Raw genomic sequence first — 72,089 nt, 5'->3', positions numbered from 1 at the left:
GTGATCAAATTTTCTCCTGGTTGGGTTAACGCTATGTGCCTTTTAAGTTTTCTACAATTAGTTCTCAATCTACAATAGTTTATTTAGTGACCATTAAAAGTTACAATGGCACTGAAAAAAAGGTGACCTTTTTTCACTCTTATGGACTCATCCTGATGGACTCATGATCAGGGGCGGTATATAAATTTAATAAAACTTAAAACTCAAACTCAAACTCAAAATTCAGACGCTTGGCTACTGATTCATATTTATGACAGTTGCAGTGTCCCAGGGCTCATGTATGCAATGTAAATGCTGGATTCAATTTTGGTCAAAAGTTGAGGACTACCTGTAATTACGATGAAAATTGTTTTTAATTTATTTTATGATTGTTCACCACCCCTAGTTGTTGAGCTGGACGGCTATACAATACAAATTGAATGAATAAATAACACCCTGTGATAGTGAACTTATGGCACACAGAGCCATCACTCCGGGCATGGTAGCTGTCACCTATTGCTCTTATGGGTTCCTGATAGCTGGTCTTTGCGGGAGCGTGGGAAACTGGAAGAGCAGCTCCCTGGCATGCATGTGCATGTCAGGAAGATAAGCTTCCGGTTTCTGGCATGCGTGTGCGTGCTGGGCAACTGGTCTTTGTGTGTGCATCAGTGGTGGGTTGCAGGCGGTATACCCCGGTACGGGCGTAACGGAGCCTGCCCGGAGCACCGAGTACCGTTCCAGTACAGTGCTCCAGAGGGCCCACTAGCCCACCTGAGCTGCTTACCTGTCCTATAAAGCCTTCGGTGCTTCCGCTCACACACATGGCACGTACGCTGCCTGCACAACACTCTGCCGAGCAGCTGGAGCATCGCTGAGGCTTGCGGAGGCGTCGCAGGCAGGTACGACGCAGGCACGCACCGTGCATGTGCGCCATGTGCCATGTGCGCCCATGTGGGTGATGCCAGGCCCGTTCCAACTGTACCAGTTGGAACGGGATCCAGAACCCATCACTGGTGTGCATGCACACCAGAAACTGGAACTGGCGCATATGTGCTCGCCTGAAACCAGAAGCTCAGCTCTGCTCTTCTGGTTTCCGGTGCTCCTGTGCGTGTGCGCCCCAGAGCTGCTCTTCCAGTTTCTGGTGCTCGCCAGCGCGCGCACGTGTGCTCCCATTTTGGCACTTGGTGCTGAAAAGATTCGCCAGTACCGCCCTAAGAGAAACTGTTCCAGAGGTTTTCTAAGCTCAGCTTTGCCCATCTAGGTATGCTAAATTGTAATCCTCATAAGACCTAGCTGGCATTGATGTAATGATGGGAAGAATTGCAATCTAAAACCTTTTGAGGGAATCAGGGTGGGGTAGGCAGTTCCAATATATGAAGAATCATCTGTGTTTCTAAGGGTTCCGTCATTATCTTGCTCGATTTAACCAGAAGGCCATGCCATAAGCAGTCGGTGTATCAAGAACATACAGGAAATCTTTGACTTATGACCACAATTGAACCCAACTTTCCATTGCTAAATGAAACGGTTGTTAAGTGAATTTTGCCTCATTCTACGATCTTTCTTGCCACAGTTGTTAAGTGATTCTGGCTTCCCCATTGACTTTACGTGCGGGAAGGCCTTAATAGTTGATCATATGACTTTGGGACCCAGCAATGGTCATAAATACAGGCCAGTTGCCAAATGCCTAAATTTTGATCACATGGGGATGTTGCAATGGTTATAAGTGTGAAAAATGGCCATACGTATGTTTTTTTCAGTGCTATTGTAGCTTTGAACAGTCACTAAATGAACTGTTGTAAGTTGAGGACTACCTGTACTTAACTGACTATGAAGATTGTAGCTACAGCCAGAAAAAAACAAAAAGGAGACTTGACTCTAAAGCAAGAGGCTGGACATGATGAATATACAGAAGGGGCTCTTGAGGCAAGCAACGAGAACAGGAAATCTAATCTTCCATTTTTTTCTATATATAGTAAATGCCTCAAAGATAAGCACATAATAGCTTGTATAAATATATCTAAAATGTGTTTGCTAGGCACATATTTTCAATATGTTGTCATGATAAGAACCATATGTAGAACTTGAAGAGTGAAGCAAAGCTACATTAAGTGTTTGCCCCTAAGTAAAAGTTATGTGCAGTTTATGTGTGCGTAAATATTTAACTGGAAGAATGGCCACATGAGAACTACTTCAGAACAACTTTGGAGACAGGAAGCCACAAATTAAAGCTCTGAAATTTAGCATGCTTGCATGTCTACATAAATAAAACCAACTGGAAAGTCTGAAAGAAAGTAAAATACAAATGGGGGAAGGGCAGATCAGAGAGAAAATGATGTTAAAATCTTCTTGGCTCAGATAAGAGGACTTAGAACTGATTAAAACCTGAAATCACAGCCTGGGAATAAACAACCTTCTCAGCTTTAGTCTACATTCTGGAAAGTGTTAGGCCTGCTCTCAAAAATATTTATTTTCCATGTGAGCAGCCTCTGTCATTCTTGGCAATAGGGACAAATGTAATCTGTTGATTGTGTAAACCTGGATAAATGCCATAGCTCCTTCCAAGCTTTCAGGTGGTGGCCTGTAGGAGCTCTTCTGAGAGACCATCATCAATTATATTTGTGCGGAATGCTTTGAAAAGTAGTCCAGTTTATTGGGGTGTATAAAAAAAGATGGCATCTACCGGTGGTTAAATAAAGAATTCTTCCTTTTTTGATATAGCCCATTTGGAGTTTTAAGTGCTGAATTCTGCAGTGGGAATAGGGGAGGTAGTCATAGCTTCAACTCTAACCAACAAGATAATAGAGGTGTCTAGGAGAACCCACCACGGCCAACTCACCATGACTTGCTGGGGCTAACTCGCTGCAGGACAACTCAATGTTGTATTAATCGTTTCATTCAGATACTTTTGTTATTGGTGATCACGTTTTCATTGAAATTATTGTAATTCTTGTATTTCTTGAATTGATTTATATTTTATTATTATTGGCCACAGTGCCTTTGAAATTAATTTAACTTTTGTATTTGTTGAATTGTCCTGCGATGAGTTTTCTCCCAGTGAGTTTTTCAATGGCAGTTTGGACGTGGAAAGTTGTCCCATTCCGCAATAGAGAGCAAACCCAAATTGCTTGTCTGAAGCTTATATAGAACCTTCCAAAATTGTATCATCAAATTTAGCTGCCATCAGTCCAACCATACTGCCATGTTTCCATGCATCAGTAAAAATGAACCAGGCTTTATAGCCAGTTAGGTTTCACTGAATTGCACTTAATTCCCGGTAATCTTATGGGTAAATCCTTACCAATTTGACCTCTTTCAAGAACATTTCAACAATCTCTTGACCCTGTCCATTCCCTTGATCTGTTGCTTTCTCTTTCTTCTATGCACCTCAATCTTGCCAGATTTTTAAATTAATCCCAAAATATTCTGAAAATTGTTGGAGGATGTATAACAAAATCACCTTGACCCATATAAAGGTTTTCAAACCACACTTAGTTCTTTTGGTGACTTCATTGCCTTACAGACCCACAGCTATCATCATCATCATCATCATCATCATCATCATCATCATCATCATCATCATCATCATCATCATCTTTCATAACATAGGGTTTTCCACATCCAAGAAAACTCCCAAGTTTTTGTTCCTTCCTGACTTTAATCATTGAATTATAGGCAGAAGGTAATGGCTAGAAATGTAATTCCTGTCTGCTTTGCTTCAAGTAACTATGTAGGAACAATTCTGTGGCAAATAGCATCTCAGATTGTTCTTTACATGGTTGTTCTTATTTCATGGGTGAGAGGATCATTCAAAAAAATTGCTTTCTGCATTTGCATCTCCTGTGGTTATGTAGGAAATACATATACGTAGATGAGCTATCTATCGGTAGGACTGGGCACGAGAAGACTGCGAGGTCTCCAAAAGCAACTTTAAAGGCATTTTAAATTGGAATTAGAATTAGAATGAATGAATAAATGAATAATTCAGTCCACGCCCTTGGCTGTTCTGCTACCAAATAACAAAACAGAATAATAGAATAACAAAGTAGGAAAGGCCTTGGAGGTCTTTTAGTCCAAACGCTGCTCAAGCAACCCTATACCATTTTAGACACATGGATATCCAATCTCTTCTTTAAAATCTCCAGTGTTGGAGCAGCTACAACTTCTGGAGGGAAGCTGTTCCACTGATTAATTGTTCTAAGTGCAAGGAAATTTCTCCTTAGTTCTAGTTTGGTTGTCACCTTGATCAGTGTCCATCCATTGCTTCTTGTCCTGTCTTCCTGCAACCATTCTTCATATGTTTTAGCTTCCAGTCCCTTAATCATCTTTATGGCTCTTCTTTGCACTCTTTCTAGAAGAGTCTTAATTTTTTCAAAGAAAAGATAAACTTTACCTAGAAGAGGAGGCAGTGGCCAGATCTTGACCATCGAGAAATTTCCTTTTGTTAAAAGTCACTTTATACCATAGGGGCAGTGGTGGGTTCCTCCCAGCCGTACCGGTAGAAGCCGGGAGCAGCTGACAGTGTATCGGTACGGTGGCTCATTTGGCCCACCTTCTTGCCTGTGTTCTACACCTGTTTTTAAAGAAAACAGCCAATTGCGCATGCACACACAGCGTGCGGCACCTGCGCGAGTCCCAACAAGTAGCTGGGTGTCGCAGGGGCGGTGGATTGCGCACGTGTGCATAGCCCGTGTGCATGAACAGGATGTGTGGCCCCGTGAGCAACGTACCAGTAACGACAGTAAGAGCAATCCACCACTGCATAGGAGTAAGAACGATGCTTATGAACAAGGAGGGTCTCACATTCAGGCAGTTCTGTTGCTATGATGGCTTTGGAGAAGGGAGAGACACAGCCTGTATGCGTGAGAAAGAATTTGGAGCTGGAATGGGCAGGACAAGAGAGAGAATGGAGGGCTCCTTGGTGGAATTAGTGTAAACTTGTTGGGGAGGGTGGATGCCGTCTTGGCAGTGAGCCTCCCTTGTTATCTCGGGATCATCTGCCTGCGGTACAGAAGGAATGCCTGTTTGCCTCTACTTAAGCTCTGCCTGAGAGGCTGTAAATAAAGTCAGTTTCCAGATTTCCAGTACTCTTCCTCATAAAGGAAACTAAATCTCTGTAGTGGTAACTCTGGAACGCCTGATGATGGGGAAATGGGGGTGTGTATGACTTGCTGAATGTGCAACTCTAGGGATTGAAAGGGAAGTAGCTAATGCCAAAGAGCTTCTGCTTTGACTAAGAGGAGAGGTGCGGGGGGGCGGGGGAGAGACAGAAGGGCATCTTGGATTTTTCCAGCTGAGTCCTGGCACTGCCACAAGGCAGAAGGAAGCAACTACCTCAGACAGCTGGGGTTGGGTTGGTGGTGAGGTGCAAGCAGATAAAGCTGGGTCAACCACATTAGATGTCCTGCACAATTATCTGGGTTGTGATTTATTTTATTTCAGAATCAACAGGATATGCCATGTTATCAAACGCCAGCATATTGGCCATCAAATGTTGGCCTTGGAATCTCGGAAGGGAAGGGGATCAGGTGCCTTGGACACAATAAATACATAAATAAATAAAGTGTGTGTGTCTGTGTGTGTGTGAGCGTGTGTGTTCTATAGACAACTCCTTCAGAAACACTAGGAACAAAACATAAATGGCTTTAAAGAGTTTCACCCCCGTGTTGAATTGCTTCCAAAATTCATGAGCCAAAGGAACTCTTTCTACAAGGACTTTTAGCAACCTTGGCTGCAGGTTTAGACAATACCACAGAGACCACATTGAAATAATCCATAAGTGATGGAAACTAAGACCGGAGTTGCCATGGCCAGATCTGTGGTTCTCAGAAATTACATGTAATAATTTGAAAGCCAAGGAAAAGTGCAGATACTCTGTGCTTGAAATGTAAGCTAGGATGACCTTTTCTGTGCTGGATGGGGCTGAAAGATGGCTTGTCCATTAGGTAAAAGCACCCCAATTTGCTAACCTGTAATTTTCAAGGATATGGATATGGTGGCTCAGGGGCTAAGACGCTGAGCTTGTCAGTCAGAAGATCGGCAATTCAGCGGTTTGAATCCTTAGCGCCGAGTAAAGGAGTGAGCTCCCATTACTTGTCCCAGCTTCTGCCAACCTAGCAGTTCAAAAGCACGTAAAAATGCAAGTAGAAAAATAGGAACCATCTTTGGTGGGAAGGTAATAGTGCTCCGTAGGCCTTTGATGTTTAGTCATGCTGGCCACAGGACTACAGAGACATCTTTGGACAGTGCTGGCTCTTTGGCTTTGAAATGGAGATGAGCACCACCCCCTAGAGTCAGGAACGAGTAGCACATATGTGCGAGGGGAACCTTTATCTTTACCTTAATTTTAATGTATATGCAGTCCTATTCAATACAAGTTGAGTCTCTATTCCCAGAGGAAAAGAAGACTACTAATATCACAATAATGTGTAAATGCAAAACGTATTCAGTGAGCAATTTACCAGGAATGGTTCTCTCTTGTCTGGATCCATTTCGAATTTGCCCATTTTGAGTTCTTTATTACGTCCTGGTTGAAATTCTTACCCAGAAGTCACTGGAAAGGAGCGAGAGAGTCAAAAGTCTTCATTTGAAAAAGTTGAAAGAAAATCAAATGCAATTCTTAATTCTATGCTTTTCTTATTGGTTATAGAGAAAGTCATGTGAGGAATGCTGTTCTTTCTTTCCGCTAAATGCAAATAATTAATCTAGAGCAGGAATAATACTCCTTGCTTCTGTATTGGTGCCTAAATCTTCACCTGACACTGTTGACAAGAGTCATCATTCTAAGTAAACACACAATGCAGACTTTCAGTTACTGTCCCCACACTGCAAGCAATCTTTTTTCATATAGAGATTTCCCAAGTACTGCCTTATGACTTTTGTAAGCCACTCTGAACATTTGCACAAATACAAAGTTGAGTTATAAATTTAATAACCAGGCAATTATTATTTCTTTCCCTTACATCAGCATGTTTGTTCATAAAATCCTTTCGGCTGCACCATTAGAATCTATTTTGGGAAGCATTATCATAAGTCATAGAGCAAGGGATGTCCTGAGGACTAGTTATTTATTTTCTGGGTGTTGTGTCTTGTGGTAGACCTTTTAAATGGTACACTTAATCAGCCAGTTCTTGAATAGACCCTGCAGTGCTTACTGAAGACGTTTGCCTCACAGATATGGAGTTGATAGCATGGTTACTTCACCTAGCTAATAATGGCTGTTAACACAAGCTGGTTCACAACCCTCAGGATTCAGCCCAAGGTGTCAAACTATTTTTACGTGCTCAACTTCAAAGGCTTGCTTGCTCTGAAAGCCAGAAAAATTCAACTGCTAGGTATTGGGCTGTTATGCAAGGAAAAGGAAATAGAAGAACAACAACCTAAATAGCTGGCCTATTAAATGACCTATCAAGTACCTCCTAATTCACACTTTCTATGATTTAGTAATACTGATGGCAAGTGTGATCAAAGGTATGCTCAAATTATAGCACAACATGAAGGAAGGAAGAAAATACTGCAGCGTTTTAGCTTTGCCCGTTCACTGTAACAGTATTTTGCTTTCGTGGAATCTTGGAATTTTGGAATCTCCAAATAATTTTAAAAGCTAACACCTTACCAAAATTTGTCTCTACCCTTACAAATTGTTGTGTTGTAGTTATATCCTACCATTATTTTGTGCAACTCAAGGCAGTTTACATACAACATTCTATCCTTCACCTATTTTCTCCAAGCCTTGTGAGGTAGGCTGAAAGAGAGTAACAGAATAACAGAATTGGAAGAGACCTTGGTGGTCCTCTAGTCCAACCATCTGCTCAAGCAGAAGATCCTAAACCATTTCAGACAAATGGTTGTCCAATCTCTTCTTAAGGATCTCCAGTGATGAAGGATGCATAGCTTCTGAAGGCACTCCCTTCCACTGGTTCATTGTTCTCACTGTTAGGAAATTTCTCCTTAGTTTTAGATTGCTTCTCTCCTTGATCAGTTTCCATCCATTGCTTCTAGTCCTGCCTTCAGGTGCTTTGGAGAATATATCTTGACCCCCTCTTTTTTGTGGCAGCTCTTTAAATATTGAAACATGTCTCTCTGTCTCTCTTTGTGTCGGTGTCTGTGTAGCATGTCAGCAGAGTTAAGTTAGGGATTTTCCAATTTTTTGACACTGAGTCCAAAAAAGGTCAACACCCCTGCATTAGGTTCAGGAAGACAGCTTGAAACCTATGTACATTGTGAATTTGTCCTATGTGTCTGTATCTCAATTTTATATTTTAAGAAAATGAAAATCATTTGAATTAATCCCTTCCCAAAAAATATGTCCATGGAGGTAATGAATTTTTGGAAGATGGAATAAAGGATTATTTAGCTGTCTCTGAAAAGAAACATAGCTGCCTTTAGTTGGGAAGCAATTGTCAATATGAATTAACTGCAATGATGCAAGGACAGAATTTTAAATATATCTTTGAATACTCTGATAAAGGTGGCTTCTGTATAGTTTTCTCTTTAATATCCTCTATGGGAATATCATATGAATTAAATTGGCCACATAGAGTTTGTAAGTCAACTGCACAAAAGCTAAAGTTTCCTTCAAGCTGTCTTCAGCTCTTGATAATTTTATAGACGATTGATTGATCGTGTGCCATTAAATCAAGGTTGACTCTTGGTAACTGTATAGATTTCCCCACCATAATGAATTGCTCCTAATTTAGGCCTTCAGGTCTGCCAAAGATATATACATATTACCACTGTAACTAAACCCATCCATCTTGTTCTTGATCATCCTCTTCTTATCCTCCCTTACAACTTCATAAATAGGTCCATATAAATAAAACAAAACAAAATACAATAAAATGAATGAATAACCTTTTCTTTCTTCAGTATGGAAATGTTTTGCTTTGCCTTCTGAGATGCTTTTCTGATTAACCTATAGCTCTGACAGTTCCTGGTGATTTCCCATTCAAGTACCAACCAAGCTGGATCTGCTTAGCTTCTGAGGCCAGAGAAGGTCAGTCAGATGCTAGATTGAAATTATAGATATTTGGGTTGATCTAGTTTAAGTGTTTTACTTTTCCTTCTGATTCTCTACCTCCTTACATCTTCTCCTTTCAAATTACTAACTTTGGTTGGATTGAGGTCACTATTTCCCCAATCTAGAATGTTTCCAATGCTTCAGTATTTAGTAACTAGCTTATGGCTCTTGTTTTCTATATATCACTTTGCTGATTCTATTCAGAGAAATACTGTAAACTCTCTTAGCTAAACAGGAAGCTATTGGATTGCATAAAGTAGACACTGCCACCTTGTGGAAAAATTAGGAAGAACCTAAAGGTAGGCCTCAAGTTACAACCACCATTGAGCTCAAAATTTCTGTTGTTAAGTGAGACATTTGTTAAGTGAGTTTTGCCCGATTTTACGACCTTCCTTGCCACATTTGTTAAGTTACAATTGTTAGGTTAACAATCACTGCAATTGTTAAGCAATGTGGTTGTTAAGTGAATCTGGCTTCCCATTGACTGCTTGTCAGAAGGTTGTAAACACTTGAACTTGGAACACAGCAATGGTCATAAGTATGAACCAGCTGCTAAGTATCTGAATTCTGATCACAATAGTCTGCTACAACGTCCTACCTGTCAACGACTACTTCAGCTTCAACCGCAATAATACGCGGGCAAACAATAGATACAAACTCAAGGTAAACCACTCCAAACTCAATTGCAGAAAATACGACTTCAGCAAGAGAGTGGTCAACGCCTGGAATGCTCTACCTGACTCTGTTGTTACTTCCTCAAACCCCCACAACTTCAACCTTAAACTGCCTCCCGTGGACCTCACACCATTCCTAAGAGGTCTGTAAGGGGGGGATGCATAAGCGGACCAGCATGCCTACTGTCCCTGTCCTACTGTCCCCATTTATTTATAATCATTTCCTGTGCTCATGTCCATGTTTATCGTTATACCTGTTATCTTGTACACGTTTGACAAACTAAATAAAATCAATCAGTAATAAAAATGATAATGGGAATGCTTCAAAGGTCATAACTGAAAAATGGCCATAAGTCAATTTTTTTCTGTGCTGTTATAACTTTGAACAGTCGCTAAATGACTGTTGTAACTACTTGCATTTAAATTTCTGTATTATTATTTTAATAATAGCTCATGAATGCAAATAACAGATATTAAAAAATAATTGTGGTCCTTTGTTGATATTTCCAGGGCTATAAAAATATAAATAAACTGCTTAAAATCTCATTCATGCCTTTAAAAAAAGCTGAATAATGATAAACACTAATGCGAGATTTGACAGAGTAAAATACAATAAAAAGGAAATGGTTTATATTTGTTCTGAAAAATTTAATATAGTAAAAGTGATATAAATTCTAAAAGCACAGTACCCATTTCACAACTGGAAAATAAAATCTTTAACTAACGTATTTTTCGGAGTATAAGACGCATTGGAGTATAAGACACACCAAGATTTTGAAGAGGCAAATTAAAAAAATAAAGTTTTTGCACTCTGTAGACCTCCCCAAAATGGCCCATTTTTCGTGAAAACTGGCCCATTTTTTGTCAAAAAAGGGGCATGCATAGCCTTTAGGGGGTTGTAGAGTGCTCCTGGGGGCTGGAGGGGCCAAAAACGAGCAAAGAACAACCCATTTTCTGCTCATTTTTGTCCTGCCCAGCCCCCAGGAGCACTCTGGAAACCTCCTAAAGGCTATGCACGGCCATTTTTACAAAGGAGCGGGGTTTTGGGAGGCCAAAAATGCTGTATTCAGTGTATAAGACGCACCCAGATTTTCATCCTCTTTTTGAGGGAAAAAGGTACGTCTTATACTCCAAAAAATACAATATGTGTACGGGCAGAATTTCAAACATATGTAAGTGCTGCCATGATGTGACTTAACATTTAAATTTGTACAAAATACTAAACCATTGCCACTTACAGAAAAGGAAATTTATTCACTTTAGTGAAAAAGACCAGGCTTCAACGTTAAATCTGGAAAAGTTCAGAGTCCATAAATTCCAATCTTGAAATGTATCTGAATACTATAGTTAGATGTTACATTGCTTTAAAAAACAGAAAAAGGAAACACAACCTTGTAAATGTACATTTTTGTGGTCAAATATTCAAGAACAGCACTGTACACTTTAAATATCTGAAAAACATCTATTGATTAGATAATGGAAGTAAAAAATAATGGATACCATGAACTTGAAATCTATTTATCCATGAGGTTTTCCTCAGTAAGCTATCAGTACCCAGTTTAAGTGCTGCCTTCATACAAAGCACTGATTCACCAACTAGCCAAGCACATTCTATGTAATGTGTGAAACATCTAGCATCACAATGCATTCAAGCAATTGGATTAATTCCCTACAGCAGCGGCTGTGGGTCGGGTGCATCACATGCAGGCCACACCCACGCCAGCTCTGCAAAGGCAAAAAACATCGCAATATGTCACGTGACATCAACGTGACATGGCGAGTTTGACACTTGTGCCCTATGGAGTGTTTGTTTATGCATGCATAACTGAGGTTGACTCAGCCTTCCATCCTTCCGAGGTGGGTAAAATGAGGACCCAGATTGTTGCGGGCAATATGCTGATTCTGTAAACTGCTTAGAGTGGGCTATAAAGCACTGTAAAGCGGTATATAAGTTTAAGTCCTATTGCTATTAGGACAATTGCCCGGGTGAGTGGATTAAACATTTCCTCTTTATCTTTATGGCCAATGAAACTTACCACTAGCCCCCTCCTCACTACATAGTCAGGGGCCTCCTCTAGGGAAAAAGTTAGATCTAGATGTTCCATGATCTTAAGTGTTACATCTATTTCAGCCATTAATAATCTTCTGGTGGAAAAAGTTAGTGTGAAACAGAACAACCTGTTTAGGTTTGAAACTGCCCACATTTAAATGATGTGAATTGCCTGAAGAGGCAACTTTTTAAAGTTGGTGGGTGACTTTAGTTTCTATTGATAGAACTTCTAGTGGTAGGTGGAGGTGACTTGGCCATCTGGAGAAGTCAGAAGAGAGGGCAACATGCTGTCTGAATCACTCAACCTGGGGACGTTTCTTTGTGATCAAATGGGCTGGATGAGTCATTCATTAAGCCACATTGTGTGGGTTTAAGAACAGCAGAAGAAAGGACTTTTCCCCTTGAAAATCTAAACACAAGACAGACATGACTTGGCAATGGGCCATGCCTTTCTTCTGTCCTGCTGCTCTCCATGACGTTGCCTTCACCTTGTCCTCTAGCCTATCAGTAAAACAGGCTTAAGTCATGCTTAGCTCTGTTGGTGTTAAACAAATATTTTCCTCCTTATTGTGACATGGTCGGAGGGCAGCCTCAAGGTATGTATAATCTGTTGCTAGAGGGGAAAGTGAACTGACTACCACAGCTTCAAACAGGGTCTGTTGAAGCAGGTTAGCTGAAGCAGAAGCCAATCTTTATTCTTTCAACAATGAGGACAACCAATTTTATGCTGTGCAGTTTCGGTCAATAGAAGGCGGGCTGGAGAACATGCCTGCTCAGGAGTGAGAAAACATCTATTCTAGTTCTCTAGGGCTTTAAACCCTTGCCAGTGACAATCTGTTAGAGAAACAAGATAAACTGGGTCAGTTTAAAGGTAAAGGTTCCCCTTGCATATATGTGCTAGTTGTTCCCGACTCTAGGGGGCAGTGCTCATCTCCGTTTCAAAGCCGAAGAGCCAGCGCTGTCTGAAGACGTCTCCATGGTCATGTGGCTTGCATGATTAAATGCCAAAGGCGCACAGAACGCTGTTACCTCCCCACCAAAGGTGGTCCCTATTTTTCTACTTGCATTTTTACCTGCTTTCAAACTGCTAGGTTGGCAGAAGCTGGGACAAGTAACAGGAGCTTACTCCATGACGCAGCACCAAGGATTTGAACTGCTAACTGCCGACCTTCTGATCAACAAGCTCGGCGCCTTAGCTGCTGAGCCACCATGTCCCAGGTCAGTTTATATAGATATAATAAAGCCACATTTGCAGGATTGTCTCATCCCACTGTGATTGGCCCGTCCTACCAATGCTGGCTGAGGCAGCATGCTGATGGCCCACCAGCCACAGTATCCCAGCAGTTGGGGTTCAGGAGAAGAGCCTTCTCTGCCATTGCTCCTTTTCTTTGGAACATCTTATCCCTCGGAAAGAGGTTGGCTCCAACCCTCCTGCCCTTCTGCAATTGCTTACAGACCTGCCTCGGCCAGCTGGCTTAGGGTCCAATGGGAGGGGGGATCTTCACATTGGGACCAGTTGACCAACTAATAGCAGGTCTTACCTCCCCTCCTGCTCATCCTATTCCCTCTCTCTTCATAGTTTAGTTACAGTTGGATATTTATATATTTTTATAATTTAGTCTCTTGTCAGGGTTCTAAATAGCACCCAAAAGTAAATCAGAGTCCAAGGCAAAGTATTGCTCAAAGTTCCAATTTATTAAGAGAGCCATGTTGCATATCTGGGAACACCCAAATCTGAAAGCTTCCCCGTTTTGCCCACCTAGTTGAAAGTTCATGATCTTCCCCCATATCCACAAGTCCATCACATGGTCCAATCTCCCACTGCCATGCTGACAGTTCCACCCATCCAATTCCGATCAGGTGCAGAGACAAAAGATGACCTTGGCTTTCTAGAAAGAATTTTGTTGTGGCTACATAGAATCTGACTCCTTGCAATCTCCCTTTCCATTTTCCCACAATAGAAAATGCATAGCAGAATAATAGAAAGTGTGGCAGGCCAAAGACCCAAAAGAAAATATGGCCGTGTATAGGTTTTGTAAAAAATTACGGTATCTTTTTAATATCGTAAACTGCCCTGAGTTACTTTGTGGTAAGATGAGAAGTCAATAAATTTAATAAGTAAATAAATAAAAACTAAAGAAATGCTAGCTGTGATTTCAGCTGAACAATGTACTGAATGATTTATATAATGCAATATAATCAAATGTTTTCGGCTTGTATCCCTGAGAACATCAGAAATTTGAAGTTTTATCCAGGATTTTGGTTTCCTTAAATAAAGTTATTAGAAATGGGAACATTTGTACTATTTATATGTATTAATGAAATATATAATAATATATACAATTTAGGCAGCTGAGCAAAACTATGTCATAATTAGAGATGTAAATGTGGGGATCCATTTTTAGTAGTACCCAGTCAATCTTGGCTAATCTAAAAATATATATCGGTACTTGATGAAGGAATCATCAGAAAACGTAAAGTCTTTAGGCTGGGCTGGGAATTTGAAAGGGCATTCTGGAATGAAGCTGTGACATATCAATTCCATATTCTTGAACAAATATGTTGACAAGCTCACTCATAAAGACCTTATTGCAGTATACATCAGACAAAACACCTTTATCAATTTGTAAATGTGGGTGCTTACTGGTCATATTACATATCATATTAAAACCCAAAGTGTGATATGTTTGCAGTGATATGTCACTGTACTGTACTGGTTAAAGTGAATAGAAACTGGTCTGTCTCTGGACTGCTACCTGCTGCCCATTCTTGGTTTAGTAGAATGTACAGAAAGAGGAAAAACTTGAATAGAAGAAAATCTTCAAAAATTCTCCAGGAAAAAAAAACGTAGTGTGGATCTTTCTCCAGCAAGGAATCTTTTGTATACTGTGCAATACTTGGATCCAAAGTGGGGGGAAATCACCCTGTCTGATTGTATACCTCTAAGACCTCATTAAAGAATACCCATCACTTTCTTGGCTTTGCATGGTAATTGTGAGGTCCCATTGAAATGAAGCCTTCTTTATTGGTTCAAGACAGATTAATGAAGCATCTTTCCACTGCTCAGCTAGCTGTGATTGACAGATTGATTGACAGATTTCCAGTATTCCAATTTTCAATTGTTTGCTTTCCTCTAGCTTTAGTTTTTATTTATTTAGACTTAGTTTGGGGATAAACAGACATGATTTTTTTTGCCTTGTTACTTGAAATATGCCAGATTTTCTGAAAATAGAAACTGTGGATAAAACATAGATTAAGTTTTTTGAAAAGCTATCAAATATCTCACTAAACCATGATGTGGTTTGTTTGCAACTTATCATATCTCAATGAATTTTGAAGCTGACTTATTTAGCTAACTATCCTTAAATTAAACAACTGTTTTGCTTTTGAATGATATGTGAAATTGACATCACTTAAAACAAGAAAAGTGCATTAACTCCTCTTGGGTATACAAAAAAAAAAAGACTTTGCATGCTGAACTTATCTCTGATCATCCATGAATGGCTAAACCAAAAATTCCCAGATGAGATACAGAATTTCTGTTGCTCCTAGGCATTGGCCAGCTCCAAGATTAAGGAGTTGTTAGCTTGATTACTTTAGTCCAATATCTGTTAAAGAAGTATGGGAGCCTGCAATCTGTTATTTATTATTTATTTATTTATTTGGATTTATAAACCGCCCCCTCTCCCAAAAAGGGACTCGGGGCGGTGTACAGTCAATGAAACAAAGATAAAATACATAAATAACAATATAAATAATATATAAACAATTAAATACTTGAGCATTTGAGTGGAGGAGGTGAGACTGTACAAAGAAATAAATATAGTATAAAAGCCCTAAAACATCCCAATTAAAATACCCAAACCCAATTAAAATATATCCCTGGGAGGTAAGACTAAGAGTGTGCCAGGCCAGCTAATTGAAACAGGTGAGTCTTTAGTTTTTGACGGAAGGAACGGAGGTCAGTGGTGGTTCTGATGTTGGGGGGGAGGTCATTCCAGAGGGTTGGGCCCATCACAGAGAAGAACCTACTCCTAGATGTCGCCCGCTGGCATTGCCTGGTGGACGGCACCAGGAGGAGTCCTTCCCTGCGAGAGCGGATTGGTCGTAGGGACATGTGTGGTAGGATGCGATCCTGCAGATAACTAGGTCCTATGCCATGGAGCGCTTTAAAGATGGTAATCAATACCTTGAAACGCACCCGAAAGGCCACAGGCAGCCAGTGCAGCTCGCGTAGGAGGGGTGTTACGCGGGAGTATCGTGCACTCCCCATGATGGCCCGCGCGGCTGCGTTCTGGACTAGCTGTAGTCTCCGGATGCGTCCCAAGAGGAGCCCCATGTAGAGGGCATTGCAGTAGTCCAGGCGAGACGTCACCAGCGGTGAGTGACCGTGCGTAGGGCACCCCGGTCCAGTAGGGGGCGCAATTGGCGCACCAGGCGAACCTGGTGGAACGCCCCCCTTGCCGCGGCTGCCACATGGTCATCCATTGACAGCCGGGCATCAAGGAGGACGCCCAAATTGCGCGCCCGTTCCACAGGGGACAGTTGTTCGCCCCCTATGGCCAGCGATGGTATCAGCTGGCTGAACCGAGGTGCCGGTAGCCACAGCCACTCAGTCTTGGAGGGGTTGAGTTTGAGTCTGTTGTCCCCCATCCAGACCCCGATGGCTTCCAAACACCGGGACATCACTTCGACAGCCTCGTTGGGGTGGTTTGGGGTTGAAATGTACAGCTGAGTATCATCAGCGTACAGATGGTACTCAACCCCAAAGCCACGGATGATCTCACCCAGCGGCTTCACATATGCATTGAACAGGAGAAGCGAGAGGACCGACCCCTGTGGCACCCCACAAGTGAGTGGCCTTAGGGTCGACCTCTGCCCCCCTGTCAACACACATTGCTTCCGGTCGGAGAGGTAGGAGCCGAACCACCGCAAGACGGTACCTCCGACTCCCATCCCCTCCAACCGGCGCAATAGGATACCATGGTCGATGGTATCAAAAGCCGCCGAGAGGTCTAATAGGACCAGGATAGAGGAACAACCTCTATCTCTGGCCCTCCAGAGATCATCGACCAACGCGACCAAGGCTGTCTCTGTGCTGTGCCCAGGTCGGAAGCCGGACTGGCGTGAGTCTAGATAATCGGATTCATCCAGGTGTCGCGGGAACTGCTGCGCCACCACATTCTCAACAACCTTCACCAAAAAGGGAAGGTTGGAGACTGGACGATAATTAGCTAGCTCCTTTGGGTCGAGCGAAGGCCTCTTGAGCAAGGGTCTCACCACCGCCTCTTTCAAGGCAGTTGGTAAGTATCCCTCACCCAATGAGACGTTCACCAGGCCCAGAAGCCAGTTGTATACCACATGTTCATTTGGTATTGGGAATAATTGTCCAATAAATAAGTGATTATCAAGTTGTTTTTCTTAAGACCATACTCTTCATTCAGTGAATTAGTTAAGCCAATTTCTCACAAGTCTAGCCAAGTGGCAAATAAGAGATAACACTTCTTCCTTGAGTTCATTATAAAAGCAATGTCCCTTTAAAAAAAAGAAACCTAGAAAATATACCTATTTGTAGCATAGAGATTGTTACAATCACATTTCTCAATTGTTAAGAAGACTTCTAAATGCAATATAAATTTTGTAGTCCCCAGATTTAGAAGTGATTCATACCTTCGGTGAGCCTGAAAATAAACTGTAGTATCTCTGTTAATCTAAGTGAAATAATGTAATCAGCCTTTAATAACATAATGAAGAACAAGTGTTAAACTCTTGGGTTGGATTGTTATCTTAAGCAACCTGCCTTCATTAGCTCACACAAAAGAACTCTAACAAACAGCACATAAGCAAGGAATGAGAATGCACTTTGAATGCACAGCATGAACCTTGTGCCATTAGGAAGTTCGCCACTTGTTCTTTGCTTCCACAGACAATTGACAGTTTTGCTCTTCGACAGGTTAGCAAATTACTTATTTCTAAGACATTTAACAACGGATGTTTTAGAAGTACCGCCAGGGCACAAAGCCCTGCAGTCCTGGAAACCCAGTTGTTGGACTACAACTCCAACTTGGCAACATTTGGAGAGCTTTTGATCTCCCATCTCTGCCAGGGAGCATATGCTTTTATCTTTCTTCTGTACAAAATATTTTGATGGCACTTCAAATATTAACAAACCCCTCTGGGTAATTTCAAAACGTTCCCTCATAAATAAATTATGGCGAAATGTGGTTGGAGAAGATGACGCAGCAACATATTAATTTAAAACCTGAATTGTTTTTGTTGGGTAGCCTATCAGGGAAATATAGTTTAAAAAAATGTGTATTTGATTATTCATCTAATAACTGCGGCTAGAATTGTATTTGCACAAAATTGGAAAGCTGAAGTAATCCCTACAGAGGAAAATGTGATTAGAAAATATTAGAATGTGCAGAAATGAGCAGATTAATGAATGATGAAATGTTTGTACTAAAGGAAAACAATAAAAAAACTTTTACAAAAAACCTCCAAATAAATTATGGAGAGTGGAAGATGACTGATCTAATCTTAGGCAAATAACTGATTAATACTACTGGCTGCCAATCTTCTAAAGGAAACTCTTTTTTTGGTCTTAGTTGTGTACCATGAATGTATCATTGAAATGAATGGCAAATGAATTGTTCTTGCATTCATTTCATCCAACTTTGAATAAGAAAAACTCCATGCTACGTCTTCATTTGGAGCAACAAGCTTGTGGGTCAAATGGTTTTCTATGGTTGTTATACCAACGAAACTATTGTCTTTGGTTTGCCTACTCAAGACTTTTCCTCCAGCTTCCTCTTGTGTAATCTTTCATTGCAGAACATTTCTTACTCAAAGAAATGAGTGAAGTTTCCTGTCTCCTTTGAGAAAGAAGAGAAGGTGGGACCTCTGCCAGATTCTTTAGAACCCCTAGCTCTCCGGTATGTGCAATTTGCTCCTTTTAAAACTCAAATGCCATTCTGGTGTTTACTTCAACTGTAAAATAATTGTTTGGAATTAATGATAGAGAACAGGCATTTGCTCAGTTTTGTTGCTGTTTTCCTTTTTTCAAAGATCAGTGTGACTTCCTCTTTTCCTTTAGTTCTGCAGTGCAGATAAGGAACGAGAAGATAGGGCATGGCCCAGAGAAAATTAAACATTTTACATTCCCACTGATTTCAAGGAAAGAGATTTAAATAAGTCAGCTTCTTTGAAAAAGGGGCTTATTTCTGAATTACTGCCTTCAATGCATGTATTGAAATCTAAGGACAGAAACCTTTTACTTTGGGTTTTTATCCTGCTCATTGGACTCAGATGGTGTTTAACATTCATAGTGAAATGTAGGAGAAATGCTAACAGAACAGTTCAGGTTCAGAATAAAGATTTTATGACTGCAATCAAAACAAGTAGAAATGAGTATAGTCTTTGTTGTCAGTATCAGTAATTTGCTTTTAAAACTAAATCTATGCATATAATCATGTTTTTGAATGATTGTCTACCTCAATTGTATTTAACTGGACTTGTTGCTTGTGTTTTGTGATACGTTTGGCTGATTGGGAAAAGGTCCAACAACTGTGCATTAGAAACTTTGATTAGATGTATAATATTATACATTATTATAATATGCATAGCATAAATATAGAAATACAGCAAGAGCAGCAAACCAGACCTCACCTGTCAGATTGCACAAAAAACAAATGTACACACCAAAGGGCACATCTCAATCTCTCTTGAATTCTGCTTCAAATTGTGGATTGCTTTTCCACAGCGGTTATCTCCAGCCTTGACTCGGAGTAAAACTATTCAGAACTCAGAAGGGGTAGGCAGCCTGCTATGTTTCTTCATAGATCCTAAGACATCTCATAACAACTGTCCCAAAACTTTAGATAAAACATTCCTTAGAAGTTTGGAAAAACTGGGAATGATGTTTGTCACCATTTCTGGTACTCCTATTCCTTGATTACCCCAGTTACTAAATTAATTATGATCAGTTCACGGGAGGGAGGCAGAGAGAGTTTGCCTCCTGATGGGAAATTTAGCTCTGCTTAATGTACTTTGCAGAAGAATTGATTACAAGTTTCAAATGTTTTGGCACGTTTACAAGAATTAATTCTAAAAACAAAACGTGTGTGATGCTGTTTCCTTTAAAAATTAAAATCTTTCTAGTTTTCTAATTGGAACATATTATCATATGTTCCAAATTGGAACACATTATCAACTTTTGGGGCATTCTCAATTTTATTTACAATTTTAAATAACGGAATAAAAAATGAGGAAAAAATCGAAAAGTGCAGAATAATTTTTGCTAATCAATTCTAGTGTGATTTTACTGTTCATTTTCATCTGGTTGAATACAGTGGTACAGTGCAAGAGGTTAATTCAGTATTTATTGTTATGCATCAGATTTATTATTTCAGAATACTATGAAGCGAAAGTACATCTTTTCAGCAATCATGCAACACAAAATTTAGTTTAAAAATTCTGAAGAATTTTTAAATTATACATTCTTTTATTCAAATTTGTTTTTTAAATGATATTAATGAGGTAATCTTATACAGATTGCTCCTCTCTATATTATTTTTCAAGACATAAATACTGATGTTTTGTACTTCTGCTTAAGATTGCAAACATGCTTAATATTTATAAGTATATCTAATTATGCATGATATTTTTTTCTTATGGCCTTTTGTCTAGTTTCTGTTTTCTTGTCTCATTTTTCTGGGTTTTGTAAAATTTTTAGTTGATCACTGCTGAATTACTCTTCAAGAAACAGAAAAAGATCAGGAGGTCCTAATAGTTATTCTAATTAATGAAGCTCATACCTATTTATCTTCTTGGATATAAACTAGTAACTACCTAGTAAAGTAATGAATAGACACCAATTTCTTACGTGTTTGTCAGTTTCACATATTATGTCTGAAAAAAAATATTTACAAATAAGCAACTGGTGAAAGCCAGCCTCATAGTAAATAGCAAAAATGCCCTTAAATGTGTTTTTTTTCCAGACAGAAGGAAGAAATATATGAGATCAATTTTAAATGCACATTTTTGTTTTTAATTCAGCTTTAAGTATATGAGTTCATACTCCTCATTTCTTAGATAATCATCTTTTTTCTGGCGTTTGATGGAAAATTCCTCTCACTGTATTTATGATAAATTCTATCTATCATATGAAGAGATTTCATTTTCAGTTCATCAGAATAAACCATTGTGATCTGATTGGTGCATCCCAAACCTGAATCTCTTCATTTAGCCAAAGAGTAACTTCAGCATGTGCACAACAATATTTCACTGTGATGTTGATTTGTGCAATTAACAGGAAACGCGTTATACAAGTTACTTCCTTTCCAGTATTATTATTTCTGATGGTTCCGCAATTATTCTTACTGTCTCCTTCACCCCTATTTTTTTCTAGGTTTTTACCAAGCAAGCATTTTAGATGCAATAACAAAAGAGTATCTTATTTTGTTACAGGTAAGCATTCTTTACTATTGATTCTGATTCTTAAGTAGTAGGTCTGTTTAGGAGTGTTTGAGTGACTCCCTCTCAATTCAAGAAAGCTTTTTCTAATTCTGGCATTTTCTTTTTACTTTATCTGCACCCAAAGATCAACTTTTACTTTCTTTCCAAGTTAGCAGGGGCGTTGGGGATCAATCACATTTTAGTGGTACATGTACCACTACTCAATAAACCCTACAAAACCACAGATAACAGATTGACTCCTCTTTATCGCATAATAATACTGCATTTCTGCCATCCGTTCAAATACTTTAACAATCTTTTTGTCAGCTTTGCTGTATATAAAAATCAACATGGACTTCTTGACCTAGAAGTAACATCATCTTCCAAAATGGAATTCTTTGCAGGACCGATAAATGACAATATAAATATCTATTATTCTCCACTCCAGTCCCAAATCTGTTCAAATGTTATAGTTGGAAACATGGATCAAAGGAATATGTATAGCTATAGCAATAGCATTTAGTCTTACATACTGCTTCATAGTGCTTTATAGCACTTTCTGGATGGTTTACAAAGTCCTCATTTTACCAACCTTGGAAGGATAGAAGGGTGAGTCAACCTCTGTGTGTGTGTGTGTGTGTGTGTGTGTTTGTGTGTATACATGCATACACACACATATATTAAATACTTACTTTTTATGGAAAGGGTGTTTATTAGAAAAGGTTATTCAAAACAGTAACTGTGGACTTCTTAGCCAAAAAAAAAGCCTGAATAACAATTGATGACACAGTATGATGTTATCTAGGATCATCTTAGAAAGTTTTCAAACAAAATGTCTAAGAAATATCTTCAAGGTTACCACCTGTGTTACAAATGTATACTTTGATGGGAAGTGGGAGTCAGTTGACTTGGATTTAATCTCTGGATAAATATCTTTACTTACTGGTTAAAATTATGCCCCAACCCTAATAGATTGACCCATCTAATACCGTACTGGCAAACAACTATAAATCTGACTAAAAGATAGAATAATTTCTAGGTTCTCTTACAAGAGCTGAAACCAACGTTAACAAAACGGTGATAGGTTTCCCTGCCCTTATTTACACAGTGAAGTCCTCATTTCAGTTCTTACCTGAAAATTCATCTTTAGATTTGTCAAGGGGATTCAGGAAACGATAGCTTTAGTCAGGTCTGGATGAGCAGCTGGAGATTTCACGTGTCTGAACGTATGGAAACATTGGAAATTCAGGCAGTTTCAAACATTCCTTACTGTTTGAAGGATCTTTCATCATGCTACACTGTTTTATAAATTAGCTACTAATATAGCCAAAGAACAATGTTCAGAGAATTTTCTCAAAGTGGCACAGGGAAACATATGCATCGTGCTTTATTCCAAATGATAATTAAAGAATTATAGGAATGGAATATTTCAAGCCAGGGCAAGCAAATGGATGCATTCTGTATGCTCTGGAGTGGCATAGCCATAATAGCTGACATTGGCTATGATAACTGGGTTTATGTAATTGTAATAGCAATAGCACTTAGACTTATCGACCGCTTTACAGTGCTTTACAGCCCTCTCTAAATTTACAGAGTCAGCATATTGCCCCCAATAATCTGGGTTCTCATTTTACCCACCTTGGAAGCATGGAAGGCTAAGTCAACCTTGAGCCTGGTGAGATTTGAACTGCCAAATTGCAGGCAGCCGGCAGGCAGCAGAAATAGCCTACAGTACTGTACTCGAACCACTGCACCACCGTAATCCTAATCATCTAGGTGGCACAATGTTATCTTTCCCAAGACATATTATACATGCCAGGCTCAGATAAAATTCTGGGAGCCTCTGATTTCATAAAGTTACTGACTGACAGTGATCTAATACAGCCACAAGCAATCCATTGAGTGTTGCTGAAAGCAAAATGGGGTATTTTTCTCCAAACACATCAGACACCAGACACATCACTAGAAGCTAAAATCATAAGGCTACGTCTGATTTAGTTTGGCCATGTCAAGCGTGCAAATTCATTGGAGAAGGCAACAATGCTAGGAATGGTTAGCGGAACAAGAAAAAGGAGCAAGCAAAGAACATGCTGGCTTGATAGCATCAAATCTGACACAAAGTTGAACATCCAACAATCGAAAGAAGCTGTGCTTGACAGGGTAGCTTATAAAGGCATCAAGAGTCAGACATGATGAAATGGCTAAAATAACAACAGATCCACAGAAAGAGGTATACTAACAGAAATGACCAGGTACAGTTTCCCTTTCTCCCTTTCTCAAGAAAAAAGAAAACAAGTCATAATGAGGGTTTCACTTAATTACTAAACTGCACAAGATGGACCAGGGATTTTTTCATCTCTCTAAATCTTTTTAAAAGCCTGGTATGCTTCTGGCAGCAAGGGATCTTTTTGCAGATGAGAATCTTCTCTGCATTTCCCGCTTTAGTCATTTGACTTCGTGACATTGCAAATTCACATAGTCATTTCAGGAAGGCTTGGAGAAAGGAAGAAGCTTCTCTGCAAACAGTTGAGTTTCTAGAAGTTAAGCAAAGCTGAGTTATTTTACATAGTAAAAAAAAATGTAAATATGATTTCTATCTGCTGCCATGGAGTCTGGGGAATCTTCTTTCAGATTCTTTTGTAGAATTCCAGACAAACAGAGCAGACCTGCACTAATCCCTTTATAACATTAAGTAGGAAGTGAGTCCTTGATAAATTGGGAGAAACTTTAGAACTCTTAGAGCCAGATGCCATCAGATATGCTAGAAACACACAACTATAAGAGCTGTGGTGGTGGTGGTGCAGTGATTAGAATGCAGTATTGCAGGCTAATTTACTGCTCACTGCCAACAGTTCAATTCTCACCTGCTGAAGGTTGGCTCAGCTTTTCATCCCTCTGAGGTTGATAAAATGAGGACTCAGATTGTTGGGGGCAATATGCTAACTCTGCAAACCTCTTAGAGAGGGCTGTAAAGCATTGTAAAGTGGTATATAAGTGGTATATAAGTCTATTGCTGTTTTGGAGGTGGCAGTTGTAACTTCCCTCTCTTGGTTGCAATGGGAGTAATACTTTACTATAGTCCACCTTTCTCTTCACTGCTTCTTCTTATAGGTTTTAAGTTATGAGAATATTGTTTGTTACATTATATCTCTTTTTCTGCTTAACTTTTGTTTTTCCTTATAATGTATATATATCAAAGAAAGGGTTTTCTGTCTGCTTGGGATCCAATTTTTATACAGCACTGAAAATGATTTAATTAATTATAGTTAAATATGATAAGCCGAATGTTTTGATCTATTGTTAGCCGTGGTGATTTTTTAAATTAAAAATAATGTATCCAAGATTATTTGAATATTAGGTATAATTGTATGTAATGATCATTTTATATTGGAAAGATTTTTGTATATTAAATGGACTAATGATGATGTAATGAATAACTGATACATATATGAATTGAAATACTTAACTTCTACTTGGATTCCCAATGGAAAATTATTTCTGGAGTTGTGGATGATTGGTGACATTATGCTCAATTGAAATGATGTGCAATATGAAGTAATGGGAATCTTTTTTTTTCTTAATTTCTCTTTTTCTTTTTTAGAGATAGGTGATGTTATAATTCTATAAAAATATATTGTTACTTAATAGAAAATTATGGATTCAAGAAAATAAAGGTTGTTAGAAATGAAAGAATATTAATGGTAATTTGAACACATAATGCTCAATGACAGTGAAGTATTTATATGTTTAATGGATAACCAGTGATTTTATTCTCAACTTTAAAAACTGATGCACAAAAGCTTATAACCAAACGACATGCTTGACGAAATTGTGGAAAGTTTTTTTTTCTTTTTTGTGTTTGTGTGTTCTGTTTTGTATGTGTTGTTCTGCTTTGTTTGTTTGTTTTTTTAAATAAAAATTTTTTTAAAAAAATAATGTATCCAAGTTGTTCTCATAAAACTGTCTTCTTCAAATTCAGGTTTTTGAGGTTTGGACGTGTGTGTCTGTGTAAATGTCCATCCATATATATATCTCACCTGCCATCCTCAAGCGTGGGCTCAAAATGTGGGCTTAAAATGGGAACGGAGCTGCCGTCTTTCTGTAAGTCTTGGTGGGAGGGGATGGGGTGCTGGCTTTGTTTCAGTAAGTGGAATGATTGGTTGTGTGGTTGTATCATGATTGGTAGATTGGTGCTGATTGGTGCAGGTTGTGTGTGCATTGTTGTTTTGTATTTTAACGGCTTGGGTGGTGGGTGGTGTTCGTTTGTTGGCTAGGGCTGGTTTCCAGATGTTTGGTAGGCGGGAGGTATCATCATGTTTGTTCATGCTGTGGGGGTGTTTCTCTATTTCGATGGCTTCCATGATTATTCTCTTGTGGAGGTGTTCTGTTTTGGAGATTAACCTGGCTCCTTCAAAGTTGATTTCGTGTCCTGTAGCTTTAAGGTGCTGGAAAAGGGAAGAAGTTTTTTCTTTTTTTCTTACTGCATTTTTGTGTTCTGTGATGCGTGCATTTATTCTCCTGTTTGTTTGTCCTATGTATATTGCTGGGCAGATTTTGCATGGTATTTCGTAGACTCCTTGGTTTTCTAGCTGGATTTTGTCTTTGGGGTTTCTTAAGATGTTGGCTATTTTTTGGTCAGTGGTGAAGGCTGTCCTGATATTGTGCTTGTGGAGAATTTTGCTGATTTTATCTGTGGTGCCTTTGATGTAAGGGAGGAGGGCGATGCCATTTTCCTGTTCTGTATCTTGGTTTTTTGGGGGAGTCTCCTTTTGGATTAGGTTGGTGATTGTTTTTCTTTGGAATCCATTGGAGATTAATACATTTGTGAGTTTGTGTAATTCAGTTTTCAGGTGGTCTTTGTCGGCTAGGCGTTTGGTTCTGGAGATGAGGGTCTTGGCTACAGAGTTGATCTGTGCAGGGTGGTGATGGGATTGTGCATTTAAGTAGCGGTTGGTGTGTGTTTTTTTCTGGTAGATGGTGTGTCCTAGGGAGCCATTGGGTTTTTTGTAGATTAGGACATCCAGAAAGGGAAGTTGGTTGTTTGCTTCTATTTCCATGGTGAATTGTATTTTGGGGTGTAGGTTGTTGAGGTGTGTGAGGAAGTTGTCCAGTTTTTCTTTTCCATGTGGCCAAATCACGAAAGTGTCATCAACATATCTAAGCCAGAGTTTGGGTTTGTGTTCAGATTTGTCTAAGGCATTGGTTTCAAAATGTTCCATGTATAAGTTTGCAATGACAGGAGAGAGGGGTGATCCCATGGGTGCTCCTTCTATCTGTTTGTATCTTTGTCCATTATGGATGAAGTATGTGTTGGTTAGGCAGTGGTTGGTCAGGTCTAGGATGTGTTTAGGGGGGTTGTGTGCAAAGACAATCTCAACCTTACACGGGAAAAGACCCGAATACAACAAAACCAGCATATATATATTTTCCATTCCTTAGGCCAAATATTTTTGAAAAGGCAGAGAGAAATGTTTTTATGAAGAATCTCGGAGTAATTGGTCTATCAAGATGTGCTTCAATCCTTAATATCAAATTTTACTTGCGGGAATTGTTCAAAAACCAGTTGGGTTGATGGGTGGACTAGCAGAGTTGTGTCGCTACATAGATGCTGCATCAGTTATGCCTCCTTTCAGTGCCATGGGAGAATTGGAGACAATTTGAAGAGGCCCAAAATTAAAATAAAGACATTTCTTCATCGAGGGTGAAGGTGGCAATCAAAGATTTAATTTCTAAACCGTAGGAATTGGAGCCTGCCTTTGCAGAGCTATGGAGAAAAAAAAAATACACCCAAGCTTTCTAACATCACAGTGTGCACTGTTGTGTGCCTTGTGCTCCTGTTTTAAGCACAGTGGATATGTACTCTATTTGTTGTTATTGCCCACTGAGCAAAAATTACAATCAGAACAAATATTCCTGCAGCGATGGCCCCACGCATCAAAGGGTTTCCTACTTTGCAATCTGGGCCTTTGGATTCTAACTCAGAGTGTTGGGTGTAGAAGAGAGGAAAATGTCTCATGAAATATTTGATTCCTGTCCGAACAATCAGGGATTTGCACCAGTGGTATAATTGTGAATCCCGGGAGAACTTTTTCCTCTTCTTTACTATTTATCCTTTGTCCTTTGTCCTCATGGGTTTCAGACTCCATATCGTATTTCCCCAAGCAACATCTTCTATAGTCAATTATAGGAAGTGGAGGGGGCTACTCATTTTTTAGCCAATGTATACGAACCCACTTGGGGCTAACCCATTGTGTATCAACCAGGCAATTTCTAACAACAAACTATGATTTAAAGAGTTCAAGTTCAATGCTATATGTGCTATGTGAGCTCTTTCTTTTGCCTGTTTGCCTTTGATTCCTTATACAACACAGTGTAACTAGCAACGCTCCAGTATGTCCATTAAATACTAATGACAAGCATTTTCCTAGCATTATTAGTATTTAAAACATAATTATGCCCTTTGTTTTCCAGCTTCACCGTTTATTTCAGTACTTTGGATGGCAGCTGATGACAGAGCCACGGTGAGTATATAATTTTAATGTTAATGAGAAAAAAGAAATTAATATTATTCATTTCGCAAGAAAGTTACTTGGTAGGGTTATAAAAGCTTTTTCTATGTTCTTTTTGGCCACTGACTCATCCAGTAAACTTTCAAGTATCTAAAAGGGATAACGACTTTGGCAGGAACATTGTAAATTGTGAAAAATCTGATTTATTTTTTCAGATGAGGACACTTTCCTAACAGTACACTGCCTGATGATACTTAGATACAGTACTTTGTAAACAATGCATTATGGATGACATTCAAGGATCTGACCATATGACGAGAGTATTTGCAACCAGACTTTGGCACTTTTTAATGCCAAAAGAGATACAGTTAGTTTTATTATATTTAGAAAAATGACACGGTACAGTTGCTGCCTTCCTGATAGTCGGTCACATTCTCCTTGTAAAACCACCAGCAGTATCTGCAGCAAGATTTTAAAAAATCCAAGATGGCATCTGTCTCCATGTGATTCAGGCCCCACCCTATTTTAATGTTCATTATATATACGCATATGTAAAAATGCTTCAATCTCACAGTCACACTTCACACCCACACCCTCCTTCGTACACTGTGATAACATGCAAACATCTATGGGAGAATGGTTAATGGGACGTTTTCTTCCTGAGGTGATAAGTATCTTTACAGAAAAATGGATAAGAATGAACATCTGATGATTTCTACTCCAAAATGGCTGTATTGGACACTTCTTGATTTGCAGTTTTGAAACAAGATGCTGCCTAATGACACCTTTTTGAATTCAGTATTTGTCTCCAAAAAAGCATCTTCATCTCCTAGAGATTATGGTTGTCAGTTTGGCCAGCAGACTTCTTTTCAATGATATGATACAGTGTAGATTGCTCTTGAGATAATTAGGTGCACTGTTCTATTATATTGCTGAAAAGAATAATGCTAAAATTAGAAAGAGAGATCTATACAAACCAATTGTTCTAATACAGATGAGGCTGATTAGAAGCTTCATGAGTTCTATTAGAAGCTTCATGGATGGGTTTTCTCAAATCCATTACAAAAAAATTAAGTGGGCTATATAATTGCTAGATTTGTCCCGTGCCAGGCTTTCAGGATTAATTTAATGCAATAAGCCTGAACAAGAGGTTGGAATACAGAATTATTCAGATCAGAATTCTAGATAATCCATTTCATTATCCATCTCCTTGGTTTTCATAACTCAACAAACAATGAAATAACTTTCTAAGTTATTTTCCTCTCAAATAATGTGGGTGTGCAATCCTTCTGGTGCGTAGGATATTGTAATTACAGAGGATTTGGCTATGTATTAAGCAATTGGCTTAAAAATTCCAACCACATTTCAGAAATAGAAGACACCAAAGTTTGACAAAGTGGCTCCTGGGCCTCTTCTCTGCCATTCTGTCCAGCCAGCTCCTCCATTTACTGGAAAATTGGAAGTGCTGAAGTGGTCAGGTTTATGGCTGAATTGCTGTTTCACAATGACTATGTCTGTAGTTGACGGCAGTGAAAATTATGATGGTATTATCCTGGCAGTTTACCGTAGGGCCATTTAAGTTGCAATGATTGGTGGCTGAGCTTTCCCTCCCATTAACATTCTAATTTGCCAGGTGGAAAAAAAATAAGCACAAATTGCTGTCTCTGCTGCTAGTGGGGTGGGGTTCTGCCAGAAGCAATTTTAGGATGTTGACAGGTCTCTCTCTCTCGCTCCTGTCCACTGCAAGAATCACATGCAATGCTTTAGCCATGGAACAGAGTGATCTCAACCCATTCATGTGGATCTGTTGCTTACAGATGGGCCATCAGGTTGGTGTAGGCTATCAAGCAGGGCATGCTCTATGAATTTGGAACTGGTGAAGACCAAACTTTCCCAGAGGTTCTTTTAGAATGGTGGTTCACCATTGGTATATTCACTTGTGTTCTGTAGTAATGTCATTTATTGGTTTTGATATGTTATAAATGTTGTGGTGTTTATTTAGGCTAAGACTAGTCTTGCCAAGGACATATTATGATGTGGCACTGTTGCAAGCTAGCTTGAATGTGAAAGGATACAGTGGAATACAAATTTATCTAGCAAAGTTGTTGTCACCGCCTCCCTAATCTTGTGGTGTGGACTGGGGAGGGAGAACAGAATGAACTAAGGGAGATATTCCAGGTCATGCACAGGTTAACAGAGAAAGTTTCCCTCTTTAGCTACGGTGCACCACTGTGCGCCACTGTGTGCCAGGGTGGCATAGTGTTTAGAGTGCAGTACTGCAGGCTACTTCTGCTGACTGCCGGCTGCCTGCAATTTGGCAGTTCAAATCTCACCAGGCTCAAGGTTGACTCAGCCTTCCATCTTTCTGAGGTGGGTAAAATGATGACCCAAATTGTCGGGGGAAATATGTTGATTCTGTAAACCACTTAGAGAGGGCTGGAAAGCACTGGAAAGTGGTATATAAGTCTAAGCACTGTTGCTATTGCTATTGAATCAGCTTCAACTCCTGTGCATCTTGCAGGGAGGCTGTGCAAGGATCTGGGCAAGTAAAGATGACTTCATAAAGATGACTTTCCCTTCCTGTCACATGACCTGCGTGTCAGTTTCTATTCAGCCAATATGACTGTTAGAGTACGAGGCATACTAGTCTCCAGCTTATTCAACAGGAAATGAGCAGAGGGCAGCCCCTTTTACGTAATCATCTCCATCACCACTAAAGTACCACATTCAGTAGGGAAGTTTGTGTTGAGAAAAGATAAAATATACTCATTCCACAATGGGTCAGACAATTACTAGGACTTGACTAAGCATAGGGGATATGAAGAAGACATTGTCATGAGCATCGTATTCTTAAAGAGTGGTTGCAATCCTTGAAGGCTTGGTGTGGTGTGGAATATAACTATTTATAGCTGTTCTGACCTAGAGAGTATCACTAATGCAGTTCCAGGGAAAATGTTCAGGAAAAAAAAATCAAACCACTTCAATTTTCTGAATCTGTTTAGGAAATTTGCAAATGTGGCAAATGCTTCCAGGTTGTTGAAATAACTTCACTGCATTTAATTTAATTTAATCATTTGCTTTGACTTCAAATTCACTGGGGAGGATTGTTTTGATTCAGAGATTTGATTGAATCAATTTCAATTTCTAAATTGAAGCTTCACACAGGCCCCTAATCCAGAACACAATACTTTCTGCAAGACTGACTTCAATTGACATAACTAAAGATGGAGACAAAGATTCTGCTAAACCACTGCATTTTCACCCTTTATTTATACAAGACTGAAATATGTTGATTGGGAAATACAGGGACAGATGCTTTGGATGAAGATTCTCTCTTGATACTTGTAATACTGTAGTAAATGTTGTACAGACATGGATATTCTCTTTTGGGGCCAGGTGTCTGAGAAGCAACTGGATGAAGACCATAACCTAAGCTTTTCCCCATCTCAGTTTAGGGAAGCAATCAGAACTAAAGTTGCTTTCATTACTTTTATCATTGTCTCTCCAAAGAGAGGGAGAGGGACATGCAGTATGTAACTACTGTGTACTCTAAGGTGCCTTCTAAATATCTGGGCTCAGTGTCCTAACAGTTTCACTATTACCTGCAAGGTCATGTTTAAAAAGTAGTGCCATGGGAATTCTGCTTAAACCCCTAGCATAGAAGTCTTGAAGTTCCACTGTATTCTGTCATTTCTGACTTACATAACAGTCTATTTGGTTTGAACTTTGGATCAATCCATCTCCTGGGTCATTTATAGATTACATAGAGTCTGGCGTTAGTAATAATTATTAGTCTTATAGATTGGATTGAAAAGCGTTCTACTTGTTGGAAGTGACCTAAAGTTTCAACTAGCGTAGAGATGATATTGATCTTAGATGGTTTATTTAGATGAATCCATGTTACATTATTTCCAAAAGAGCTATATTTGTTGTTTATTTGTATCTTTTTAAAACCAACAGATGAGGCATATGTCTAGTCCTTCCTTCCTTCCTTCCTTCCTTCCTTCCTTCCTTCCTTCCTTCCTTCCTTCCTTCCTTCCTTCCATCCATCCATCCATTCATCCATCCATCCATATAAACTCTGTGCATTGAGGTTATCAGGGGGAAGTTCATCTTTTTATTCTGTTTGTGAGAATGACAAAAGGATCTCGGCAATTGTGGCAAATTTTGGAGTGTCTTCCAAAGGGAGACACTCCATTTGGCATCACCAAAGTGTCCATGTGTGTGTGTGTGTTTCAAAGGTGGTATTTAGGAGTTTCTGACCATTCTGGAGAACCGGTAGTGGAAGTTTTGAGTACTTCGAAGAACTGGTAAATACCACCTCTGACTGGCTCCACCCCCATCTACTCTCTGCCTGCCAAGTCCCAGCTGATCGGGAGGAAATGGAGATTTTACAGTATCCTTCCTGTTCTGTAGGGAGAACAAGAAAGACAGGAACTGAGGCAAGGCAGGTTGAAGCTAACACAACCTTTATTAACAGTATAACATGGCAAAATGTAAGGCAAACCTCGACCCGGCAAACAGCAGCATTTGACAGCTGACAGCCCTTTTTATACTAGAGCTGTCAGATGCTGAACCAATAGGAATGGCTGCATTCTCCCTCCAGCTGGCTGCTCGCATCTCAACCAATCAGGGGCCAGCAATGATAGTCAGTGGCGTTGTAGCCTCGAGGACTTAACACCCTTCTCCTCCCAGTTAGAACATGCGTAGTCAGCCAAATACGCTGGCTGGCATCGGCTCCTCCCAGATCGCCTTAGTTCAGGGGTGGTGGCCAAAGGATGAGCCTCTGGTGGAGAGTCCTGTGGAACATTAGGTGACTGCGCAGCTGAGCCGGCAGGAAACTTTACCACCGTGGGACTGACCAGATTCTCAGATAAGCCTGGCGACAAGAACTCATCGGTGGGGGGGTGTTGCATGCGGCTCTGTCTGCGCTGGAGCAGCCTCTGTCGATATTAGTTCCCCGGGGCAGGATTGGGCCTGCACCGGGTGTTGGTCTGCTGCACTGGTGGCTCGCTGTCTGAGCTGGTTGATGTGTCGGTGCCACATTTGCCCGTCACTGAGCTGGACTTAGAAGAGTAGGGTCCAGTTAGTTGCGTGATTTGTCTGGGAAGCCACCTTGGTTTGGCCCTATAGTTTTGGGCATAGACTGGGTCTCCCACATTAAAGGCCTGTGTGGAGTTGCCTGTGAGGGGGCTTTTCTCTGCTGCATAACCGGTGTGTAGCCGATCTGGGGTTGTCCGGAACCGACGACCCATAAGCCGTTCTGCGGGACTTTCTTTGGTGATTGGGCACGGGGTTGTATGCTGTGCCAGGAAGTATTGGGACAGTTTGTCATGCCAATTCCCTGGCCCCAGGTGGCCCAATGCCTCCTTAGCCAACTGGACGGTTCGTTCTGCCAGGCCATTTCCGGCCAGGTGGAATGGCACCGTCATGTCGTGTCGTATGCCATGCTGTCCTAAAAACATCTGGAAGGGTGCCAACATGAACTGGGGCCCATTGTCAGTCACCACCACGTCAGGCAACCCATGGGTCACGAATAGCCTCCGCAGCACCCTAATCACGGCCTCCGAAGTGATGGATGGCATGAGTGCCAGCTCCACCCACTTCGAGTAGGCATCTACGAGGACCAAGAAGTTCTGCCCTAAGAACAGGCCGGCGAAATCCAAATGGACTTATGCCCATGGAGCCCGGGGCATGTCCCATTCCCTGATTGGCACAGAAGTGGAAGCCGGTCTAGATTGCTGGCACTGCTGGCAGGTGGCTACCCAGTTTTCTATTTCCTGGTCAATGTTGGGCCACCACTCATAGCTTCGGCCCAAAGCCTTCATGCACACAATGCCCAGGTGAGCAGTGTGCAGGGCAACTTAAAATTGGTGACCAAAGCTTTGGGGGAGCTACCACCCTATTGCCCCATAACAGGCACCCATTAAGGAAGGACAGCTCACGCTGATGTACATAATAGCGGTGAAACTCAGGATATACTGGCCCCTGTGGCCACCCCCTGTACACCAAGTCCAAAACTTGGGCCAATATGGGGTCTGTGGCAGAGAGCCTGGCAATATCCCGTGTGGATCCAAAACAGGCACTGGCAGAGGGCAGCGACTGAGGGCATCAGCCTGTCCCAAGTTTTTTCCTGGCCTATATTGTAGCTGATAATTCTATGCCGCTAGAAAGACTGTCCATCTGGACATTCTTGGAGACAAAATCTGAGGAGTCTGGCGATCCCCCGCCAGAAGACCCAAGAGAGGTTTATGGTCGGTCACTAAGTGAAACAAATGACAATAAATGTAATCGTGAAACCGCTTTACCCCTGCTACAGCAGCTAGGGCCTCCTTATCCAGCTGACTAATTTTTTTCAGCTGCTGAGAGCGTAAGCAAATAATAGGCAATTGGGACTTCTGAGCCATTAGGTAGGATGTGACTCAGAATGGCCCCAATGCCATAAGGCGATGCATCGCACGCCAAAGTTAATGGGAGGCGATCACTGTATTGCACTAATAAAAGATTTGTATGTAAGGACACCCTTAACTGCCCTAAAGGCTTGGGCTTCCTTAGACCCCCAATGCCAGGGTGTCTTGGAATCCAGGAGCCTATGAAGAGGTCTGCCAAAGACACCTTATGGGGTATAAAAATGGAGTAAAAATTAAGCAGCCCCAGAAAGTCTTGCAGTTCAGCCTTAGGAGGGAGTGGGAGCTTTCTTAATTGCCTCTACCTTGGACAGAGTAGGATGTCTTTGGAATCAACTAGATGCCCCAAAAATTCTGCACTGGGGACTCCAACCTATACTTTTCTCGTTTGAGTTTCAGCCCCGCTTGGCGGAAACGGGTCAGGACTGCTCCTAATTTATCAACAAGCTCAGCTTGATCCAAAGCGGACATAAGCACGTCGTTGAAATAGGGTACCACCCCTGGCAGCCCCTGGAGCAAGTTGCATTTACATTTGAAACCTCCCCAGTGCGTTACGATGGTTTGAGCCATGGCAGTGGTTTCGTCCACCGGGAGCTGCTGGTGCACTTGTGCTAAGTCTAACTTGGCAAAAATGTTTCCCTGGCCCAAGGAATGAAGCAGATGTTGAACCACTGGCACTGGGTAAGGGATGGCTTGCAACCCTTTATTAATGGTGCATTTAAAATCCCTGCAAATACTAATATTACCATCCTGCTTAATAGGTATTACTATGGGGGTCTCGCAGGGGGAGTGGTCTACTGCTTCGAGCACTCCTTGTGCTATTAATTTATCTAGTTCTAAATCTACTTGGGGCTGAAGGGCAAAAGGCACTCTCCTGGGTTTTAGACGTATTGGCGCCACCTGGGGGTTCAAGTTAAAATAAATGGGGGTCCCATTATATTTACCAAGCTTGTTGTCAAATACATCTGCGAACTTGCTGCCCAGGAATCTGGAACAACGGAGTGGATGCCGGAGATGTTGAATCCCAATGCGGAGAACCAGTCAAACCCCAGGAGGCTGGGCAGATGGCCATCTACAATGATGAGAGGAAGAGGCCCCTGAAAGTTATTGCTGGCTATGGTGAATGTGCCGCAACCCACAATGGGTATTGGCTGTCCTTGATAGTCTCTGAGGCAAAGTGGGCACTGCCTGAGTTGAGCTTTGGTCAGGCTGGGCACTATCCATTTGATATAGCCCAAGAGACCAGGGATTTGGAAGAGCCAGTGTCCACTTCCATCTTGCAGGGCTCTCTCTCTCTATGCGCACAGTCAGGTATATCTTATGGGTAGGCTTAGTCAGGGACACATGTCTGACAGCCCAATCAGGGTGCTGCTGGTCACCTGCGATGGCAAAGCAATCTTCGTGGTGTTCCGGAAGTCTTTTTACGAATTGTCTAGACAAGGCGCGCTCCGGAGGTGGGTCAGCAATTGGCATGGCTAATCTGCAGACCTTGGCTAAATGTCCTTTCCTGTCACACCGATGGAATATTGCGGCTTTGAACCTGCAGACTGACCTTGCAGGTTCCCGCCACAACTCAGACAACCTGCCTGAGGTAAAAAATCAGCCTGAGTCCATTTTTTCCTGGTGGCCAGCTTGAGGTGGCTTATCTCTTCTTCCTCATCTGAGAAGTCTTCTTCGTCATCTTCTTCATGGTGGACAGCATGGCCCCTGCTGGCATGGGTGGCCGGTGGCACAAATCTCTGAATTTCTGTGGTGGATTTGTCCGACATTTCATATGCCGTGGCTTCATCCACGTCTGCCTGAAGTCTCAGCTCTTTTCGTGCCAGAAAGCTTCGCTGAAGTCTGAGGTCTTTGATACCACAGACCAGCTGTTCTAACAGGGCATCATCCAGTACAGGAAAGTCACAGTGCAGGGCTGCTGTTCTGAGGGAAGCCATGTAATCGCTCACAGATTCCCCTTCTCTCTGGGTCCTCTGCCTAAACGCATAACGTCTGGCTATGTGCGAGGGAGTTGGAGAGTAATGATTTTTAAGTTTCTCCAAAAGATTCTTCCCAAGCATCGAATGGACAGATTGAGGTGCTGCTAAAGCCCTGGCTGTTCCAAACATCTTGTGGCCACATGCACTGAGAAAATACCCTCTTTTACGGCCACTGGACAAACCGGTGAAGTCGTTTGCCTCCAGGAAGCACTCGAACCGCTCGAGGTAGGCGTCCCATGTCTCAGTGGCTGGGCTGAATGCTGTGAATGCTGGTAGATTAGCCATCCTTAGAAAGATGGAAATTGAAGAATTAGCCTTGGAGCGACTTCTCATCTCCTGTGACTTGAGGCAGCTCTTATTCGTGACTTCGCTTTTCCTTTACCTCAGTCCTGATCCCACCTTCGTCGCCAGTGTTCTGTAGGGAGAATGAGGCAGACAGGAAGTGAGGCAAGGCAGATTGAAGCTAACACAACCTTTATTAACAGTATAACACGGCAAAATGTAAGGCAAACCTCGACCTGGCAAACAGCAGCATTTGACAGCTGACAGCCCTTTTTATACTAGAGCTGTCAGATACTGAACCAATAGAATGGCTGCATTCTCCCGCCAGCTGGCTGCTTGCGTCTCAACCAATCAGGGGCCGGCGATGATGGTCAATGGCATCGTAGCCTCGAGGACTTAACACTTCCCTTTCCACCAAGTCACACCACGTCCACCAAGCTACGCCCACAGAACCGGTAGTAAAAATTTTTGAATCCCACCACTGGTGTGTTGGCATTAGATGCTCTTTTTTTAGTGCCAATTTACTTTTATTTGGTAGTACATTAAAAATGTATGTAACAACGATCTCCCTCAGGTTAAGTAAATTCAATTGTTTATTTCCAATTGTAGATTTTAAGAAATGTGTGAAAGTGTGGTCTCAACATTCTATAAATAGTTTTTGAAAAAGAATTCACATAGATCTGGACTAAATTCAAATACATTTTCATGGGGCAACTAAAACTAGGTGAAAGAACAATTTCTGGCTTTGATGTTGCAAATTTTCTTCCCTGTTGACATCCATGCTGCTCCTGTGACAATGTGGTGTGTTGTTTACTCATCAGCAGGATGATGATGAGACAGCATTGTCCTTTCGACACTCTCTTTGAAACAGAGATGATGTGATAGTTCCCTAAGAGAGGGGACAGTTCAATTCACATCAGAATCATTTTAATTTACATTGATTGAGATTTGTTTCTAATCTCCCATTCAGTAAAATCAAAGTAAACTTTTTTTTAATAGATCTTATAGTAACCTCCAGCACTCCATATATATTTCCAACTTCCCATGTTTTGAAGAGGTTAAGATACAAAATGGATACCTAAGATATATAAGGCACCTTAGAAAACTCTAACTTCTCCTGCTTTTAAGGAGAAAAATGAATGTTTAATCTTTTTTACCTATTTTGTCCCTTAAAATGCCCACAAAATCCCAAAAGGATTGGAATATGTTGGCCCTGTCCAAGAGATTGCTCATCTATGTGCACACCGGCCAAAAATATTGCTCAAATCTTTTGACTGAAGTCATTTGAGCTCTGTAACTCCATCACGAAAACAATAATTCTCCTGCCTCCATTCTAACACTTTGATTCCAAGAAAAGATTACACTTTCAGAGAGTTTCTGCATGTCTGCTCAGCTTTTATTTCTGGTTGATTACAGTTCCCTGAAAGTGTACAAGTATTGAAAAGAAAACAAAGAAAGTGAAACAAATCAATATAAAACAAAGACTACAGTAATAACAACAATAGTAGAAATAATAATAAATCCATCTGGAAAAATAATAGTTGATATGCTTTGTAGATTAAAAAGGTCTTCAGAGGATATCAGAAAAGTGTCCAAAAAGATTCAGTTCTCAGATGGCAGAGTGGGGGAGGAAGAATCACTCCTGAACAAGTTCTTCCCTTGTGGTGATCCCTCTTGCCTCACTAGGTAGGGATCCATGAAGAAAGATCTCAGAAATATACCATATTTTTCAGAGTATAAGATGCACCTTCCCCCCCTAAAAGAGGGTGAAAATTTGGGTGCATCTTATACACTGAATGTAGCCCTGCCCACCCGCTGGCACCACCCTTTGGCCTCTGCCTTCCAGCAATTTGCCTCCTTGCAGCAAACAGAAAACAGCCTGTTTCAGTTTCAGCTTCAGCACAGCCTGATTAGCATAAGAAGCTGATTGTCGGATGGATTGGCCTTTGGACGATCAGCTCAGGCTGCAGGGATTGCCATTGCCTATTGCTGCCTCTGTGGGCCCCATTTTCAGCCTCCGCATCCCATTTTTGACCTCTGTGTGCCCCATTTTCAGCCTCCACATGCACCATTTTGCACTCATTCTGATCCCCGCCACCTAGAATGGAAAATGGGGCATGGAGGCCAAAAACTGGGCATGCGGAGGTGGAAAATGGGATGTGAAGGCTGAAAATGGGGCATGCGGAGGTGGCAATAGGCAATGGCAATCCCTGCAGCTTGAAACAGCTGATCATCAAGAGGCCGATCCAACCGACAATCAGCTGCTTGTGCTAATCAGGCTGTGCTGAAACTGAAATGGATTATTTGCTGTTTGCTTTAAGGAGGCAAATTGCTGGGAGGCAGATTTTTTTTCTTGTTTTACTCCCCAAAATCTAGGTGCATCTTATAGTTAGGAGTTTCTTATACTCTGAAAAATACAGTACCTTAGAGTCTAGCTAGTGAAAACAAAACATCAAAGTTTAACATATACATCTGCATGGATACTAAAGTCTTTCTCTTAAGCTTCAGTTCAGGCAGACCTGTCTCAAAGCTGCTAATCTTTCCGTCTTACTGCAGCTGAACTTTTAACTTATGAAATGTGCTAATTGTAGTCTGCAAGGTGTTGATGTTGGCCTTTCTATTTTAAGACTCAAGAAAAATTTGTGGTACTTGAGGCCATCAAAATCAGATAAGCAGAGTGAGTGCCAATTCTATCTGAGATGAGAGCGCCATAATTTATGTGTGACCAGGTCCTTCTCTTTTCCATACTAATTATGCCACTAAGTGTGGCCTCACCATCAGATCTTAAGCTGTGGTCAGGCTAATATTTAAGAAGGGAGGATTATTTCAGCCCTCATCTTTTTGGACTTTAAATCTCATTATCAATAATAGTGCCCAGAAACAAACAAACAAACAAATTAACAAACAAACAAACAAAGTATCTAATAGAACCTTGCTGGATCAGGTAATATGATCGGACTTCCACTTTTTTTTTGCTACGTTCTGAACCAATTCCAGTTCCCAAAGATGCAAAGGAAGCCCAAGGCAGAGCACATTTGAACAATTGAATCTATATTCAACTAAGGCATGTGTCACCATAGCCAGACATGACCTTATCAAGAACAAAAGCAGTGGCTGTTCATGCGGAGGTGATCAAAGGCATCTTGACTACATCTGCCCCTCAGCTTTCAAGTAGACTCACATTTCTAGCAAGCTGCAGTGTAGACATGTGGCAGGTTGCTTATAGGGCAAGGTCAACATGGGAAGATGCTTGGTTTTGTGGATGAGGCTTCTGGTAAGAATGTATGTTATAATATGAAATATCAGTTGTAGACTAAAGAGACACAGTTGGCAGATAGCTCTGAGGACTTAAAAGAATTTACAAACACAAAAGTAAAGTGAGAGCTGGCATAGCACGCACAGGAGAATGGGAAATGGTGGTTTGGATGTGAATCAGAGGTGGTATTCAGCAAGTTCTGACCAGTTCTGTAGAACCAGTAGTGCAAATTTTGAGTAGTTTGGAGAACTGGTAAATATCACCTTTGACTGGCCCAGGCCCTGGCCCCATCTATTCTTTGCCTTCTAGGTTCCAGCAGATCTGGAGGAAATGGGGATTTTGCAGTAACCTTTCCCTGGAGCAGGGAGGAAGTGGAGATTTTACAGTATCCTTCTCCTGCCCCGCCCACCAAGCCATGCCACACCCACCAAGCCACACCCACAGAACTGGTAGTAAAAATTGTTGAATCCCACCACTGGTATGAATGGATGTTGTAAGAGGAAACTCAAAATGGACAATGGGTTCAAAAGAGACAAATTATTCTTGCAAGACAATCCAGGAATCTCCTGCCTTGGTGGAAGATGACTGGATATCAAACCCAAGTATAGCTGTATGATGCTTTATCTCTGTAAAGACAATTTTGCCTTTTCCCCTGATTTTTTAAAAATCAATGCTATTGAAATTGCAGGACCTTAACCCAGAGACAAGTTGTGCCAATATCTTCTCTTTCCCAAGTTATAACCCACAGTGCAATAAAGAAAACTACCATAACTAAAAGGTTATGTTATGGGGAACTTCTATTTAAAAATTTTAAAAATTCAACAATAAGAACAAAGGGTGATGAATTGAGATACTAAAGTGAAGCATAGCACCCTTTTTTTGCCAGGGTTGAACAAAGAACTTTAAAAATTTTAAAAATTCAACAATAAGAACAAAGGGTGATGAATTGAGATACTAAAGTGAAGCATAGCACCCTTTTTTTGCCAGGGTTGAACAAAGAACTTACAACTTTGCATACTTACATTGATTAAATGTGTGAATGGCCAGCTGTGTGACACACCAATGAGTAAAAGTTCATTCCAGTTCAAAATCTGCAAATAAATGACCATGGTAACCACACTACTTCCACTAGAGATGATTCATATGTTTGACTGCAAGTCCTGAAGGATTCGCTGTGTGATATTTGTCGATTGAACCTTCATATTTATATCTTATTGATTTCAGTAGGATTACCTTGGCTATGTTGTGGTACGAACTGGTGACAAAAATATAGGTTGAGTCTCTCTCTTTCCTCTGATTCTTTGCTGTTTGCCAAGCTCTGCCATGGGAATGGCTGCTGAGTGGTACAAAGATTAGTGGTAGTTATGCCATGTGGGGTGTGCAGGTTTTCATACTTTACATATCATCGAGTCCTGGACACACAATGTTTTCTTTTACCTTTTGAATATTAGGGACCGATATAAAGCTGCAAAAGCTTCATTTTCAGATGGCTGCTTTTTGGTTTGTGTTCCTGTATCTAGCTACCCTTACACAGACTAGCTTGCTGCAGGTGTGAAACAGGAAGCTGTACTGAAAGAGAAAGAGGAGAGAGAGAGAGAGAGAGAGAGAGAGAGAGAGAGAGAGAGAGAGAGAGAGAGAGAGAGAGAGAGAGAGAGAGAGAGAGAGAGAGAGAGAGCAGTACTTTTTCTCTAGGAGCTCCACATGAATCAATTTTAATTAGAGCATGTTATGCTTCAGCTCCTGGCTTTCCCATTTGCTGTGTGGCGAGCCTGTTTGAAAGATTGCATTCTATGGCAAGCTCTACCTCCACCTCTTCTTCTTCTTCCTCCTCCTCCTCCTCTGTCTTCTGCAAATGTTACAACACCAATTGAAATTTCCTCTTTTCTTTCTTTTCTGCGTGCCTTGCAGATCCCTTTGCGTCAGAAGACGAGGAAGAAAAATCAAGGTACTGAGTCTGCTTTGTTCCTCTTTTTGTTTACATTGATATCTTGCTCATGTGAAGCTGAGGGCTTTTCAAATCAGCTTGTGGTAGTGCTGGTGGCGGCTGCTGTGTCGTACTCTGTTCAATTTTTGGTTTGACAGCAGAAAACAATGACATGCTCTTCATTTGGACTAAACTGCTTTGGTATGTCAATAATGGTGTCTCTGTGTGTATCGGGGTCTGTGTGTGTGTGTGTGTGTGTGTGTGTGTGTGTGTGTGAAGCAAGACAAATGCCTTATCAGCTGTGACCAATAATTTTGAGGCAAATCAGCTTCGAAGGATATTTTAGCCACACATTAATACTTGCTGAAGAGATCTCTAAGAGTAAAAACTAGCAGCTGATTTCCATTGGAAATATATTTCTCCCTCTGAGGGAGTTTTCCTGAAAGCTTTGGTTTTTCTTTTTGTTAAAGTGACACTTGCTTCTAATCACACAGGTTTTTACACCATGAGTCGCCGAAGGATTTCATGTAAGGATCTCGGACTGGCTGATTGCCAGGGTTGGCTGTATAAGAAAAAGGAAAAAGGAGGCTTTATTGGCAACAAATGGAAAAAGTTTTGGTGTGTCCTGAAGGCTTCGTCTTTATACTGGTACAGCAATCAACTGGTAAGAATGTCAATCTCTTCATTTCTATAAAGAAATCAAAATAGAATTGTACTTCCCTACAATAAAACCCTGCCTAAAACTCAACTATATATATATATATGGTGCATTTTGGTGTCATATACGTATGAGGTAATTCAACAATGGTGGGAAAGACCCTGTTTCTGACGGGGATAGTGGGGTTGTCTGTTTTTGATTTAAAAAAAGTAAGTAAACTATATCTCATGTCAACCAACAGCCAGAGAGAAGTTTGGGGTTTGTAAGAAGAGAAGAATGCATTTATTTCCCACTTCTGTGCAATCAATCCTATCCACATTCTCCCCCCCCCCTACAGTTTGTAAGGTAGGGAAGGGAAAATGTGATGACTGGAGTATGTCAGAATGGCTACAAATGCTACATCTTCCCCCTCTACCCCTCCATTAGGCTTGCACCAACTCTGCTGGCCTTCTGGACGGCCCTTGAAACATGGTTTTGTGTACCAGTTTGGTATAATATAACATCCTAGTGGAACCTGCTTGTATGACAATTATGGAAAGCATCTTGGGATGTTTCACTGCTATTTTGTTTTTTATCTGTTTCACCTTTTTTAAAAAAAAATGAAATTGGCTGTTTTAATACTTTTTATATATTTAGATTATTATTTTGAATACCGCCCATATTCAAAATAATATGTGAGACGGGCGGCTACATCAGCGTGATTGAATCAGTCAACAAATGAAAACTGTGTGTGCCCTTTTTGCCTAACCTTTCATTTGATGCAAATGAACTTATAGATCGACAATCCAAGCAATCTCTTTATTGGATATAAGTGTTTATGTCCCACTTTCCTTACACCCATGTACGATTCACAGATGTCCTTTCCTATAAGAGCAGTTTTGTTTCAAAGTGGCATTTTATAAATAACTTAAATATGTCCTTCATTTTTTTAGGAAGTTACACTGATAAATTAGTGTCAGCAAAGCATAACATAAATAGTTTCTGTTTCTATTATTGTTATTATGCCAACTGACCTTTATCTGTCTTTTCCACTCTTGTGGTCTCCATGTTGCAATATCTATAATTGCAGTTACTGCCTTGTATGGAGATTATAGGACTTGCGTTTCAATATGACTAACATTTTCTTACCATACTGCATTCATAAAAGTAATCTGGCATAACATTAAAAAAAGTCAACTAGTTAGGGGGTTACTTATAGTGTATATGTCTGGGCCAGTAGTGGGATTCAGCCAGTTTGCACGACTTTGGGAGAACCGGTTGTTAAGTTTCTGAGCAGTTTGGTGAATTGGTTGTTGGGAGAAATCATTAAGACAGAGAATCCCACCACTGGTAAGCAGGGCAAAACACCATTTCCCCAAAGTATAATTCATTTGAGATTCCAAGGGGATACTAGAAATATGAGTCAATTTAAATGTTGAGATTCTAATCCAATTAGAATACAGAAGCAGCTCTTGTTGCCTTCTGGGAGTCAAGGTGCTAAGGTTGTTTTGGTGTTTTTAAAAAAATAAATCTGACATCAGTATCTCTTTGATCCACTGTAAGGTTTGGTAACTGTGGAGACCTTGGTGCTCTCTTGGATATTTTCTTGGAGACATTTTATTATCAGACTAGATAACATCTTTAGTCCTAGATGGTTCAGTGCCAGAAGTTTTCCTTTATTAAGAAGTTTGTTCTAAGAGAATCCTACTCTTAATCTATGGATATCACAGTATTTTTAGTGGTATCCTATTAAAGGATAGCATGGATAGTGTGTATCAAGATTTTGGTGAGGTGTGTGTCCCGATTAGGTTTGAAGACATGAAAAGCTGAAGTAGGGTTTATTACTGGCTTCCTTTTAACTCTGTTGTTAAACAAATAGTTTCAATTTTGGTTCACTACTGCCTCTGAGGTTTTACTGATAAGAGGAATGAAAAACCATTAAATAGATAGAATTGACAACAATCATTTTAAACTTGATTCTAAAACAGTTGGAGATATTCATGGGGAAATCCACTCAACATTAATTAGCATGATTTGCTTGTTAAAAATGGAATCATGGTCTTCATTAATGATCACTCAATTTAGTTGATTCCTATGTCATTCTTGGATAGATATATTCGAACATTTAGCAGCTATTTCTATAGAAAAGCTAGAGTGAATTAGTGCATTACAATCTACTTAGGGTTTCCCATTACGATTCAGACTATAGCAAGCTCTTATGAATGATAACTCAACACTTCCGAAAGCATTTTGCTCTTTTCTGTTCACAGTTTTGTTCCTTATAATCCTTTGGGATTTGATTTGTTACCATTGTCATGACATATGTCATCAACAACCAAACTACGTTTTTTATTCCAATGGCTATATTCGAACACAGTGGTTCTCAACCTGTGGTCTGTGGATCCTAGGTTCGCAAAGGCTTGAAAAAATGTTATGATTTAAAGCTTGAGTTAAATCTTGATGGTCTGTGGCCATGGTCTCTGGCCACAAAAGGTATTTAAAGGGGGTCCGCGTGATGAAGAAAAGGTTGAAAACCACTGTACAACCATTAGCATATAGTCCTCCCCATCCATTTCTTACTGAACTACCATTCCCGGCAGACTCTGTTTTTATTTCTAATTCCTGAGCATTCTAATTCCTGAGAGAGTCCTGCCTATCAATATCTAGAGAGATACAGATTCTTTACATCCCATGTGATAGATGGGATGATATTGATTTCCACCTGATGACTCCCCAATGGTATCTCCTTGGCCATTGTGGGATAAGAATGCAGGACTTGGTAGGCTTTTGTCTTAGTCTAGCATGGCTTTTCTTATATTTTCATTGCCCTGTAGCAAGAATGATAAGAAGAATTCCATCTGCTGCATGTTTTTTCTCAATGTATTTATTTAATATCCCACCTTTATTGTTATTTTTTATAAATAACTTAACACACACAATACTCCTTTCTAATTCTATTTTCTTCACAACAACAATCCTGTGAGATGATTTGGGCTGAAAGAGAGTGTCTGGCCCAAAGTCACACATAGTCAGATAGAGCTCCAGAATATTTTTCACAGCAGCAGAATAGTTCAATGATTGCCATTGAGTAAGACAGTGAAACGTATGAATTTGAAAATATATATATATAGATCTGTTGATTAGACTATAGAAAATGTATGATTTATTCATTGCCTGTATTTCTAAACTGCCCTACTCCTCACAACTCAAAGCGATTTATTAAATATATGATACATTTAATAGGCTGAAAGTATAAAATATTTTTTGCTAATATAGCATAGCAGATGGTTTCCTGAATGTGATAAGAGAGATATATGCTGGAACTAAACTATGAGTGAGGATAAACAGAATGTGTAGATTCAACACTGAACAGGATATAACCACTTGGTTGTTTAAAGAATTGATGTATAAACATATCAAGGATGTTTTGGTGATATTACAGACTTTTTGGCTAGGTACATGAATGTACATTTTTGTTTTCAACCATGTTGTTGGTTGAAAACCTGAAAGATTTCCAATGAATATTAAATTGTACAATGCAAAAAGAAATATGGATCTGAAAACTAAAATGTCAAAGGCAAACGTATTTGTAGCTGACAGGAAAAAAAAGGTGATTTATTGCATGTTATACCTAAATAGAATATAAACATATACTTGTGTACTGTGGCAGATTGTTTATTAAAGAGGGAAAAAATAATGGAAAAATGTTAGGATGGGTAAATGTTAGTAGAATGGTGGTGAATAATATATAATAAGTAACCTGTTCCCAGAAATTATTATTGTCAAAGGAAAATGTCTGTGTATAAAAACATGATTTTGCCCATCTTGTTAGAGAACACGAGAACTTGGTATGTCAAAAGAAATATAAAAAGTAAACTGAATGGAGAGGGAAGGGTCTGTGGTAAACCATGAAGAAAATTGAAGATGGACGAGTGCTGAATTATATAGACTGAATATAAAATGGCTAACAGGTATAAAAAGGATACATTGCAGTGAGTTGGTTTATAGACAGAATGAACAAGGACTGGATTGAAAAGCAAACACATGAAGAAAATGGAATGAATTGAGAAGAGAGGAAAGTGGATGGAGTTAATGAAATCTTGACAGTACAGAAGTGATGAATTTAAAGGTCAAAAGGCAGTGTCTGAAGCAATATGTAGATGTGAAGAGATGAAAAGATGTGGAGAATTATAATGAATATTATTAATTGGTAAACAATCTCTTCCCTCCCTCCCTCCTTTTTATTATTTCTTATATCTTTCCTGTCCCAAAGGTGCTTTTCCCCCCCAGAGGCAACTGGAATTTCTGGTTTTTCTTTGAAGATGTTTCGCTTCTTGTCCAAGAAGCTTCTTCAGCTTCTTTTTTTCCAAGAGTCCACTTGCCTCTTGGGAACAAAAAGCACTTTGGGACAACAATGAGCTGGATGACTGAGAATCTCCATAGACATTTATCTTGTTCCTGTACTCTGCATTATATTGCTTAGCTTAAAAGGGAATGTGATTATGTAGGACAAGGCTGGGAATAAGGTTTTGACTGTGAGCTTCAAAGCATTACCACCACAATAAGGCCTATATTGCCCACTTACCTGTAGAGAGGTTTGGGGCTGATTCTTTTGATAGTGTACTGTACACTGGAGGCGTTCTTAACACCTCAGCAATCTTTAGGCACCATTTGGTATTCTCTCCAGCCTCTAAAAGTTTGGAATTGAAAAATTGATTATTTAATGCTTCCCGCAGGAGGTACCATGGATGACCAGACTAAAACTGCAACAGGAGTTATCTTTACTGAATAGTGAAGGGAAAAGAGATTTTGATAGTTGAATTTTGCCTGATCATGAAGGCTGTGTAAATAAAAATCTCTTAGTCTTGCTCTTTTTAGGTTACTACTCCACAAATGATTTTTCATGAATAAAGAGCAATAAAAAGTTCAGCAGTCTTACCTAAGAAATGCTCTTACAAGTTGACACATGTGGTGCTCCAAGTACTTAAGGCACCAGTCACTTGTACAGACATCTGTCACTCCTACCTAATAGTCACATAGTGCAAACAATAGATTTCTTTGGTCATGTGGGTATCCTCAGGCTCTCTAAACCCAGCACAAAATAAGAAGTTGAAATTACATAACCTCACAATTATAGAATGATCTCAAGGGAGAGAGATTGATTATCTGTGAGAAAGAAAAAGTTTTTCCACGAATGCCTGTCAGTGGAAGACCCTAGACCTCAGGAGCAAAGAAATTATTTGTAGTACTATAAACAGAACTTATGATTCAGGTTTCACTTCCACATGGAAACAGTCAGTTAACTGCCAAGCAAAAACAATTGCTGTGCAAGCATTCACTTTCTTCGTACCACTGTGAGATGAAATGCTCTAATGCATTCATAATGTCTTCGACTAAGGAAGATAGTTCTAATAATGAGAATGCGTTCTTGAATCAAGTGCCATGTTGTGGTCTTAAATTCCATTGTTTTTGTTTATCAGGGATGGAGACAGCTCAAACCCAAACTCTCTTGGTTGAGGAAGAATATGCATTGTATTCTAGCCATGTTGGCTAGATATAAGCTTTGGGTTTCAGATAGGGGTAAGCATCTGACCAGCATTTGCTAGCATTTATTTTTCTTGGGGCTTCCCTATAAACAGGTGGCTTCTGTTAGCAAAAGTGCATTGGATATAAAAATTGCAAGGCTGTTTTATGTCTCCCAATAGAAATAGAGTTTTCAAGATCAAAAGCTTTTTCTGCAAGCAGAAATTGTAATTGCAACCTAGCACCCATTATTTCCTGGGGTTTTAGGAATATGGTGATTTGTAACCTTCACTATTCTCTACAATCCTATCCTCACTTCACATTCTAATGTTATAAATGGAAATTTTAGCCACTAATGTGTTTGTGGAGGCAGATACCCTAATCACAGAAACATTGTTCGTCCTTCGATTGCCCAGCCAGCCATGGTTGCTTTATGCTTCTTCAGGATATGAAATAATATTTTTATGAAGGAAGAAGACTATTGTCTTTGAACAATATCTTTTGTTGCCCAGAGATTCTGGGATATGTAACTTAGCAACAGCAGATTTGTGCTGTATATCTCCTAGTCTATCAGTAAGCTTCCAGAGAATATAAGTATTCGTTAGGCTTTAAAATTAATTCAGCCTACATTTTACCCTTTCCACACATGTTTGCCAATTATAGGAGGGTCAATTCTCATTGAGTCACACAGGCTGTTAGCAAATAGGGATCTACTTTAGATTTTATTAAATCCTGAAACGAACCGTGCAAAGTCAGACAGATTGATTGATTGATTATTACTATCAAGTTGTTTTGAATCCTAGCAACCACCACATGGATAGACTTTCTCCAGGGTGATTTATCCTGTTCATCCATCATCACTGTAACAGAGTCCATCCACCTTGCTGCTAGTCATTTTCTTCTTCCCTTGCCTTCTGCCTTTACCGGTGTTAAATTCTTTCCCAGAGAACTAGGAATTCTTTTCAAAAATGCACAGATGTGAATCTGAATCCTCCTAAAGTAATGTTAATGATTCAGAATATGTAAAATAACAGAGAAAGGGATATATAGCTTCCAAAACTCTTTATATTTGGGGAAAACATCATAATTAGAGAAGGAGAAAGAGTTTTGTTACTGATTGATCTACTTTCTAACTATAGTAAATGGTTTACCAATATATATACACGGCGAGCCTGTGGCTTAGTGGCTAAGACTCCTGCCTAAGATATAATACAGCCCAGGTTCAAATCCCAGTAAGGGTATGGCTAGCTGATGAGAGCTAATTAGCTCGAAATAGATCTATACTAGTCTCCCTTTATTTATTTATCAGTACAAATACAACACACACACACACACACACACACACACATATGTAGATTTTCACATTCGGGTCTTTTCCCATGTAAGATTACATGGGAAATCTTACAATCTTACACGGGAAAAGACCCAACTACACACACACACATACACACACACTGGGTCTTTTCCCATGTAAGATTGTAAGATTGTAACAAGCATGTGCCATAATACAAAATTTCATAAACACACACACACACACACACACACACACACACACGTGTGTGTGTGTGTGTGTGTGTTATTCGGGTCTTTTCCCGTGTAGGATTGTCAATAGACCCGAATACAACAAAACCAGCATACCTACACCCGTGAAAATCTACGAAAACATACATGTATGTATTTATGTATGTATGTATGTATGTGTGTGTGTGTGTGTGTGTGTGTGTGTGTGTATATATATATATATATATATATATATATATATATATATATATATATATATATATATATATATATATATATATATATATATGTTTGTACTGATAAATAAATAAAGGGAGACTAGTATAAATCTATTTCGATCTATATATATATATATATACACACACACAGACACAGACACACAGACACACACATATACATGTACATACATACATACACACACACACACACACACACACATATATATATATAGGTTTTTATGAAATTTTGTATTATGGCACATGCTTGTTCATGTTCTTCTGTTTCTACCAGGGTTTGTTCCATATCCATCTAGCCTCTCTTCCCTAACTGACAATAGGGACAGTTTAACAGACTGCATGAAAGGTATTGAATAGTGTTTACTTCACTAATACCTGAACCAGTTTTTCTTAACTTTTGTTTGCTAATGTTTTTGACCAAGGAATGGGCAGCTGACTCACACTCCATTTGCATTTGAAGATAATAAAAATTAATGAACTGATCTTTCTAAAACCTTGCAGGCTTCTTACTTGGTGCCATTTATGTGAGAAATGCAGCTCTCATAAGTACAAAAATCCACTCCTGGGGGGAATGGATTGTATAGCATACTCACTACAGTATACTTTATACTAGAGCATACTCTAATGTAAAATTTGGAAATGAGAATTATTTTTGCAACTTCCACTAGAAAGATACATAGTCAATGGTATATAAGTCACCAATCTTCTTTACTTCTCCTTTTGAAATATCTTAGAAGCAGATGACTTAGCAGCTCTCTGATAATGGGAATATTTACTCTCTGAATATTCAGAAAACCAGCTATTGAATGATGTGCTCATATACATCCATGGTAACTTCATACTGGTAGTCCTAGACTTACGACCACATTTGAGCCCAAAATTTCTGTTGTTAAGTGAAACATTTGTTAAGTGAGTTTCACCCATTTTATGACCTTTCTTTCTACAGTTGTTAAGTGAATCATTGCCATTGATAAGTTAATAATCCAGTTGTTAAGTGAATCTTGCTTCCCTATTGACTTTGTTTGTGAGAAGGTCGCAAAGGGTGATCACATGACCTTGGGATGCAACAATGGTCATAAATATGAACCAGTTGCCAAACATCTTCCAATATCTCAGAGGTTGCCACAAAGAAGAGGGAGTCAAACTATTCTCCAAGGCACCTGAGGGTAGAACAAGAAGCCATGGGTGGAAACTAATCAAGGAGAGAAGCAACTTAGAACTGAGGAGAAATTTCCTGACAGTTAGAACAATTAATCAGTGGAACAGCTTGCCTCCAGAAGTTGTGAATGCCCCAACAAAGATGATTAGGGGACTGGAGGGTAAAACATATGAGGAACGGTTGCAAGAACTGGGTATGTCTAGTTTAATAGAAAGAAGGACTAGGGGAGATATGATAACAGTGTTCCAATATCTCAGAGGTTGCCACAAAGAAGAGGGAGTCAAACTATTCTCCAAAACACCTGAGGGTAGGAAAAGAAGCAATGGGTGGAAACCAATCAAGGAGAGAAGCAATTTAGAACTGAGGAGAAATTTCCTGACAGTTAGAACAATTGATCAGTGGAACAGCTTGCCTCCAGAAGTTGTGAATGCCCCAACACTGGAAGTCTTTAAGAAGATGTTGGATAGCCATTTGTCTGAAATGGTATAGGGTTTCCTGCCTAGGCAGGGGGTTGGACTAGAAGACCTCCAAGGTCCCTTCCAACTCTGCTATTGTATTGTATCTGAATTTTGATCATGCAATCATGGGGATGCTGCAAAGGTTGTAACTGTGAAAAAAGGCAACTTTTTCAGTGCTGTTGTAACTTTGAACAATCACTAAATGAACTGTTATAAGTTGAGGACTATCTATGTTTGTTTGTCTTTGTTTGTTTTGTTTAAACCTGAATTTATCTGAATTTCTGCAGCTCTATCAGAGTACACAGTTCAGATTTTACAGCTGTCTAGAATCCTATGAGCTAGTGATAGAAAATAAACCCCTGTCTTGTCCAATTAAATAACTGCTAAACATTTCAGCCTAAGAATGCAGGAAGGCAATGTAGAATAAAGAAATATGAAAGCTAAATAAGTAAGCTGATACAGAAGGTTGTGAAACTATTTTATATTGTTATGTGTTTTGTTCTTTCTGTATGTGTTGGGTTTTTTTCTTTTCTGTTTTTAAAGGTTAAAGTGCTTAATAAAAATTATTAAAAAAAAAAGAATGCAGGGAGCAAAGCAGTGGTGGGTTTCAATTTATTTTACTACCAGTTCGCTTCTGCACGCTCGCTTGTACGATGCTTCTGCACATGCACAGAAGCATAGGGGGCTGGTGGGCGGAGCTACCAGTTCGCCTGATCTGGGGCGAACCAGCAGAAACTCACCTCTGGAGCAAAGGTCCTGTATATTTCGTCCTTATTTGTTATATACTACTGGAAATAATTCCCCAGAATATATTATGGTTTACAATTTAGCTCAAGCAGCTAAAAATATATTTTCCATAATGTGAAGTGTGATACGAAGTTCAATCAATTTCCAATATCCAATTTTGATGAATAACATGGCATACATTAATCTTTTGTGGCTTTCCCCTCCTTAGGCAGAGAAAGCAGAAGGCTTCCTCAACCTTCCCAACTTCACAGTGGATCAAGCAACAGAATGCAAGAAAAAACAGTAAGTCTAGCATTCTGTTTTGGTCTTTGGGAAAGTTACAAATTATTTTGAAGTTACAGCGAATTAAGAAGAATAAAGCAGAATAAAGCTGGGATTGAACATTGCTTAAATAGTAATCCACCCAAATGCATGGTATTGCTTTATTCTGGAAAAAGGAGAGCACAATATTGCAGCCTGATAGATTTTCAAAAAGTTTGTATTTCATTACAATTATTAGAACTTATCTATAAGATTTTTTTTAGGTTAGTGGTTGTTTTCAACTCTTGATACAGTATGGATTTAAACTGAAATATGAGATTGAGATTGCCCAAGTCACCTTGAGAGCAGGATCTTCTTAACTCCCTTGAATTTACCTGGACATTTTTGCCCCCATGATCGTGATAGTCATCTGGAATACCTCACGGAACTAGGATTAAGGGTTATTTCACTGTATTGAAATGCTTCTGATTTTTTCATTCAGCCTAACTTTTAGAAAGTCTAATATTTTCCCATATATTTTAATTTGTTTTGGAAGCGCGATGAAGATCACACATCCACAAATCAAGACGTTCTATTTTGCAGCAGAAAATGCACACGAAATGAATATGTAAGTAAAAATAAATACCCAACTTTAGTTTCTTTCAGTGGATTGATTGTATTGTTTTGATTATTATTTCTATATAGACTGTTGTCTAAAGTGTCAGTTCAATGGCTCTTGTTAAGGTGATGACCTAGAAACCAGGAGACTGTGAGTTCTAGTCCCACTTTAGGCTTGAAAACTAACAGGGTGACTTTGGGCCAGTCACTTTCTCTCTCAGTCCAACTTACCTCACAGGAATGTTGTGACCAAAATATGTGAGGAAGGAGTATTATGTATGTTCACTGTGTGGAGTTACTTGTAAAGTAATCAAGGCAAGAACCCCCAAAGATGACTGTGGAAAATCTGTTGTCAAGAAAACTGTACAATTATATCTCTGATGCCACCAGGAGTTGGTTGAAGGCCATTTTTGCCTTTATCCTAGTGTATGGAATACAGCTGGCAGAGGGATTCCCGCTTAAAGAATGTTGTGTTCCGAAAACAACTATCTGTGCAAATGAGAAATTGAATGTAACCTATACTTGAAGGTTTGTTTTGAGATATACAGCAGTGGAAGTGCAAATAAATACCTTCAATTATTTCCATTTGAGTGAAGATCTTTAATAGGGATTATATCTGCTTGGTAGGTTTGATTCAGTTTACTTTAACACATACTCTAGTAAATGATCAGTTTACATGAACATGTATTAGTCTACGCTGTTCTAAGACAGACTTGATATGACATACAAGGTTGACTCAGCCTTCCATTCTTCCGAGGTTGGTAAAATGAGGACCCAGATTGTTGGGGGGAATATGCTGACTCTGTAAAACCCTTTTGTTGTGGCCCGCTGGCAGCCAGTGCAGCTGGCAGCAGAGTCAGACAATAAAGAGGTTGGGGAGGAACATGGGCCAGTCCTGGAGGTTAAGGAAAGCTCAGACGAGGCCTCTGCGTCAGAGGCAGAGAGGGACAGCAGTGAGGCAGAAGAACAGCTGGAACCTGTTCCCAGTGTGCGCATGTGCAGAGCTGCCAAAAGACAAGAACAACTAAGAAAGCAGGGTCGAATTAGGAGTAAAGCCACACCTTGGAGGTGATTGGCCCCTCCCATAGGAAACAAAAGAGGAATGAATGGGGAGTGGGCTTTTGCAGGAAACAATTCATTCATTTGGTTGGTTCAAGTTTGGCCAAGTTCTGTGTGTGACTTTAAGAAACTCTGTGCCAAGTTTGCCTTGTTCTGCATTTGGAAACTAGTTATCTGGCAGCACTTCAAACGAGATAAGGTGTGTGTGGATAAACATTCCCCTGAAATACTGTTTACTAAACCTTGCTAACTGTGAACGAAAGGAATTCACAATCATGTAAATAAAAGAGATTTTGCAGGGACCAAGACTTTGCTTCTTGTTTTCTAAGGAAGCCTGGGTCAGGAAACTCTTAGAGAGGGGTGTAAACACCGTGAAGCGGTATATAAGTCTATTGCTATTGCTATTCTATTCAAATGTATCTCCATTTTAAATTTCAGATGGCTAAATAAATTAGGCGTGGCAGTCCTAGACCAACAGGCTAATAAAAAAAATGAAGAAGGTAAGTTCAGATGTCAACTTTTTACAAGGAATCTCATTGTGCTTTTGTATATGAAGATTACATTTTTGGGGGGAAAATAATAGGGAATTTAAATACACTATATTGCCAAAAGTATTCGCTCACCTGCCTTTACTCGCATATGAACTTACTGTACCTAATCCATAGGGTTCAATATGATGTTGGTCCACCCTTTGCAGCTATAACAGCTGCAACTCTTCTGGGAAGGCTGTCCACAAGGTTCAGGAGTTTGTTTATGGGAATTTTTGACCATTCTTCCAGAAGCGCATTTGTGAGGTCACACATTGATGTTGGATGAGTTTACATGGCCTACCACTTCGTTGTTGTCATTCCCAAACACTTCCACGTTCTTATAATACAGCTGACAGTTGACTGTGGAATATTTAGGAGCGAGGAAATTTCACGACTGGATTTGTTGCGCAGGTGGCATCCTATCACAGTTCCACGTTGGAATTCAGTGAGCTCCTGAGAGCGACCCCTTCTTTCACAAATGTTTGTAAAAACAGTCTGCATGCCTAGGTACTTGATTTTACACACCTGTGGCCATGGAAGTGATTGGAACACCTGATTCTGATTATTTGGATGGGTGAGCGAATAATTTTGGCAATATAATGTATTTGATTAGACCAAAATTAATCCTTAGTATTGAACAACTTCAAATATTTTGCAGGATAGGGACAGGATTAGTTCTGGGATATGGGAGGACTTGGTTCAGTATGCATACTTAAACCATCTGACTTCATTTCTATTTGTACCAACAGAAAGAATATAGCCGTTACCTTCAGTTTTCATGCTGGGATATCAGCTAAAAACACACAAAAACATACACAGGCATGCACATTTTAGATTAAAATGTGTGCAAACATTCATTAATAGGATCAAATGAGTAAAAAATGCTCATTTAAGGTGAAATGTATCAGACTACATATTTTATGGGCAAATCAGTGGTGGTTTCAAATTTTTTTAGAACCTCTTCTGTAGGTGTGGCTTGCCGGCTATGTGACCGGGTGGGAGTGGCTTGCCAGCCATGTGACCGAGTGAGAGTGGCTTGGCAGTCATGTGACTTGGTGGGCGTGGCCAACTTGTAAAATGTGGTGAAACTCACTTAACAATGCTCTTGCTTAGCAACCAAAATGTTGGCTCAGAAACTTTGGCATTTGAAGCACGCAAGTCTTAAAGCTGTCAAATTACAAGACCCTTTGCACCCCTAACCCTTTAGAAAAAGGATGCTCAAACTTGACAGCTTTAAGACTTGTGGACTTCAACTCCCAGAATTCCTCCTCTCGCTCTTCATCTTGATGATGTGCAGATGGGCGGGGGGGGGGGGAAGGGAGCTGGAACCGGTTCTAAACGGCACTGTAGATTTGTGGAACCTCTTCTATAGAAGAGGTTAGAACTGGCAGGAACCCACCCTTGGGGCAAATGCACTAAAATTATATGAATTGTTGTATAATATTCTTTTTTAAATCACAGGGTGAGGTCTTTGCAAGTGCGCAGAGCAGATTCAGCAATAAAAAGGCTTAAAATGTTAGACTGTTTCAAAATATATCAGTTTCTTCATTCCTATTCAAGGCTTTTGCCATTGTGCCAATTCAATTAATCTGTGTAGAAGATGCCCAAAACACTGGGTGTCTTGTGGCTACAAACTACTTCTGAACTTAACTTCTTAATAGCCTCAGCCAATAAACCTAATGAAGAAGGATGTTTAAATTGGAGCCGTAAAATCCCTAAGATATGAAATCTATATAAAGGCTTTATATATAGCTTTTACGTAAGGCTTACATGAACCTTTATGTAAGCCTTTTTCTCTCCTCAAGTAGTAGTCCAGATATGAAACAGACTGACAATTGACTTAAGGATAGGCTGCAACAAACAAACACAGCTTTATGTACTTACCAATGACTTACTTGTAACACATTTAATTTAACTGCTGAATTAATATTCTCGTTCACACAATACATTGCACCAGGGACGTGCGGTCAGGAGAGGCAGGGGAGGCAGGGCTTCACCTCTCTTCATGAAATAATAGTATATAATATTATATACTATATATATATAATATTATAATATTATATACATTCGTCCGGCCGCGCCCGGGAGCTGCGGAGGCAGAAATGTTGTTGGCGCTTCCGGATGACGAAGGCACGCAAACACGCATCTACCCAGCTGTCTTTTCCAGCTACCTAGCACTCTTTTCCACTGATCGCGCACGTTGTGCGCGCAACAAGGAAAAGTCTGCGGCGAAGCCCTTGTCGCCCCGAGCTCTTGTTTGCGCTTCCCCCCCTTTTTCTTCGCTCCATCCCGCTCCGGCTCTGGAAGGGCCGGCGAGGTTGGCTCCAGCCAAGAGCGACAGGGAGGAGAGGAAGGGGTAGCTGCGGGCTACCTTCCGGCCCTGCCGTGCGTGCCTCGCTCTTGTCAGAGCCTCGGCCGCCCGCAGCTTCGACTGAGAACCGCAACTCCGCCCGCCTCGCCAAACCAATTTTGAAATCATTGTTTATTCCAAATGCGCACGAAAAGCGTGCGCGATCGGTGGAAAAGAGCGCTAGGTAGCTGGAAAAGACAGCTGGGTAAATGCGTGTTTGCATGCCTTTGTCCTCTGGCAGCGCCGAAATTTCTGCCTCCGCCCTCCACAGCTCCTGCGCACGCTCGCTCTTTCGTCTGGCCGGACTGCCTCGGCGCCATTCTGGCTACTTCCGTCTGGGTGCCCCTGGGAGCTGTGGAGGGCGGAGCCAGAAATGTCGGCGCCTCTCCAGCCACCGCCTTGGAAGTGAGTCACGCGGACGGAGCTTTGGGGCTGAGGAGAGAGGCAGGGACGGAGGGAGTGGGGGGTGAGGAGCCAGCCCCCTCACCCCCCAGGCAATGGGGAAAGCTTTCCCAAAATGGGGGGGGTATCGCGGGAAATAAAAAGGGCGCGCGCTGGGGGGGATGAAGGAGGCTTTGGCGCACCTTAGAGGTGGGCAGGAAAACAACGAAAGGGGCAGCGAGGGCGGGTGGTGGCTGCAGGCGGCAAGGCTTGAGTGGGGTGAAAGCGCAGCCCCTTTCGTTGCTTTCCCATTCACCTCACTCAAGCCTTGCCCGAGGGAGCTGGGGATCGGGCTTTGGGTTGGTGGGAGACCTTGAAGGAGTGGGGGGGAAGGGACTGGCGCCGGTGGAGGAAGCAATGCTACGCGGATCAGTGCACTCCGCGGTCCTCTTAATGTTCACTCAGGAAGGCGGAGAATGGGACCACGTGTGCTGCACATGTGGTCCCATTCCCCGCCTTCCTGATGACGTCACCAGCCTCCCCAGCCATAACCCTCACCGCACGTCACTGCATTGCACCATCAACTAACCAATCAGAGCAACTTTAAAATTGACTAGGTTTTGAGCATTGGGCAAATCATTCACAGATTTGTAAGTGACCTAAGTGGTTTCTTGCTACAAGAGGCTTCATACCTCTATTCTATTCTATTCTATTCTATTCTATTCTATTCTATTCTATTCTTTTCTATTCTTTTCTATTCCCTCTTCTCTTCTCCTCCCCTCTTCTCTCCGCTCTCTCTTCTATTCTATTCTATTCTATTCTATTCTATTCTATTCTATTCTATTCTATTCCATTCCACTCCACTCCACTCCACTCCACTCCACTCCACCCCTCTTCTCTTCTCTTCCTTTCTCTTCTCTTCCTCTCCCCTCCTCTATATTCTATTCTATTCCATTCCATTCTCTCTTCTCTTCTCTTCTCTTCTCTTCTCTTCTCTTCTCTTCTCTTCTCTTCTCTTCTCTTCTCCTCCCCTCCTCTCCCCTCCATTCCATTCCATTCCATTCTATTCTTTCCCTTTCCCTTTCCCTTTCCCTTTCCCTTTCTCTTTCCCTTTCCCTTTTCCTATTCCTAATTCTATTCTATTCTATTCCAAAAGTGGGTAGGAAAAACAAGAAGTTGCTCTTTAAGAAAGTAGTTTGCATTCAAAATTCCCTTTCTCAATGATAGGGTCAGAAATCAATATGTTCTGCTTTCAATTAAAGTAATCATGAAAATGTGCTTTATTTTACAGGGCATTAAATAGAATGTCTTCCACATTTTAATGGTTGCAATCTTGTTTCAGAATGCTATAGTGAAAGTGACCATGAAGATCCAGAAATAAATGCAGAGACACCACCCCCTCCATATTCAGATCAGTTGCTGCTGTCTGATTTGGTATGAATTATAGTAATTAACTTGCTTCTATTTGCTAAATGGCTTGTCCAAATGTCACCCTGTATAGTTTAAAAAATAGCTTCCAATATAGGCAATCCGTAGAAAGAGTTGTGAATTGTTTATTCTGTTTAAAGTCATGTGACAAAAAAAAATGTTAAGCAAATCACTAGGATTTTTTGTTTCTTTTAAAGAATCATTTATTTTAAACATTTTATACTACCAGTCATGTAATCCTCTTCAAGCAGTTTATAATCGCAAAATTCATAAAAAAATCAAGATGATGGCCAGGGTGGTATAATCAAAGCCCTATACATACAAAGGTGGACTTTTGATCAAACATCAAGGGATGCAACCTGTTGCCTTAAAAAAAAAACCCACAGTGGAATGCAAGAATTGAGTGTAACAGTTTAAAGGATAATCACACAAGCACACCATGGTCCTCTTGCCTTACAACCGTTTGATTTATTTCTCAAAGAATCAAAAGACAAAAAGGCCAGATTTTATGGACTGCAATGCTCCTGATCCTAATGGGCTACCTTCTCTCTTACCAAGTTGAGAATACCCCCCCCCCCACTGAATTCCCTTTCACAAAGCTGCTGATTTTGCTTTGCTTTCCCCTTTTCCAATAATAAGGACCATTGTGGTTGTTTTTCTGTTGTGCTTGAGCGTCCCTGCTGGTCTTCCCTTGAGTTGATCCTTGGAAAAGTATTTAAGAGCACCATTAGGAAGGGTAGCTCTCTTTTTCTGTTCTCCTTTCACCATGTTTTCTTTCCTTGGGGAAGAAAAAGTAAAAAAAAACCCAAAACCCACATTAGGGACTGAGAAATGATGCAGCCTGTCCCTCAGAGCATCAGGAAAAGGAACATAAAAATGGCATCTTCATTTGAAGAGGAGATTAGAGATAATGGGAGCTAGGAAAGAAGCTAGAGGAAACAGTAAAAGGGTAAAGGTTCTCCTCACACATATGTGCTAGTCATTCCTGACTCTAGGGGGTGGTGCTCATCTCTGTTTCAAAACCAAAGAGCCAGCGCTGTCTGAAGACGTTTCTGTGGTCATGTGGCTGTCATGACTAGGTGCCAAAAGTGCACAGAAAGCTCTTACCTTCCACCAAAGCAGTCCCTATTTTTCTATTTGCATTTTAACATGCTTTTGAACTGCTAGGTTGGCAGAAGCTGGGACAAGTAACGAGAGCTCACTCGGTTATGTAGCACTAGGGATTCAAACCTCCCAACTGCCAACATTTTTGATCGACAAGCTCAGTGTCTTAGCTACTATTCTCCAGCTCTCGAAGGGAGTACAATAAGATATTTGGGTTGTGCTTCTCCTGGAAGCCAATCAGCATCTACAATGAGTTTCTCAACCTCAACAATTTTAAGTTCAAGCCCCAGAATTCCCCAGCAAGTATGTTGACTGGGAATTTCTGGGAGTTGAGGTCCCTGTATGTTAAAATTGCTGAAGTTGAGAAATACTGGTATATGTGATAGAACAAAGAGGCTCCGTGGAAAGAATATTTTAGCCAGCATTAGTAAGAACTTACCAAAGAACCACAGTCAGACAAACTTCTCATTCTTGATTTAGAGAACAAACATTTCAAAATAACATCTTCTTGACTATGTACCTGATTAGTCTAGTTCCAGTGAGAGAGAAATGTTGTTTGAAATCTCTATGGTTCCTTTTTAAAAATAAATGTAATGTGTCTGAGACAGACTCTATGAAAGCTTTGAGGATTAAAATGATTTGAGCTGCCTCAGTGTTTATCCTGAACAATGGTTCCATGTAATTTAGACAGCCCAGAGTCCAGCTGTTATCCCCAAACCATGACTTCGAAATATTCACCGGTGAGGTATTTTACATATAATTAATGGCCTTTTCTTGGGGGAATGGAGAGATACCTGGCTCATGCAGGTTTTAGCCTTGTCAAGTTTGCAAATATCAAATAAGGAATTATGGTATTAGAACAGAGGGCCATGCAAGGCACAATATTTTCTCCTAATAGTTTTCTGCTGTTTTAGTAAGATAAGGTAATCCTTTCCAACTGCCTCTAACTCAGTTCAATTTTGTGGTGAAGAACAAGTGCATATGCGTGCCCACATGCACAGACATGCACCCATACATAAGTGTGCACACATACATACATGTACATTGACTATGCAAGTCCATGGTAGAAAAAAAATAAATGCAATTAAACACATATTTCTATTTTAAGGTGAAAAAGGTCTGTAATTCTGAAAGTCGCCTTAGCAGAGGAAGAGGCTATAGTTGCCTGTTTTCATCTTTTATCCTTTCGTCTTCCTATAGTCTTCTGAGAGGACCTCCAACCTTCAGAACAGATGGCAAAAATGTACAGGTGGTCCTCGATTTACGACCACCATTGAGCCCAACATATCTGTTGTTAAGTGAGACATTTGTTAAAATGCCCATTTTGCGACTTTTCTTGCCACAGTTGTTAAGAGAATCACTGAATTAGTTAAGTCAGTAACACGGTTGCTAAGTAAATCTGGCTTCCCCATTGACTTTGCTCGTCAGAAGGTCACAAGAGAGGATGACGCCCAGGACACTGCAACTGTCATAAATATGAACCAGTTGCCAAGCATCTGAATTTTGATCACATGACCATAGGGATGCTGCAACTGTCATAAGTTTGGAAAATGGTCATAAGTCACTTTTTCCCCAATCCTGTTTTAATTTCAAACAGTCACTAAATGACCGCTTGTAAGCCGAGGACAACCTGTACTAATAAAAAATAATAATCTTTCCCTTGAGAAGAGCACTTCCTGTGGAAACCCTGGACCTAAACCTGAAAATACTCTCTACAAATATTGGGTCAGTGTAAAGAATGGTGGCCAACCAATTCTTGAGGAGGCCCCAAACTTAACAAGGGGACATATTGTAGGAAATCAATGTCTTTCTTGGCCAAGGTGCTTAGAGTCACGCCATACATGTACACGAGGCTGGATATTTTTGTCCATTTTTTTAAGGAACGGGTATTATTTTTCTTTGTTTTTAAAATATGTTAAGCCTAGCTCAGGATTAATATTGTAGTTTTCATCTGTCTTCTGTCTCAGAATTGCTGCGGGGAGTGGTTAGTTGGGGCCACAGGCTACAGTTGTCTCCAGAAATATTAGAGGTATGAAATGAGAGCAGTCAGAAGTTCCAGACATCTAGCTACCAGTGGTGGGCTGCTGCATGGTCGCAAGGGTTTGGGCGAACCCTTAGCTCTGAGCGCTGGCTGGGCTCGGCCTGCCCTCCCCCCCATGTTCTAAACTATCCATTTATAACTTATTTTCTGGCTTGTTGGCTGGCCCAGCTGCATTCCCCACCATCCCTGCTGTTCTCACTGGAACTGCCTGAGCAGATTAGGAGCGTTTTCGAAGCTCTGTTTCTCTCCCAAAGGGGCGTGCGAACGCTCACAACCAGCAAAACCTTTGTTAAAGAAAGTTCAGCCCCCCCCCCCCCCTGCTAGATACCCAAGGAGCTGTATGAAAGTGAATTTATTGATTCTTGGTAATAACAATAATACAACCCTTTCTCTTTTACTTATTTTTATCTGTTCTGGAAAACAGGCCCAGCAAGAGCTTTCCTCAACATCACAACTTTTAAATGAACTACCACAGTCCTTATCTTCCCCAGAAAGTAGTACGATGAAATCCACAGGTTCCTCTTCTTCCTCACTGTGCAACCTATTGCATTCAGAGAGACAGTCGTGGCTGGACTTAATTAACAGCTCTTCTGCTCAAGAAGAAGTGGACAATCAACCTCCAGCTGCCTCCGGTGACTCTGCAGACACTGATTGCTGGTTGACAGACTGTAATGAAAGAGTGGAAAGCGGTACCAGCAGATCCAAGGAAAACAGTCCGATTACAGTGAATGAAGACAAATCTTCATTAGGCAAGGCCAATGATAACTTAGCTGTACCTGGAAAAATAGCATCGGCAACTTTAAGTAGAGGTGAGTAAAACAAAAAAGCCACCCTATACATTATTCTAGCATCCCCTTTACTTTTGCTTTTCATCTATCTTTTCAAATCAAAATTGTCTTACAAAACTAAAAGGTAGTATGAAAACACAATACAGTCAGTCAGTGACATTTGAAATTATGATGGACCTCCCCCCCCTCCCACAAGGTACTTACAATCCAGTTCAGGAGGTCCAAATATGCCCTCCCCCTTAGTCATGTGGATGGTACTTGGCAAATGGCCCATATTGCCATTTGCCGCATCCCATGGTTACATGAGCCTGCAGTGGTGCAGTGGTTAGAATGCAGTATTGCAGGAAACTCGGCTCACAGTCTGGGCTTTGATTCTGTTGGAGATTGACTCTTGAGATTGACTCACCCTTTCATCCTTCCAAGGTTGGAGAACCTAGATCAGTGATGGCAAACCTTTTTTGCACCAAGTGCCCAAACTGGAAGGTGTGTGCATGTGTGTGTGCCGGAGCACTGGAAACCAAAAATCCATCTGGTCTTTGGGTTTCCAATGTACATATGCCTGTTTTTTGGCTGTTTTTCAGGCTGTTTTCGTTCCATTTTCCGGACTGTTTTCCGTACCGTTTTTAGTCCAAAAATGGCCTGAAAACGGACCAGAAAATGGAATGGAAAATGGCCTGTTTTTTGGCTGTTTTCAGGCCGTTTTCCAGTGCACTGGCACCCGTGAAGAGCAGCTGATCAGCATGCAAGTCTGCGCCAAAAACCAGAAGAGCAGCTGCCGAGAGCACGCATGCCCTCACAGAGGGTTCTGCGTGCCTCCTCTGGCACATGTGCTATACATTCGCCATCACAGACCTAGTTAGTTGGGAGCAATATTTTAAACTGTCCAGAGAGTGCTGTAAAGCACTGTGGGGTGGTATATAAGTCTAAGTGCTATCACTATTACATGATCATGAAATTCAGCAGTTTTTGCTGGTTTCTGATTTTCTGGTTTCTGGCCAAACCACCGCCCATTGCAAAAATGGGTTTGTTTAACAATCACACATTCACTTAATGACCACCAGTAAAAAGATCATAAAATTGAGTATGGTTACATAGTGACTTGCTTAACAACTCCCACAACCTATATAATTTCAGGCTCAATTGCAGCTGTAAGTTGAAGCCTACCAGCAAAAGAGCTAGCAAATAAAAAAGAAAGCATTAGTAAGAATCAGAAATACTTATGCAGGTAGGAAGACAAGATAGGTACTGAAATAAAAATAAACATTTCCAAGAATGCACATTATTTTGCTGGACAGAAAGTGTTGTTCAAAGCTTCCCAGGAGGTGATTTAATATCTGAGCCATCGCAGCTAAAATATTTTTCTCTGGTGGAAGCAGGCAGGCACCCTATAAAATTGTCTGAACTTTAATGAAATGGAGTCCAATACTCTTGTACTTTCAAAATCCAGTTGGTTGTATTGTTTTTCCAATCATTTTGAAAAATAGCCTTCACATTTATTGCAATTCAGCCGAGATCCAAATCCTTTGGCTTCTAAGTTAAGAAAAGAGTTATACCTATTATCTGGAAAGAAAGTGCTCTCCTTGAATTTTGAGGACCTGGCTTTTATTCAGGTCTGAAGCTAAATTGGAATAGCTTTTGATTACTCACTTTTTCCAAGACATCTGTAGTTGGATATACAGATATACTTAAAAGAAGCCAATGACCAAGGGCCATTTCACTTTCATTCCAGACCAAGATAAAGCACTAAAACTGCTTTGGTTACCAAGACTGGCAGCCTTAATTGGAGAAGAGATGGGAAGAAAACTAATGTTTGTGTGTTATCCTAGATTTTCTATATTAATACAACTCCCTAGGGATGGTATATATCGGAATTTTCAGTGTGTTTCTTTTTCTATTTAGAATAATCGCATACGTATATTCATAACTCCAGTCAATATAAATAAACTGGATTGAATAAATCCAGATGCTGCTTCTGCCACACAGTTTAACAATTCTTAACAACATGCCGAAATTCCCATAGCAATATATTTTCTATACATGCTCCGTTCTTGATTTAAAAATAACTTGGTTTAGCAGACTTCAAATATAGCAGACAAAGTTTCCCTCTAGATGTCAAGTCAAAATAATGAATAATTACAGCATAGACAATTTACATCAATTCTGACCATGCATGACGAATGTCCTTTCTGCCTTCTGAACTGTCTGTTTAAACGGAGGGTTTACTGCATTTTTGAACATGAGATAACAGAATCCTGATAGATCTTTATTCTGTTGGCAAGCTTTAAGTAGTTTCTTACAGAATAGAATCATTTGCATGTTGTCTTCTGAAAGTAAAAAGTGTGAAATGATTTTAGAAGCCTTTCAAGAAGCAGGAAACCAAATACTAGTATCACAGGAGTTTCACACGCTATTGAATGCTCATTTTCACACCCACTATTGAATGCCCATTTTTAAACTTAAAATTCAAATGTTTGCATGTATTAAAATACACCCTTTTAATTTTTTAAATTGAAAACAGGTACTTAATTAAAATACATACATACATACATACATACACTCACTCACTCACTCACACACACACACACACACACAATCAATGCATGCAAACATTTATGTGGCCTCTATTATTTCCTTCTGTGTAAAAAAAATACTGGATAAATGACTAGAGAAAAAAGAGGGTAAATCAGCCTGCCATGATTGACTAGCTATCTTTATTAAAAGAAGAAGACAATAACAAAGCAGTAACACAAGGTAAAAAATAGCCAGAATTCCCAGTTGCACATTGTTTGACTGTAAAACTATAAACAAGGATTGGCACATGAATCTTCAATCCAGAGGTTTGCTTCTAATCTAAAAAATAGGTAGACAGAAGCAACAACTAGTCACTGTAATTTTTCTTACATTTGATGGGAGTCTCATACGCTTGGTTTTACCAGAAGGTTTAAAAACTAATAATAACAAAGAGGAAATTGCAGAGCATGAAACAGAGCTACAACAGAATGGCACCTACTTATGTTGTATTGTTCATCTATGATAGCAATTACACTCTCTTTTCTGAGATATTTATAGACCTCTTGCAGACAATTGCTATAGGAAGGTCCAATGCATTTTATGTCCAATCATTTTTTTCTGTATTTTATTGCCTCATTAGAAGATATCTATACTTGGTAGAGAATGGCTATAGGTAATTTCAAAACTTGATTTTCAGAAATTAATGGACGCAAACGAGATAGACAGAAGCTTCTAGGTACCCTTGAAATGCAGAAGGATGGGAGTAGTGTTTCAATTTATCTAGAATTTAAGAATGGCTCTTCTATCCAAGTGGGATATCATCCTGGTCTTTCATTTTAAAAAAATTGTGGCCAAAACGTTTTCCTAGTGATAAGGGCACTTCCTGAAGGCCTAAAGGAAAAAGTGGGAATAAATTAGATCCAAAGTCATCCAATGTCTAGAAATCCTTAGAGAGTCACTAGAAATGCTCAATCCTGGTTAAAATCATGTTGGAATAATTTGTTCTAATATGTTTGCACATTGTCAGCGGGAAATTGGCTGCTTAAATGTCTAGAACCATGATAGCAAACCTATGGCATGCATGCCCAAAGCAGCACGCGAAGCCATGTAGCCCATCATAGCGCAGCATTGCCTGTTTGCCTTCTGGGTTTCTGGCACGCCTGCCCATGTGCCAATCAGCTGTTCATGCTCATGGCAGAGCCAAAAACCAGTGTGTGCATGTGCGCTGGCCAACTGATTGTGGGGTGCACATGTACGCCAGAACCCAGAACTTCAGCTTTTCTGAAGCATGATCCCTATGCATGTGCAGCAGTACCAAAAACTGGCCTGTGCATGCATGCTGGCCAGCTGATCATCAGGTGCATGTACCACTAGAAACTGGAAGTTTGGCTTTTCCTGAGTGTTGTCCTGATAAGCGCGCATGCGCATGATGTTTCCACGCAACCTTTTCAGCATTCGGTGTTGAAAAGGTTCGCCATCACTGGTCTAGAAGAAAGGCATTCCAAAGTACAGAGATTAGAGTCACCTTGATTTCACTAGATTTTGGTGAGATCTTTCTAAGAATTCCAGTTGAAAAATAAGGCTTTAATATATCAATGTCATCGACTCCCTTTTGGAGGATTTTAGAGATCTTTGAAAGAAATTAAGATTATTGATTATATCAGAGAAAAGACCTAAAAAGAACTTGGTATACTTCAAATGAAGACAGTGGCCCATAAAGGTTTCAACGATAACTGCCTCCTAGTTCTTTAACTGTGAACTTTAGAAAGATGTTCAGTAAAAGTTGAAATTAACATCATGCAGAGAAATACTACATTTCCCCCTACCTATTCTCATTCAAGCTGTGGAGATAAAATTTGCCTGATTGGGTCTTGCTTAATTAGCTTACATTGGATTTTTCCTACAACAAACGGAGTCACATTTAATGAGGTGATCAGTCAGAACAAAACAATAAAATAGCATATTGGCTATTAGTCTATAGAGATTCTCAATCCTCCAGGTCATATTAGCTATTGTAACAGGCTATTTTGCTAGAGTCCAGGCAGTTTCTTCAGCATTGGGCTTAAGTAGTAACCCAAATTTAGCCTTTATTCAAGGACAATTATGGCATGTTTATACTGGCATAATTCTATAAAATATATGAAACAGACATACTAGGGAGTATTTAATTACAAATGTTTGAGGTGCACCGATGTATTAAAACACTACTGTTAAAAATAAAATAGTAGACCTCGTACAATCATATGTCCAGTTATACTGCCAGGTTCTCTATAAAGATCCAGACAATTCAATTATAAGTTGCTGGAATAGAGACATCCATCATTAATGCATCATTTCTGATATGTGTACATTTTGGCTATTGCACCTGAAATCCTGAGTCCTGTTTTTAATATTCTTCATCCAGTATGTTCGCAGAGCAACTCATGGGTGAGAATGTCAAAATAGTTCATGTATTATGTTTTCCCCTAATTTCCTCCAGCCACCAGAAAAAGCCCTCTCCCATTCACCAAACTTGCTTTACTTAAAAAAAATCTAGCTCACCTGCACTTTATCACAGATTCTTCTCTTTTATCTCCCATGCAGATCGTACCAAATGTTCTGTGGATGAAATGGAGAAACTATACAAGTCTTTAGAGCAAGCAAGTTTATCTCCCATTGGGGACCGGCGACCTTCTACTAAGAAAGAGTTGAGAAAGTCCTTCATCAAAAGAAGCAAAAACCCTTCTGTAAATGAGAAACTTCATAAAATCCGAGCTCTGAATAGTACCTTAAAGGTAAAGGTTGATGGAGGAGAGATGTTCTACTGTTTTGGATTTAGAATGAAAACTTTTGGATGTATTCACATGAACAGCTTAATCAGACTAGTGAAAACAGTGATGGTTGCAATCACCTGGTGGACTCCATGTAGTTAGTTTTAGTTCTGGTTAGTGAACTAACCAGATGTATAATCATACATGTATGATTATAGCTTAGCTTTTTGTATAAACCCAGTTACTTAGTTACTTTGTAATGCATTCCATTATTTATATAATGAAAATATAACTATTACGACTAGTAGGATATTTCGTAACTGTTAAAAATATTTTTCTCTATTGTGAAATGATTACTTTTTTGAAACAAGGGAATTTTTTAGTAATTATGAGAAATAGTTTTTCTTTGAAAAAAAAGTAGTGGAAAGACCAGGAGACTTGACATTTGAGAGATAGTTTTCTCAGTTTTCTGAATGTTGGGTATGTACACAAGAAGACTTAGAATAGCGTAGAATAACAGAGTTGGAAGGGACCTTGGAGGTCTTTTAGTCCAATCCCCTGCCTACACCACTTCATCCAACATCTTCTTAAAATCTTCCAGTGTTGGAGCACCCACAACTTCTGGAGAAAAGTTGTTCCACTGTTTAATTGTTCTAACTGTCAGGAAATTTATCCTCAGTTCTAAGTTGCTTCTCTCCTTGACCAGTTTCCACGCATTGCTTCTTGTCCTACCCTCAGGTGGTTTGGACAATAGTTTGACTCCTTCTTCTTTGTGGCAACCCTTGAGATATTGGAGCACTGCTATCATGTCTCCCCTAGTCCTTCTTGGATTATTTATCTGTCCCAAGGTCTACTTCTAGTAACTTGTTTTTTCATCTTGTGTTGACTAGTGCAAAGAACATGACTTGGCCAAGATAAACCAGCTGCTGGAGGATCATAAGCTAACAGCAAACAAGTATAGAGAGTGGAAGAATACAAACTCCATTTTGATTCAAGATTTCTATCAGCCACCAGACACTATGTCTACAACTGATGGAGACAACATAGAATCAGAAATGGCCCCCCATCATCTTTCGTTGGATAAATAGTATTCACTGGAAATACTATCTGAAGACAGTGAACTTTCCATCATTGATATCTTCAGTCATTCAGTTTGAACTGCCACATCTTCAGGTTTTGCTTCCATAGGTACTGATACTTTCTGTACTGGAACAGACCAGCCCTGAATTAACCAATAAGAAAAATAAGCACATGCTTAAGGTACCAAGGAAGCGGGGGCACCATAGAGGTTTTTCCCCGTAACGATCATGTCTTTAATTCTTTCACTGCCACACTCAACTTTAGTTTTCAGCACTTACTAAGTCTTAATGTCTTGTCGATTAAGCAATGGAAACGTTGCTTAATTATTAGAATAAACGGTGCAGTATTATTAGAATATTATTATTATCAGGTTTAGAGCATCAGTTGACCTTAATCTGGCCCTGGAACACAAAGACTGCTGTCTAGAGCATGATTTCCCTTTCCATATTCGATGAAGATAGGAAAAATCTCCTCTAATGATCCCATCATGACACAACTCTTGTTACATTTCTAAGAAGAACTTTTATCTGGTGGATGAGAATTGGGATTACCTTTTGTAAAATCAGCCAACTTTACAATAAGAATAATATTTTAGGAAATATGTTTCACAGTTTTCTGAATGTAAGATACATACACAAGAAGACTTGGGCCATTTTAAATTTGATTGAGAGAGAAGCAGAACACTTCAGGTTGGGGAAAAAAAACCTACCAGGGTAAGAATTATACAAAAAGCGCTATTTTGCCACAGCTCATCAATATTTTAATTGTTTCTGCTGATGGATGGTTTTGAGTCACAGAAGAAATAAATAAAAGAGGGTTGATGTTTGTATTCTATATAACCTTCTCATGATCCATTCAAAGGACACAGTTGCAGCCATAATAAGCTTCAGGTTTATGGGGGGGGGGGAATCCATTTATCATGTCTGCAAAGTTGTGTTTGAATTGGTTTTTATGAGCAAATAAATTCATTGGGCAAAACGTATGTGTCCGTCTTACCTCAATGTTTTATGGAGCATAAACCTAACAGTAAATGAAAACAAATATAAAGCACAGACATATAAGCTTTGCTTCTGCTTTTTGTGAAAAGGTAGCTATTTTTTCAGTCTCACTTAGTCAAAAAGCTAAGCCAACCCAAATTGTCCTTTGATAGAAGATCACAAGAAAAGTCAAGTGTTATAAATTAGATTTAGAAGCTAAAAACAAAACAGCCCACAGATAGGCAATGGCAGGTTTTCTGCAGGTTTTTAATAGCTGCTGCTTATTGGTAAAATGCCTTTGGGATTATACTTTGTGAGACAACATATATGTGCCAAGGTTGTATTTGTTGCCATGAAAACTACTTAGATATTGCAATAGCAATAGAACATAGACTTATATACCACTTCATAGTGCTTTACAGCAGTTTACAGAGTCAGCATAGTGCCCCCAACAATCTGGGTTCTCATTCTACCCACCTTGGAAGGGTGAAAAGCTGAGTCAACCTTGTGCCAGTGAGACTCAAACTATTGGCAGTGGGCAGAATTAGCCTGCAATACTGCATTCTAATAACTATGCCTCCACGACTCTTAAGTCCCAATACATATGACAGGCATGTCTTGATAGTTCTTCTCAAATTTGAATCCTTTCCAATATGCATGAATACATATATCTTTAGTACATTTATTAGCTGGATAAAACAGAAGCAAGTCAACAGTCCCTCTAAACAAAGCCTAGCACTTCAATATTGCCTTTTTTCTTTCAGGGAGTCCCTATAAAAATGCACACAATTGGTCACTCACTTGCACCACATTTTGCAGTTTCCTCTTTGGTCCCAGTTTCCTGTTTGAAATTAGTCCTAATTTTGACATGCACAAATGGTTAAATCATGAACTGGCCGCTGATCAAAGAAAAGCAACATTTTCATCTGGTGAAAAGGTCCTATTGCTTTTGGAAAATCAGAGCATGCAGCTCTATGTTTATTAGCTTCAATGGTTGGTTTGAAGTGAAGTAATTTCAGTGAAAATCCTCTACCACCACTACAACCCCATCAAGCCCCCAAATCAATTTGTTCAAATGCTTCAACTTATGGTTACTGTTTTCATGGTTGAATGTTTCTTCCTCTTCCCTGGGTTAGTGAAATGATATCACCTACACTGCAATTTTGCCATGAGCAGAATGATACTCCGATATAAAATCTGTAAATGAATAGGATGTGTCAACCCAGCCAAATCCTGAGATAGGAAATAGCATGGTTTATTTACAAGATAGAAAGGAGCGCTCTTGTGAAGACAGAAATATTTACTTATTAATCAAATGTATGCAGCAGAGAGTTGGGCAAGTAATCCATTTTACACCAAGTAGGGAAGTAGAGAATTGCCTTCCCCAACCTTTTGTCTGCCAAAATTCCTGGTAAGTCTCTTAAAATCATGTGTGAATGGGTGGACATAAAAAATGAGATGTCTACCATTTTTAAAAACTCTTGTAATTATATGTGTTTTTTACTTTATCGGACGGGTGAATTTTCTAACAACAGGAAGAAGGTTCTGTGGTTTCTATTATTGTGGCATGAATCTGCCTTAAGAGAGAGAAAGAAAACCAGTTAAATAAACATTAAATTAAAAAAATGGTTCTGCATTGGCCAACCTAATGACCATATTCACAATGCTAAGAGTGAAATTGAATTGTTAGGACTGTATTGGTTGCAGCATCTGCTGCTGCCCAGAAAGTGTGATACTGGCACACAATTGCCAAGTTAACCCTTGTGGCCAAGCTGGAAATTAAGGGAATGCTTGTGCAGAATAGCTGAAGTTTCAAATGTTTAAGCATGTAGGGTGGATTTATCCATCACCTTTCATATAACAGTATCCAATGGTGTCCTGATTCCTGGGGCCCAATATTCTCTCAACAATATTCTGAAAGAAAAGTTACTAATGGCTTCCATTTTTGTTGCTCTGCACATTAAATGTGAAATGCAATGTTAAAGTATTTTAAACTGAGCACTAGTTACATGTGGCCTGATTTTGAATGATGACTGCAACCCACAGCATACAAGTCTAAACAGGATGGACACAATGAGTTTAACTTCTTCTTAAGTGCAAATACAGCCAATATCTACCTAAAGCAAAGTCACAGAAAAATACTTTCTTTGAAACTAGGGTTTGCTAAAAGATTGGTCATGTGTCAATCCTATGTAGGATTATAGGATTACGGTCCCCAAAGTACCGTACACGATTAATAGATATGGAATTATTTCTTTCTTATCCTAACTTCAATGCAGCCTGAATTCATCACCATTTTGGATGAACCATGTAATAATATCTATGGTAGAAAAAATAAATCCCCACTTTTAAAAAGAATTCAGGCAAATTCTTTTTCAGAAGAAAAAAATGTATTTCCCAACATCATTTCCTCCAT

At 40.0% G+C, this 72,089-nt stretch overlaps 1 protein-coding gene across 3 annotated transcripts; it reads left to right on the top strand.

Annotated features, from left to right (window-relative positions):
• Positions 1-18,566: 18,566 nt before the first annotated feature.
• Positions 18,567-69,664, top strand: IPCEF1 (interaction protein for cytohesin exchange factors 1). Of its 3 annotated transcripts, XM_081945553.1 has the most exons (12): positions 18,567-18,661; positions 21,132-21,190; positions 27,650-27,699; positions 41,520-41,556; positions 42,030-42,199; positions 52,025-52,098; positions 52,613-52,684; positions 54,172-54,233; positions 58,337-58,428; positions 61,992-62,376; positions 67,450-67,640; positions 68,507-69,664. In XM_081945553.1, coding segments are annotated over exons 1-12 (1,392 nt in total). In that variant the 5' UTR covers positions 18,567-18,659; the 3' UTR covers positions 68,705-69,664. The 3 variants fall into 3 exon arrangements, with proteins under 3 accessions (XP_081801679.1, XP_081801678.1, XP_081801680.1); XM_081945552.1 differs by lacking the exons at positions 18,567-18,661; positions 21,132-21,190; positions 27,650-27,699 and having other exon boundaries at positions 41,289-41,556; XM_081945554.1 differs by lacking the exons at positions 18,567-18,661; positions 21,132-21,190; positions 27,650-27,699; positions 41,520-41,556 and adding an exon at positions 41,581-41,736.
• The last annotated feature ends 2,425 nt before the right edge of the window (positions 69,665-72,089 follow it).

This window comes from Natrix helvetica (assembly GCF_964273705.1).
Source record: "Natrix helvetica genome assembly, chromosome: 2".
In the NCBI taxonomy this organism is placed as follows: Eukaryota; Metazoa; Chordata; class Lepidosauria; order Squamata; family Natricidae; genus Natrix; species Natrix helvetica.
Note: the sequence above shows the minus strand (reverse complement) of the source record. Positions and strands in the feature narration are given on the sequence as shown.

Bases quoted from the DNA above. Each gene is read 5' to 3' on its own strand.
- IPCEF1 (XM_081945552.1), top strand. From the start codon at position 41,340: ATGCTTCAGCTCCTGGCTTTCCCATTTGCTGTGTGGCGAGCCTGTTTG. The intron at 52,685-54,171 runs GTAAGTAAAAAT...TTTAAATTTCAG, and splicing joins AATGCACACGAAATGAATAT to ATGGCTAAATAAATTAGGCG. The intron at 62,377-67,449 runs GTGAGTAAAACA...TCTCCCATGCAG, and splicing joins ATCGGCAACTTTAAGTAGAG to ATCGTACCAAATGTTCTGTG.